The sequence below is a fragment of the Phacochoerus africanus genome, chromosome 3, assembly GCF_016906955.1.
Source record: "Phacochoerus africanus isolate WHEZ1 chromosome 3, ROS_Pafr_v1, whole genome shotgun sequence".
In the NCBI taxonomy this organism is placed as follows: Eukaryota; Metazoa; Chordata; class Mammalia; order Artiodactyla; family Suidae; genus Phacochoerus; species Phacochoerus africanus.
In genome coordinates, this window is record NC_062546.1 from 30,004,695 (window position 1) to 30,065,642 (window position 60,948).

General features: G+C 49.0%; 1 protein-coding gene across 1 annotated transcript; it reads left to right on the plus strand.

Moving 5' to 3' along the window:
* Window positions 1-18,659: 18,659 nt before the first annotated feature.
* TGM3 (transglutaminase 3) lies at window positions 18,660-60,251 on the plus strand. Its single transcript, XM_047771454.1, has 13 exons — window positions 18,660-18,812; window positions 30,829-31,002; window positions 31,349-31,591; window positions 32,181-32,299; window positions 34,199-34,327; window positions 37,750-37,927; window positions 38,035-38,170; window positions 46,549-46,652; window positions 48,242-48,487; window positions 52,585-52,911; window positions 55,397-55,554; window positions 59,126-59,259; window positions 59,608-60,251. The coding sequence occupies exons 1-13, from the start codon at window positions 18,806-18,808 to the stop codon at window positions 59,753-59,755; spliced, it is 2,103 nt and encodes a 700-aa protein (XP_047627410.1). The 5' UTR covers window positions 18,660-18,805; the 3' UTR covers window positions 59,756-60,251.
* The last annotated feature ends 697 nt before the right edge of the window (window positions 60,252-60,948 follow it).

The following is a 60,948-nucleotide window of genomic DNA, read 5'->3' on the forward strand; positions in this document are numbered from 1 at the left end:
CCCCCTCGTCCCCCAAACCCCAAGGCAGCCTCTGGCAAGACAGAGAAGGTAGCAGAGGGTAAGCTGAGTCTGAGTTCACGCATGACCCTGACCGTGTTCTCTGTTTCCTAGAAGGACTGAACCCCAGCGGGACCAAGGGGAAGGGGCAGAGAATCTGCCCTTCTTTGCCAAGCAAGGGGGTCCTCCCTGTGTGAGGCAATCAGATGGTGTCGGTGGAAAGAGATGACGAGGAATGCTTGCGAACTATTCAGGAGATGAGGCCTGCTTCCCAATTATTCTGGAATAAATGCTCACTGTCATAAATCCACTGCTTAAAATAACAAAACCGACCCAAGTCCCACCTTGAGGGAGAAGCCTTAGCCGGTTGGCCTGGGCGGGAAGCGGAAGCAAAAGCAGTGACATAAGTGATGGCAGCAAAGTGGGCAGGTCAGGGTAGCCTCGAGGAGCTTTGGCACCAGGACAGCTGTGACGGGATCTGCCCTTGGAGCAAAGCTACCCCTTGACAAACACAAATTGAGCACCAGGTTTGTGGCAGACACAGGGCTTGGTGGTGGTGGACGGACTCAGGAGTCCTCCAGGGAGGCAAGAATGGGCCATGGGGCTTGACTCCTCCTAGGGACAGAGCAAACTGGCTGGATCCAATGCATCGGTCTCTGCAGGCTGATCAGAGTTAATAGCCTTCTGTGAGCTCTTTTCCTCTTCCTTGCCCAGGGTAGGGCAGTGTTAGGAGAAAGAGCAGATACCTTAGAAATGAAGTGACTTCAAGTCTTCCTCTGTCTTTGTCTTTCAGGACCTTGAGCAAATCACTAACCCCTCCGAACCTTAGTTTCCTCATGTGTCAGCCTTACCTCATCGAGTCGTTGCAAAGACCGAATGAGCTAATTGTGATGCATCCTGAAGGGTGGCACGCGGAACTCCGACGTGGGGACACATATTTTAAAATTCTAATAGTCATCTGTTTATTTAAAGACACACTTGAAAAATAATGAAGGCGTTCCTGTTATGGCTCAATGGGTTAAGAACCCGACACAGTGTCCATGAGAATCCAGGTTCGATCCCTGGCCTCGCTCAGGGAGCTAGGGATCTGGCATTGCCGCAAGATGTGACTTGGATCCAGTGTGGCTGTGGCCAGCAGCTGTAGCTCTGATTCGACCCCTAGCCTGGGAACTTGCTTCTGCCGCAGGTACGGCCCTAAAAAGACAAAAGAGAAAAAGAATTAACACACCAAACCCTTCTATAGGCGATAGTGATTGGTAGGAGGCTAAAGTGGGTATGTTCGTTAAAGAAAAAAAGAAAAGAGAGTTGATTGAAAGAAAGAAACTAGGTCAATAACAGTAGAGCGGGTGTATAGACATGGCCAAAGCCATGAACATGGCCTGTGCGTGGCAGAGGGTGGGACACTGGGTGGAACCAGATGGCAGACACCAAGGGTCTTTTCTCCTTCTTTCCCTTCCTCTCCCAAGAGGAAGGAGAGCAGGGAAGAAAGGGAGAGATGAGAGGACTCAAACTTACTTCGGTCCCACGGAACTCATAGGTCTACTTTAGCCCCACCTTTCTTGTTCCAAAGGTTACCTTTCCGTAGGAAATGCCTGCTTACCCCTGTTTCCGCCCAGATACAGCACCTTGCGCTCCCATCAGAATATTGCTTTTGGAGTTCCCGTCGTGGCGCAGTGGTTAACGAATCCGACTAGGAACCATGAGGTTGCGGGTTTGGTCCCTGCCCTTGCTCAGTGGGTTGAGGATCCGGCGTTGCCATGAGCTGTGGTGTAGGTCACAGACGCAGCTCAGATCCTGCATTGCTGTGGCTCTGGCATAGGCTGGTGGCTGCAGCCCCAATTAGACCCCCAGCCTGGGAACCTCCATGTCTCCATGTGCCACGGGAACGACCCAAGAAATGGCAAAAAGACAAAAAAAAAAAAAGAATGTTGTTTTGCTTTAAGGCTTTTGATAAAATCAGGCATTAGACGCTGAACCACCCAGGCCAAATCCTCATCAGCAGCACAGGCCACTATGTCCTCCAGAGCTTTATGGGGCTAAACATTTTAATGGACATGAGACAGACAGAGACAGAGACATAGCATGTTACTTATGGGAGGTGAGGGAGCAGAATTCAGGAGGGGAAGGCTGTCGGGCTGCAGAATCAGGTCACGGCTCCTGAGTCTTGGGGACAGTACTGTGTTGTCTTCCTGTTTTCTAATTTTCTTTTTTTTTCTCTGGGGGAAGTAGAAATTCAGAGAGGGGAAGTGATTTGCTCAAGAGAACAGTATGTACCTAAACTGGGCCCTCTCAATTCTGGGTCCTTGCTTTCTGTCATACTGGGGAAGCAGAGCTCTGCAGAGCTAGGAGATCCAAAGCAGTTCTTAAAAATAGGCTCTGCCTAATCCAATCGTCTGTCGATGGACATTTGGGTTGTTTCCATGTCTAGGCTATTGTGAATAGTGCTGCAATGAACATGCGGGTACATGTGTCTTTCTTTGCCTTTTTTTCCCCCCCTAGGGCCACTCCTACGGTATATGCAGATTCCCAGGCTAGGGCTCTAATCGGAGCTGTAGCCACTGGCCAAGGCCAGAACTACAATAATGCAGGATCTGAGCCGCGTCTGTGACCCACACACCACAGCTCGTGGCAACGCCGGATCCTCAACCCACTGAGCAAGGCCAGGGATCGAATCCGCAACCTCATGGTTCCTAGTTGGATTTGTTTCCACTGCGCCACGATGGGAACTCTGCATGTGTCTTTTTTAAGGAAGGTTTTGTCCGGATAGATGCCCAAGAGTGGGATTGCGGGGTCATGTGGAAGTTCTATGTCTAGATTTCTTAGGTATCTCCAAACTGTTCTCCATAGTGGCTGTACCAGCTTACATTCCCAACAGTGCAGGAGGGTTCCCTTTTCTCCACAAGCCCTCCAGCACTTGTTATTTGTGGACTTATTGATGATGGCCATTCTGACTGGTGTGAGGTGGTATCTTGTGGTAGTTTCGATTTGCATTCTCTAATAATCAGGGATGTTGAGCATTTTTTCATGTGCTTGTTGGCCATCCGTTTATCTTCCTTGGAGAACAGTCTATTCAGGTCTTTTGCCCATTTTTCCATTGGGTGGTTGGCTTTTTTTGTTGCTACTCAGCCATAAAAAAGAACGCCATTTGCAGCAACATGGATGGAACTAGAGGCTCTCATACTGAGTGAAATAAGTCAGAAAGGGGAAGACAAACACCATATGATATCACTTATTACTGGAATCTAATATACAGCACAAATGAACATCTCCACGGAAAAGAAAATCATGGACTTGGAGAATAGACTTGTGGCTGCCCCGGGGGAGAGGGAGGGCGTGGGACGGAGCTTGGGGTTAAGGGACGCAATCTATTGCTCTTGGAATGGATTTGCAATGAGATCCTGCTGTGTAGCATTGAGAACTATGTCTAGATACTTACATCGCAACACAACAATGGGAGGAAAAGCTATGTATACATGTATGTGTAACTTGGTCCCCGTGCTGTACAGCGGGGAAAAAAAAAAAAAAAAAAAAGGCTCTGCTCTTCCAAACAAAACAAAACCCAAAATCAGGAGACTACATATCTCTCAGGTCTGGACCCTCCCAGCTCGAGGCCCAGCTCTTCCATAGCACAGAGGAGTGGGCGGTGGAGGAAGAGCCCCCACCTGGAGGGGGCTTTTGTCACACCCAGATGGGGAGAGCCAGAGGGGGACTCCGGTGCTGCAGGCTCTTGCTGTTCCCCTGAGATTTAGTAGATTTTCTTAAGTAAGTGCATTTGCTGTATAGTTTTAGAACAATTTCCAGAGACTTTAAATGATTTTCAAATAATTCTCATCAGTTAAGTGGTTGTTTTGCTTGGGAGGAGTCCATGAAGCTCCCCACTCCACCAGTCACAGTCACTTCTCAAACTGAGACTGTTTTCTCCTCTTCTTTCAAGGCTTTTTTGATATATATACACACACACACACACACACGTATGTATATATGTATATATCAATACACATATGTATATGTCTATATGCATATATGATATGATAAATATGCATTAAAATATATATTTTAAGATAATATATTACCACGACACATCTACCAGAATCACCCAAGTCTAGATTGATGACACCAAATGCTGGCAAGGATGCGGAGCCACAGAAACACTTATTCATTGTTGACAGGAATGCAAGATGTCACAGCCACGTCGGAAGATAGTTTTGCAATTTCTGGCAAACCTAAACATACTCTTACCATAAGGGACTGAACCCTTATGTCCACACAAAACCCAGGGCACGGATGTTTCGTAGAAGCTTTCTTCATAGTTATATCTTGGAACCAATCAAGACGGTGATTCAGAAGATGGGATAAGTAAACTGTGGGACATGAAGAAAACGGGATGTTATTCAGTGATAAGAGGAAGTCAGCTATGAAGTTATGAAAAGATATGGAGGCCCTTTCAGTGCCTCTTACGAATCCAATCTAATTACGGACCTAATTACGAAGGTAATCTGAAAAGGCTACACACTGCGTGCTTCTAACTACATGACATTCTGGAAATGACAAAACTCTGGAGACAATAAAAAGAGCAGTGGTTGTCAGGGGCTGGGGAGGGCAGGAGTGAATGGGCAGAGCACAGAGCACTTTCAGGGCAGTGAAGTTATTTTATGTGGTGCCATAATGATGGGTACAGGTCATCATATATTTGTCCAAATCCAATGACTCCGTGATACTAGGAGTGAACACTCATGTAAACTATGGACTTTCAGTAATTGTGATGTATCCATGTAGATTCATCGACTGTAATAAATGTACCCTCTGGTGGGGGATATTAATAGCGGGGCAGAGGGTATATGGGATATCTTGGTACCTTTCCCTCAATATTGCCATGAATCCAAAACTGATCTAAAAAGACAGAGGCTGAATTTTATTTATTTATTGGTTTGTTTGTGTATTTGTTTGTCTGTTTAGGGCCACACCTGAGGCATATGGAGGCTCTCAGGCTAGGGTTCGAATCGGAGCTGGCCTACACCACAGTCACCGCAATGCTGGATCCGAGCCACGTCTGCGACCTACACCACAGCTCACGGCAACGCCAGATCCTTAACCCACTGAGCAAGGCCAGGGATCAAACCCGCAACCTCATGGATACTAGTCAGATTCATTTCCACGGAGCCATGACGGGAAGTCCCAACAAAGGCTTAATTTAAAAAAAAACAATACATATGTGACAGATGCTAGTGATTACAAAGCCTGTACCCATTCTCCCCATTCTTACTAACAGAACCCCAGTTTCACACGAGGTGACAATATGTCCAATAAGAAAACTCTGTTTCCCTGCCTCCCTTGCAAGCCAGAAGAGGCAGAGCCACACAAGTTCTGAGCAATGAGATGTGAGCAGAAGTAAGCTGAGGAGGATTGCCAGGGGAGCTCTGTCAAGGGGTCGTAATCAGCAGGCAAGTCTCTTTGCTCTTTTACCTTCTTGCCTGAAACACAGGGGTTGGGCCTGAGTCACAATCCAGGCACCCGTGAGCTTTTAGCCTGATGCAGGCCACGAATCCAGGACAGGAGGACAGGGAGCCTGGGTCCCTAATAACAGAGCAAGCAGCTCTGGACAGCCCACCCCAGATGTCTCATTTACTAAGAAAAATAAAACCCTTTTGTTTGGTTAAGTCACCATTTCTCAGGTCTCTTTTATATGCAGTCGGTTGAAATTTCTCACGTAATACGCGTTCGGTAAACAAGTTCAATGAGTGTACAGTAAAAAGTCAGGCCCCTTGCTTCCTTCACTACCAGACTCATAGGTCTCTTCCACAGAGAAGAACCCTTGTGAGCATCTTCTTTTAAATCTTTTCAAGTTATTATCTAAGCAAAACAAGTTTATGCAAGTAGCGTTGTGTGTGTCCCTATTTTTCAATGTGCTTTTGAAGACAATTTCAATCTAGACTCCAAAACCTTAAGAGTTGGGGTGTGACACATGCAAACTTCATTTGATTCAAAGAACAGAAGGTTAACAGCGTGGGAGGCTCTCCATGTGTCAGGGCAGAGGGTATATAGGAAATCTCTGTACCTGCCACTCGGTGTTGCCGTGAAGGTCAGAGAAGAGGCGTTTTGGACGAGAGTGTGTAGAACGTGTGACGATAACAGGGCCGAAGCAAAGGCTGACATCTGCTGATGGACCCCTAACTCCTCATTCCCAAGGTCTCTGAGTGACTTCATGACAGAGCCAGGATTAAGCACTTATGTCTCCAGGTATCTGATCTCGTGCTGAAATGGTACCCACATGTCATCATTAAGGACTGAGACTCTGAGCCAAAGGAAACCATCCTGGCTGCATTGCCACAGGGCAAAAGCTAAAGAGCAGGTGAAGTGTCTGGGCTGTTGGAAGCAGACAGTGGCTAGGAAATACTTTAATTGGCCCTGTGTTGTAATTTACTCGAAATTTCATTTCCTCTCATGGTCCCCATGCACACGTCTTTAGAATATTGCCACTTCTCTTTCTGAAAGCAGTCTTATTTGGAATTTCCAGTACTTTATGCTCCACAGCAGTCAACAGAGCCATTCCCTGAACTTGCTAGGGTCCTGACCCTTCCAGGAGAGAAGGTTCTCGAATTGACTGCAAGACACTCTTCCAGTTTAAAGTCCTTAACTTCTTTGCTATGAAGTGTTCATTTATGCCAAGACAAGCCTTAGCACACTGCAATTTATGTGTTTCCTTTTTTTAAATTATAGTTGATTTTCTATGTTGTGCCAATTTCTGTTGTACAGCAAAGTGACTCAGTTATACATATACATACTTTCTTTTTTTTTTCTTTTTTCTTTTTCTTTTTGTCTTTTTGCCTTTTCTTGGGCTGCTCCCTTGGCATATGGAGGTTCCCAGGCTAGGGGTTGAATCGGAGCTATAGCCGCCAGAGCCACAGCAATGCGGGATCCGAGCCACATCTGCGACCTACACCACAGCTCACGGCAATGCCGGATCCTTAACCCACTGAGCAAGGCCGGGGATCGAACCCACAACCTCATGGTTCCTAGTCAGATTTGCTAACCACTGAGCCATGACGGGAACTCTGATATACATACTTTCTTTGTATGCTATTTTCCATCACGGTCTATCCCAGGAGATTGGATATAGTTCCCAGTTCTACATAATAGGACTTTGTTGTTTATTCTAAATGTAACAGTTTGCATCTACTAACTCCAAACTCCCAGTCCCTCCCCCTTGGCAACCACAAGTCTGTTGTCTATGTCTGTGAGTCTCATTCAGTTTTTATAGCCTTCTTTATAGATGCCTGAAACTAAGACCGAAATCTGATGTCCGTAAAATCCCCATTTGTCCTTGAGATTTAAAGAAACTACAGTATGCATTTGGCGAAGATCAAAATTACCAATCAAATCCAGCCAAGAACCAATAACACAAACTGTAAAATAATTGACTCATTAAGTCATCTAGTGCTGAATCCATTTTTATGTCCCTCACCCAGGATATAACAAGATCAAACCAGAATGGAAAAAGCACCCTTTGCACTCATTCAGAGCTGCCTTGTTTGAAGAGGTGTGGACGAGCTTGATGACTAAGCATGATGGTTGGGTGGGAATGGCAGGAGCATGCAGGGTGGGTGGTGTGTGTTCAAGCCTCTTCAGTGTGCTTCCCCCCCACCCGCCTTTTCTCTGCTGGGAGTGCCCTCCCTTCCAATTTTCGTTTGTTTGTATCTACCTGTTCAGGCATGGCTCAAATGTCGTCCCTACCATGACTCTTTTCTTGAGCCCTTTTCCATTTTGATTGCTTTCCTCTTATAGCAGGTGAGCTTGCAGAACCCTGCTGCATTGTTTACACATGTGTCCCTTTCTCATCTCCTCTTTGATTTTTATATTTTTGGCTGCAACTGCAGCATATGGAAATTCCCAGGCCAGGGATCAAATCTGAGCTGCAGCTGCAACCTACGCCAGAGCTGCAGCAACACTGGATTCTTAACCCCCTGTGCTGGGCCAGAGATCGAGCCCATGCTTCAGTGTCAACTCAAGCCCCTTCAGAGACAACATCAGATCCTTCACCGGCTCTGCCACAGCAGGAACGCCTTCATCTCCTCTTTTAGACCATCGAATCTTTAGAGGCAGGGATTCTATTCGACAAATACCTTTATCGTTTATATAATTTTATTTTCTTGTTACTAATTTTTGCACACTCATTCTAAACAGCCGACAATACAGCAAAACAAAATCAGGGAAGACAAACCATTTACATTTTCATATACAACATTCTAGGTGTCCAAATTCCTACATTTAATAACAAAAAAGAAGCACACTCACAGATATAGAGAACAAAGCAGTGGATGCCAGTGGGAAGGGGCATTCAAAGGGTAGGGGATTAGAGGTACTAATTATTAGGTATGAAATAAGCTGTAAGGATGTGTTGTACAATTTGGGGAATAGAAGCAATATTTTATAATAGCTATAAATGGAGTATAACATGTGAAGATTGTGAATCACCATCTTAGACACCAGTAACTTAGACAGCATAGCACATCAGCTCTGCCTCACTTACAAAAAATTCCCTACATTTAAAATGCCTACTTTTGGCATTCCTGTTGTGGCTCAGCAGGTTCATATCCTTGAGGATGTGGATTTCAGGCATGGCTCAAATGTCATCCCTACCATGGTTGAAGGGTCCGGCCTGGCTCCAAGCTACAGTGTAGGTCATAGAGGCCGCTCAGATCTCACGTTGCTGTGGCTGTGGTGTAGGCGGGCAGCTGCAGCTCCAATTCAACCCTTAGCCTGGAAACTTCCGTACGTCACAGGTGCGGCCCTAAAAAAAAAAAGAAAAAAAAAATCCTACCTTTATAGGTGTATGAAAATTGGATCATCCTATCCATAAAATCTACTTTTAGTTATTATATATCTTTAACATCAGTGATCACATATCTTAAAAATGGAAATATGTTGTTTCTGATGATAAAAATATGTCATATGATTTATAATGGAGAGAATATAGAATTGCATGCATACAATATCAAGATCATCTTTCAATCAGACCCCATAGACCACGATTTACAGTCTCATATGTAGTTTCCTATGTACTAGACATACAAGATTTTCTTCTCAGAGCACGTATGTATATATGTATCATACTCAATTTATTTAAATATGCTCATTCATACACGTAATTTTTTTTTTACTGAATACGTGACATCTTTCGATGTCAAATGCATGTGTACCTACATCATCCTTTTTATTTTTTTATTATTTCATTTTATTTATTTATTTATTTTTGTCTCTTTAGGGCCACACCCACAGCATAGGGAGGTTCCCAGGCTAGGGGCCAAATCTGAGCTACAGCTGCTGGCCTATGCCACAGCCACAGCAACACCAGATCTGAGCCATGTCTGCAACCCACACCACAGTTCATGGCAACGCTGGATCCTTAACCCACTGAGCGAGGCCAGGGTTTGAACCTGTGTCCTCATGGTTGCCAATCAGATTCGTTTTCTGCTGAGCCATGGCAGGAACTCCTATATGAACCTTTCAATACCTGCATAGTAATTTAGTAAAGGTCCTATTAACAACATTTCCATTTTTTTCAAAATATTTCCTCTTATTAACAAATACTACAGATCATTGTGTTGTATGCATCTGTAGGTGGGTACTTTTGCAGGTTTGGGTACCAATCCCCTTCTGTGAAACGTGTCCATTTTGGAATTTCACAGGATGTCTGGGAGAGACTCGCCCAAGGCGGACGTGATAAATGGGAGGTGGATGAATGACTGGAATCCAGAAAAATCTTTGCTGCTTCCTTCTAATCTTTTTTCCTTTCTTGAGACCTCAGTGGAAGGTCTGTTGATGCTTCAGGCACCAAGGGAAGGGCCCGGGTTAGAGGTAGGGCCTGTGTCAATTCTCTTGTCACTTTGGAGGCTGGGGAAATAGGTGCAGAGAGAGAAGCCTCATGCTGAGCCTGCCTATCAGGGAGGGGCAGGGCTGGGGCCAAAGAGGGGCCCTGAGGCTCTCCGCTCCCAGCCCAGCCCAGGCCTTCCGCACCTCACACTCCTCTGGACAGCCCTTCGCCTCTTGCCAAAGCTTCAGATGTCACAAATCACATTTACACCCAAGGGACTTGTGACTCCCTCTCTGATGACAAAAATAAAGCAAAACACGACACATACAAGTTCCTGTAAAGCATCGGCATGTGGGTGATTCTGAACATCTTTTTTTTCTGAAACCTATTTATGACGAGCACCTGACGGGAAGTGGAGAAGGAGGAGGAGGAAATTTGGAATCCGAAGTTTTAGATTTGAGTCTGTCTTCTGACAAGACCCACAGGCCATCGGGGCCTTCGTTCTCTCCCCTGTAGCGTGGCGGTTGTGCTCCGTCCTGCTTCCTAGAAGCCAGGTAAGGATCTGGGGAGATGGTCAATATAAAAGCCACTTTGGAGTTCTCATCGTGGCTCAGCAGAAATGAATTGGACTAGCATCTATGAGGACGCAGGTTTGATCCCTGGCCTCTCTCAGTGGGTGAAGGATCCGGCATTGCCATGAGCCGTGGAGGAGGTCAGATGCGGCTCAGATCTGTCGTGGTGGTAGCTGTAGCTGTGGCTGTGGTGAAGGTCGGCAGCTGTAGCTCCAATTTGACCCCTAGCCTGGGAACCTCTGTAGGCTCTGGGTGCAGCCCTGAAAAAACAGAAGACAAAAAAAAAAAAAAAAAAGCTAATCTTGTGATCATTGTACCAATATTGAACAATGTTAACACTATTTGCTGCTACTGATAAGATGGAAAAATACCTCCCTAATCTTGCAGGCCAAACCCCTGAGGCCTTTCTAAGATGCGTTTCTCACCTGAAGGAAAGGAGGGGACTAAAGTGGCTGCAGAAAGAGCAGGGCGTGGTGTAGGGGAAGCCCGCAGTCTAGTTCCGGCTCCTGGGGCCGAGGTGCGCTTGCTGATGGGCAAAGTTGGACAGATGACTCTTCAATGCTTTTCCGGCTCGGCGTCCCCAGAAGAGTCTGAGCTCTGTGACCTTAGGCAAATCATTTCTCCGAAGGCCTGGGGTCTCCTACCTGTAAAAGGCAGGGGCTGGGCTGGATGACCTTTCTGGGCTGCTTCCTCTCCGAGAATTTACTCAACCTGGGACGCCTGCCCTCTGTCCTTCCTCCTCCTTGGCGCACTCTGGGTGCCCATGCAGTTGTGCAAACCTCCAGCCTTCTGGGTCATGGCTCCGGAGCCCACAGATGGTGCGCTGTGGTTTCCTCTCTTGCATGTGGTTTTCCAGCCGCACGCTCACAGATGGTTGAGTGACGGCTTGACACATACCGAGGGACAGAATGAACCAATCCTTCTGTTAAGAGGCCTCAGACACGTGCCGGGTGGGGCTACCTTTCTCGAGTCCCAGAATCAGCATCCTCATCCTGTTTCAGGGCGGAGCCAGCCTCCTACACCCTTTCCCACTGCCCTCCTGCTGTGTGCGCCCCATAACCTCCTCTGCGGCCTTTTCCCAGGACTGCCCTCCCCTTCCTGGAATGACCCTCTCTGATCTTTTCCCACCACCTCCTCCATGAGTAACTCTTCTTTAGATGTGGTACCCCTATACACAATGGAATACTACCCAGCCATACAAGAGAATGCAATAATGCCATTTGCAGCAACATGGATGGAGCTAGAGATTATTGTACCACGTGAAGCAAGTCAGACAGAGAAAGACAAATACTATATGATATCACTTATGTGTGGACTCTACACTATGGCACTAATGAGCTTACCTACAAAACAGAAATAGACTCACAGACTTAGAGAACAGATCTGTGGCTGCCGAGAGAGAAGCGGTAGGGGAGGGAAGGATTGGGAGTTTGGGATTAGCAGATGCAGACTATTCTATAGAGAATGGATAAACAACAAGGTCCTACTTACAGAACAGGCAACTATATTTCATACACTGAGATAAACCGCAATGGAAGAGAATATGAAAAAGAATGTATATATTGGGAGTTCCCATTGTGGCACAGCAAAAATGAATCTGACTAGTATCCGCAATGATGCAGGTTCGATCCCTGGCCTCGCTCAGTGGGTTAAGGATCTGGCATTGCCGTGAGCTGTGGTGTAGGTCGCAGACACGGTTCAGATCCTGCATTGTGGTGTCTGTGGCATTGGCTGGCAGCTGTAGCTCTGATTTGATCCCTAGCCTGGGAAACTCTGTATGCTGCAGCTCTAAAAAGATAGAAAAGAAAAAAATATATATGTATAACTGAATCGCTTTGCTGTACAGCACAGATTAACACATTATAAATCAACTAGACTACAATGAAATAAATTTCTTTCTTTCTTTCTTTCTTTCTTTCTTTTTTTTTTTTTTTTTTGTCTTTTCTAGGGCTGCTCCCGCAGCATATGGAGATTCCCAGGCTAGGGGTCTAATCGAAGCTGTAGCCACCGGCCTACGCCTTAGCCAGAGCAATGCGGGATCCAAACCACATCTGTGACCTACACCACAGCTCACAGCAAGGCCAGATCCTTAACCCACTGAGCGAGGTCAGGGATCGAACCCACAACCTCATGGGTCCTAGTCAGATTCGTTAACCACTGAGCCCCGATGGCAACTCCAAAATAAATTTCTTTATTTTGTCTTTTTAGGGCCACACCCTTGGCATATGGAGGTTCCCAGGCTAGGGGTTGAATCAGAGCTGTAGCCACTAGCCTACACCACAGCCACAGCAATGTCAGATCCAATACACGTCTGTGACCTACACCACAGCTCACGGCCACGTCGGATCCTTAACCCACTGAGTGAGGCCAGGGATCGAACCTGCATCCTCATGAATGCCAGTCAGATTCATTTCCACTGAGCTTCGATGGGAACTTCTAAATAAATTTTTTTAAATGGAGGGAATAGGAACCCTTCTTTATCTCTGTATCAGTAGCCACCACTCTTGCACCTCTTTTTAGCTCTTATCAGTTTCTGTCTTTGAAGAAATGTTCAGAAGTTCCCCATTGTGGCTCAGTGGGTAAATTGACTCTAAGAATGTGGGCTTGAGCCTGGGCCTCGATCAGTGGATTAAGGATCCAGTGTTGCCACAAGCTGCTGTGTCGGTCGCAGATGCAGCTCGGATCCTGTGTGGCTGTGGCTATGATGTAGGCCGGCAGCCGCAGCTCTGATTCAACCCCTAGCCTGGGAACCTCCATATGCTGTGGGTGCGACCATTAAAAAAAAAAAAAAAACAAACTTTAGCTGTTCCCTATTTTCCTGAGTCCTAGGTGTCTCTAATCCTGACCCTCCCCCTGCTTCAGACAGGCATTGCAGGAGTTGTGACAGACTTTTATGCCTACTGTCCCTTCAAGGTTTTGCTTTATTTCTTTGCTTGAATAGGAGTGGAGAATTGGGGCATAAACATATTAAAGTCCAAGCTTTGATATTAGTCTTGTTGGGGCCTTGCCTTCTGTTCAGCCCTGAGTTACTAACACCATCATCGCCAATATCAGTTTCTTCTTTTCTGTTTTTTGGCTGTGCCCATAGCATACAGAAGTTCCGGGGCCAGGGATCGAACCACAGCCACAGCAGTGACAATGTCAGATTCCTAACCCACGAAGCCACCAGGGACCTCTCACAGGCAGTATCAGTAACAATCGTTTCTTGAATGAAGATCCAGAGAGACCCAGTTGTCACTGACCTGGGCTTCATCAGAAACGGGACTGCATAGACAGGCCTCTGCTATCCCCAAAACCTGGGATTCTGCTTTGCTACTTATTAGCTGCGGACCCTTGTCAAGTTCCCTAGCTCCTTGAAGCCTCTGGTTTCTTATTTATAAAATGGAATCAGGAGTTCCATTGGCTCAGTTTATTGTGGCTCAGTGATTAACAAACCCAACTCATATCCATGAGGATGTGGGTTCAATCCCTGGCCTTGCTCAGTGGGTTAAGGATCCAGCATTGCTGTGGCTGTGGTGTAGGCTGGTAACTACAGCTCCCATTCAACCCCTAGCCTGGGAACATCCATGTGCCATGGGTGCGGCCCTAAAAAGACAATATAAATAAATAAAATGGAATCACACTATCTCTCGGAGGATTATCGTGAGACTTAACACTCAACAGGCGCAAGACTCCTTGCACAGAGCCTGGTGTCAGGACACACTCACACGCTCCCCTCCTGAAGAAACCTCACTAACAGATTCAGATTGTGTGCTGTGAGGCGCCTGATGCGGAACACAGAGGCTCAGACTGAGTGTTCTAAAGGCTCCGACCAAGAGAAGCCAATGCACCTTGTCATTTACAAAAGGCTTTACATGTGTCCTCACACGACTCCTCAGAATGCCCTGGAGGGTGAGTAGTGCTGGTATCATTATCCCTATTTCTCAGAGGAGAAACCTTCAGCTCAGAGCAGGGAAGAGAGGTGCCCAAGTCCTGGGGATGACACAAATATGTGCTCATGAGAAGTTAGGATGTGCGTCTGAGGCATAAACCTAGGTTTGCCTGTTTCATCACCAGCTCTCTTTCCACCTCACACAGAAGGATCAGGAGGAGGGAAGGCACTTGCTTTGGCCCTTGGTAGTGATGAGACCCGGATCGAGAAGCAATAGGGAAGGTGTACGGGGCAGGGGCATCTTATCAGCGGGTGCAGAGGCAGGGACGGTTATGTGCAGTTCCAGGAAAAATGACTAGAGAGGTTTTGCTGAATAGGAGCGTTCATGTCAGAGGGGAAGAAAAAAATTAGAATGAGGTTGAACCTACCCAAGGGTCTTGAAGGCCAGACGAAGGGATGTGGGCTGTGATGGGCCATGGGGAGCCATTGAAGGTTTTGGAAGAGAAGGGTAACACGATCTCACCAAGAAGATGAGAGGCCCCCACACCATGACTCGCCAGGAACGGTGGGAGCATCCGACGTTTAGCCCAGAGAAGAACGGACTTGTGGGAGGGAAGGGGGGTGGTGGCAGACTCGGGGGGCAAATGTAATCATTGTCAATGAAGAGGATACGTGGGCTCGTGTGGGATCTGTGAGGGCTGGGGAGAAGCAGTGAGGACGGAGGGAGACAGATTCTCAGTTCGAATGAGAAAGGACCTCCTGGTCCTTTCAATGCACTTTTTTTTTTCTTTTTTTTTTTAAGTGGCTGCACCCATATGGAAGTTCCTGGGCCAGGGATGGAACTTACACTTCCACAGCAACCCAAGCTGCTGCAGTTAGATTCTTAACCCACTGCACCATGGCGGGAACTCCTATTGAGGAGTTTAAACCACACTTTAAACCACAGTTACTGAGATCCCACAGCATGCCCTGGGCAGAGTGCTGCACTGGGGATGGATACGGACTAAACTCCTGCCCTCTGGAGCTCCCATGAAATGGGAAATTGGCACAACATGGTAAATCAACTATACTTTAACAAAAAAAAATTACTTAAAAAAATAATAAGGGAAAATGTGTCTTAAACAGAATCATCCCAGAAATGAACATTACAACCAGAGCGCTCTGGTCCGTGTATGTGCTGCTTTGAGAGTGTGAACTCCCCAGCACAGAGCCCTGAAGTTTTCAGGAGAAATGTATCCGAAAAAGGGACCGAGGAAAGACTGGGCTGATGATTTCTCAGAAGATTCTGTGCCTTTACGCATGTTGTGAAACCTTCAGCAACCCTAAATCCTTTAATTAGAGGGAGAAAAATGGCAAATGATCAATTAGCGTCTCCCTTTTTAAAAAAGCCTCTATTTGCATATTCATTCTAACTGGAGTCCCAGGCGCAGAGAGGGTGGCCAAGCAGGAATTTCATCCTGCGTGTAGCTCAGTGACTCCGCCTGTGAATTAAAAACCATTTGGCTGAAATTGTGACACGGCATGCAAATTACAGCCCGCCTGCAGGCTAGGGCTGCGGCCATGGTGCAATCCTTCAGCAGCTAACCGAAGTCAGCTCAGGGCGAGGAGGCAAGGCCCTGATGCTGGCCAGTTAGCAGGCTCCAGAGAGCCCGGCCCGAGTGGCAGACAGGGCAGGAGGGCAGCCAGCACCACCCTGTCTACAGGGGAGTGTCATATCTACGACTTCAGGGTTTTGCGCCTCACAGCAGCGCTGGGAGATGTGTGGGTAGGCTGACGAGGAAACAGGCTCAGAGAAGGAAACCAATTCTGCCAAAAGCACACAGCAGGCGAGCCCCAGAGGCCGGCTTTCAGTCGGGATCTTCTGAATCCCACTTGGGCATCTTTCTACCACACCACCCTGGAGTCAATCAAGACTGATCACTACAGATCCTTTCAAAGGGAGACCAGGGGGTCAGTGGGCAGGCACCACTGTCCATACTTGTGGGTCCCTGGGGCTGGCACGGTGCTTTAAGGGCAGTGAGGAATACTAAGAGCATGGACACTAACCTGTTACACTGAGCTGTGCCTGAAGAAGGACAGGAGCACTTACATCCACGCCCTCTTTCGGTCTTCATAGCAACTCTGTCTCAGCTTTACAGACTCTGAGAGGTGAGGCAATGGCAGAGCCAGAGTTTGGTCCCAAGTCTATGTGACCTCAGAGATCTCCAAGGGCAGCACCTCCCCACCCCCGTCACCCCAGCAGGTTGCCCTGCCAGCTCACTGAAAGCAGTGAAAGCCAATCCTTGGCTCCCAGGCCAACAGCAACAGTAATGGTGATAAGCCGCATCCTCCCCCATCTCTTTATCCCACACTCGAGGGCGTGTGCAGCACTTCACATCCGCTCATCGGCTCCCTCACCCTGTTCTCAGGGTCTCTGGCAGGACTGACCCAACACAATAAGGGCCTCACCCAGAGCCACAGCCAGGGCCACGGCAGGGGCCAGGACCACACCACATGCCCACTTGCCCATCGGGCACTCCTCCCCATCACCGCTCTATGCTCTGCTCTCTTCTGCGTCAGCGGCCAGAGCCAACATTCTGCGGGGCACAGGTGCAGAGCTGCTAGAGGCATGGGGAAGCCTGGGGTCCCACCTGACTCGGCAGCCGACCTCCAGGTTAAGTGAACAGGCTCTGCGTGGGGTTGCAGACGTGACTCATTTCTCCCTCTCGTGAGACAGCAAAAGTAGTGGTCCCTATGTCTGTCATAGGACCGATCTGAAGACAGGAAAAGGCAATACGGGTGATGTGTTTAGCGGGTGCCTGCCCACAATGGGCTCTACATTGATGGTTATTAATTCCATCTTTACATTGACTGCTTGATCCACTCATTCATGACGATGTGTGCTCCTGTCAGGTGACAAGCCCATGCTTGGTTCTGGGAGGATGTGACTAATACGCAGCCTGGACCTTCAGAGAGTGAGAGGTGGGGACGCATGTGACCAGATCGTCTCAGGGTGGGGAGAGCTGTGGGGTGACAGAGGTCCTCAAATGTGCAAAGGACAGAGGAGAAGGGGATTCCTCGTTTCCCACCCGCCTTTGTCAAGATCCAGTGTCCTCACCCTCTCCCTAATGAATCGTGCCGTGGTGGCACTAGGTCCCCGTTCCCACTCCAGCTCTGGGAGAAGCCTTGAGAAATTCCTGGTCTGTCATGAACCTTTGAGGCATTATCATTTTTGAAATGCCTTTGTTTATCAGAGGAAACCTGGAGACGCAAATATCCACAACGGGATCTTTTGAAAAAATATACCCCTTTAAAACAAACAAACAAACAAACAAAAAAAATGGAGTTCCTGTCGTGGTGCAGTGAAGACAAATCCGACTAGGAACCATGAGGTTGCGGGTTCAATCCCTGGCCTTGCTCAGTGGGTTAAGGATCCGGCATTGCCATGAGCTGTGGTGTAGGTTGCAGATGCGGCTCTGATCTGGCGTTGCTGTGGCTCTGGCGGAGGCCGGCGTCTACAGCTCCGATTGGAGTCCTAGCCTGGGAACTTCCATATGCCGCAGGTGTGGCCCTAAAAAGCAAAAATAAATAAATAATAAATAAATAAATAAATAAAAATAAAAATAACAAACAAGGAAACCAAAAATGCCGAGTGTCTCCGCCTCCTTTGTTAACCAATGTAGAAGCTGGGCTCAGAGAGAGCCTGTGACTTATCCCCCCATGTTACAATGGCACATGGCAGAAGTAGAACAAAACCATGTCCCAAGTACAGGTTTAGTGACTGTCCCCGCTGCCTTGAAAAGAACACTCCCCACCCCACCCCCCAGTCTGGAACCAAACTAACATTTGATTCCAGGTGACATCTGCTTTAACCCATTCTGGTGCACGGACGTCCATACACTCTGCATTTACATGACCTCATTGGACGGTGCCCCCACTTGGTGAGTCGAGAAGGGTGGGCATACATCCCGCTGGTCATCAGACAAGGCTTTGAGGTTCAGTGATGGCCCAGGACCCAGCCAGCATCGGAGCTGACTGCTTCCAACCCCAAATCATATACCCCAACAAGTGAGCCATGATGAGCCTCTCCCACCCCTCGTGCTGGTGGCGACCACCAGCCTGTGTGGCTGGTGAGAAAGAACCAGGCAGTTTCTGCTCTGGGTTCTCCCGAGACATTTCGTTGACCCCCACGGCATGTCACAGCATCATTTCTAGAAAAGTTACTTCAGGAAAAGCATGACATCATTTCCTAAACCCCATAATCCAGGAAGTTCATCTTTAAAAAAAAAAAGTCATAAAAAGCAAACTCTGACTTTCTTTCTTATCTCCCCTCTTCTCCCCAAGCTGGTCTTGCACAAGCAGGATGACCATCCATTGGGTGACAAGTATGTCGTAAGTGAAACGTTTACAGGCAGTACAGGAATGACCTGGTGCCTCGCCCACTTCATTAGAATTCTAATTGGGGTGTGTAGGAGAGGCTTCTATAAATGGTAAGGAGATCCCAGTAGCCCGTCACCCCACACCATCCGTGCCATTCCGGGACGAGCCCAGAGAGGAGGCAGAGGAAGGCGAAACATGTCTGGTGAGTGCATGGCATCTTCGTTGCCAGTCCCTGCTGGGCGCCCAGGCCCTGGGCCATCTGAGAGGCCACAGGGTCCAGCTCAGGACAGCTGCCTTGGGGGCTCTGAAGGCTAGAGCTTGGTACTTTAGGGTTCTCTTTGGAGGCGCCTCTTTTTCAGCAGCTACTTAGTCCCTCTAGTGTGGTCCCAAAGGGAGAGCACCTTTGCGATGGAGTCTTGATTATTGGGCAGGGTCTTCCGTGCAGCAGGAGGTCATGTTCCCTTAGGCAGATGGACGAGCTTTGCCTGTTCAGCTCAGCTGGCCCCGACTCCCTATGCCTCTCAATACAGTTTGCCAGCTGTCAGTAATATAGCCAAAGAAAAGCACATCTCAGAGCTAGCAGGGAGGGAGGGAGTGACAGCGTGTAAATTGATTTAAAAGAAGCCATCAGCACTGGAACGCTGCTAAGTAAACCACACGTCCGGAAACACGCGGGCAGGCTCTTTGAAAGCCACTTGATGAGCTGAAATCTCCAGAAGCAGAAAGAGCAGGTGTGCGGAGGAACAGGGAAGGGGTGAAGAAGAAAAAGACCCGCTGGGGAGCGCGTGTTCTCTGGCTCTGGTTAGACGCCCCTGCTAAGCGGCAGGCTAATTATGGCCTGTCGTGGGTGCTCAGCCTAGTGGGTTGGCAGCAACGCCAAACCCAAACAAGGTGTGAGTCAAACCAGTAAAATATTGTGAATGGCAGTTAGGGCCCCGCGAAGGTTTGCCCAAGCAATTGCTGAGCACAACGCAAAAGGCAAATGCTGGTGGTTTCAAAGCAAAGCGCAGGACGGGTGGCAGCAAAAATGGGACCATCCTTGGTCCCCCCCACTTCCTCCTGTGAACATGCAGGGCTGCTGGGTTGCTAGGAAGAGGGGCTTTGCACCCTGTAGACTTTAGCAAGGGGATGTCAGCTGTCACGCAGGCCATCTCCCTCCCTCTGGAGGGTCCCACAGAAAGTGGATAGCAGAGCCCAGACCAGGGTCCAGCGGCACCCTTTCCTCTGCGTCCTGCTACCAGAGCTGAGCTCATCCATGAGTGAGTAACATCTGTGACACAGGAAAGCAGCACAGAACCTGGTGTCTCCTTGGAACTGTTACCTGCTTCTACGGCTGAGCCTCGGCTCCCCGTTCAAGATGAAGGGCTTGACAGAGAGAGGCTTTCAGGCTCCTCCTAGTACTGACTGCTCTCTGGCCATGAAAAGAAGCCCAGGACAGAGGGTGACGGGCTCAGCAGGGGCTCACGCCTGGGGCAAGTGCACCCACGGCAGCCACCCGCTGGGAGCCCTGCGTGACACCCTAAGGGGCCCAGGGTGTCAGTACCTGTGACTCACAGAGACACCGAGCTCTCTGATCGCAACTTATACATCATTCAGGTCACAGCTAAGGTCACAGCAGAATGTGGACAATGGTCAGTTCAGAGAAAATCAATTTTTAAAAAGTCAGAGGAGGAGTTCCTGACGTGGCTCAGCGGTAAGGAACACTACTAGTATCCATGAGGACGCAGGTTCGATCCCTGGCCTCATTCAGTGGGTTAAGGATCCAGCATTGCCGTGAGCTGCGGGGTAGGTCACAGACACAGCTTGGATCCCGCATTGCCGTGGCTGTGGTGTAGGCCGGCAGCTGCGGCTCCGATTCGACCCCTAGCCTCAGAACTTCATATGCCACTGGTGTGGCCCTAAAGAGCAAAAAAATGAAAAAATAAATACAAAAATAAAAAGGCAGAAGACAGACAGGGGAATGCCATCACTCCTTTGAAGTTGTTGCACCTGCAGCTCTTAGCCGGTCCTGGTCACTCGGCTGGGCAGTGCTCAGTAAACACACCCTGGATGAATGAGTTCGCTTACTGGACCCCCAGACGAGGAGGCAGGAAGCGCAGTGGGAGTGCAGCGGTCAGCAAGGTGGGGTCTGTGCCCTCGGTGGGCTCACAGCCTGCCCATACTTGCTGCCACCAGTTCACAGGCAAGTGGCCTGCCAGGTGGATTGTCATCAGGCTGCATTACAAATCCATCAAGTGCTGGGGGCCCTGAGCAGGAGATGAGTCTTGGCCACAGTTGGGGATGGAGGAGACCTCGGAACCCGGTGGAACGTGGTGTGGACAATGAGTTGGACTTGGGCAGAAGTCGTTTGGGGTGTGGTTTGTTCTGAGCAGAAGGAACGAGGAGAGAAATGTGGGTGGATGGGCACCTGTGACCCAGGGACTCTCAGGGTGACAGATGTGCTGGTCTGAGTTCCCAGTCTGAGGTTTTTGTTGGAATCAATGGGGTTCAGCTATTCTGCCTGCTGGTGGAGACGGCAGGGAGTGGGGATGGTGATGGTCAGGGGAGGCCTGGTGGCGTTTTGCACAGAGTGGGCCAGCATCCTCTGCCTGCTGCCCCCGGAAGCCAGAGCCTGCCATGGACAGGGATGCCGGCTGTGGACACAGACATTGGGCCCAATATGGACAGGTAGCATTATTCCAGCCTCAAAGCCTCTCGGAGGCCCTGGTCAGAGGTGCAGTCCTCAGGATTCAAACCTGGATGCATACATATGACTCAGTCATCTCACTCCTGGAAATTTATCCAGAGAAGTGAAAACCAATGTTCAAAATCTGTATGTAAATATCATGGCAGCTTTATTCATAAGAGCCCACAAATTGAAAAAAAAAAAAAAAAAAGCCTCCAGTGGGTGAGTTTTTAAATCAACTATAGTACATCCATGTGGTACCAGGAACAAACTGTTATACACACCACGGGATGCAATTGAAAGGAACAAAATATTGATATGTGAAACAACCTGGTTGAACTGCTAGGCAATGATGGTGAGTGAAAAATGCCAATCCAAAAAGATCCCGTGTTGTATGCTTCCACTTACATCACATTTTTGCAAGGACAGAATTTTAGACACGGAAAAGAGCTTGAGTGGCTGTAAGGGGAGTAGAGGTGGGAGGGAAATGGTGTGGCTATAAAAGGGCAAGAAGAGGAATCCCAGAGGTGATGGATTCTCAGTGTCCTGATTGTTTCAATCCCAGTATCCTCGTGGCGATGTTGTACTATAGTCTTTACAAGGTTTGACCATGAGGGTATCTGGGTAAAGGGTGCATGAGATTTTTTTTTTTTTTTTTTTTAAGGGCTGTACCCACAGCATATGGAGGTTCCCAGGCTAGGAGTCCAATCAGAGCTGTAGCCACCAGCCTATACCACAGCCACAGCAATGCAGGATCCCAGCCGCGTCTGCCACCTACACCACAGCTCACGGCAACACCCGATCCTTAACCCAGTGATTGAGGCCAGGGATCGAACCCGCAACCTCATGGTTCCTAGTCAGACTCATTCTTCTGTGCCATGATGGGAACTCCCAAGGGTATGTGAGATCTCAAAAAAAAAAAAAAAACAGACACAGCAGACCTCTGCCTGCGGGAAAAATCTCTCTCTTGGGGACTATCACTATCTCTGTGTCCTGATGGGATGGAGAGCATTCTCCCAACAACTTTGCTTCTGGGCATAGCTCCTGTGGCCTCTGCCCCACATGCAGGGGACCCTGGCCATCCTGGGCTGTGCGCCTGCACAGAGCACTTTCCCTTGGAGCTGGAACACCTGCAGCTCTGCCTCCGTTTCCAACCACCGAGCCCCCCGGCCCCGAGCTTGTGTCTGGGCTGCTCTGTTTACCACACATAACTTCTCGGCTGGGCCTCCACCTGGCTGGGCCACACTCCACAGATGGGGCAATTGCTCCTCCCCAGGGCCCACATGCCGGCCTGGGGCGTGAGCTAAAGTCAGGAAACGCTTTCCCTTGTGGCTTAGGAGTGGAGGGAACGGGCCCAGGTCTCCGGTTGGGGCTGCAAGGGGTTCAGAAGCCGTCTGCTTCCTCTCTCTCAGCCCATCTTCCCCCTTTGTAACCAGGAGACTGATTGCTCCGGGGGCCTCCCTCCCAGAGCAGCCGTGTGGCTTGGAGAGATAATTCGCATCAAAAAACTTCGTTTAAAAAAAAAAAAAAAAAAGGAACTTTGCTAAGTGTAAACGCCACGTAGGCTGGAGGTGGTGATTCTGTCCAGGCTCCGTATTAGAATCACTAGGAGAGTTTAATGGGAAAAAAAAAGCAACACTGTCCCCAAGGACATGCTGATTTCTTGGCCGGCCACGGGGCTCAGGCTAACGCCACCTCCAGGTGATCCTCGCGCGAGCCCGAGTCTCAGAGATTCTAACCTCTCTCTGGAGGTGGAGGGGACCGAGGAATCCTTCTTCCTTCCTCTCCTTTCATGCTGACCGTGTAATGTCGAGGCAGGGAGGAGGCTGTGGGCAGCCCTTTCTGGCAGCTCCTGGAACTGCGCCCGGGTCGCTGCCGCCACCACCAACCTAGGCTGCCTGCAGGGTGGCAGCATGGAGTCGCATGTGGCCAGGCAACGCTGGCTTCCAGTCCGGGCTTGGGCCAGGCTCTGCCTGAGCTTGTGATATTCAACAAGTGATGTCACCTGACTGGACGGTCCAACCCCTCCTCCGTGAAATGGGAATGACCTCATTGGGGGTTGATGTGTGTAACCACGAAAGGCCATGGGCCGGCAAAAAGCTCAGCATTGAGTCTGCACCCCTGAGGTCCTCAAAGGCAGCCCGTAGAAAAGCTCAAACCCTCCTGTAGCCTGTGTTGCTGGTGGCATTTGTACCCTTCCCAGGTTCTAGTGGGGGATACAGGCGGGATCCTACCAGCAGCCCTTCAAGGAAGGATGCTCTTCTATAGAGATGCTGAGACCCTGCCCAAGGCTGCTCAAACCACCAGTCTCATGCCCCTTCATCCCAGGAGCCCCACCAGCACCTCACTCAATGGCCCAGGGAACCCCCATCTTCCCGGCCGGGCTGCCAAGACATTGTAATGCTCATGCTGCCCCCAGGGCTTGAAAATGCCTGAATGTGGGGGAAAGGTGAAGGGACGTGTTGCCAGCGAGAGAGAAAAAGAGGAATGGTGAGGGCTAAAAGGAAATCAGCCATGCTCCTGGAGCCAGTGGGGGCTCAGCCAGGACCCAGAGACGTCCCGGTGCCCCAAGACTCACAGCCCCTCAGTGACCAGGATCTAAGACCTGGTTTCTGGGCCAAGTTCTGCTTCTAAACTACCCTGTGACCTCAGCTGATGGCTTCCCCTTTCCCAGGGCTCGGGTTTCTTACCTATCCTATGGGCATATTGGATTATATCACTGTTTTTCAAGCTACAAGTTGACACCAATTAGCAAGTGGTGAAATCAGTTTTGTGGACTGGGACCAGAAAATTTTTTTAAAAGAAGGTCGAAAATATCAGTTCATTGTACATGGTAAGGGTTAGGATTGATTTGTGAAACTTTGCATTGGTGACAGACCTATGTGTGTAAGCAATGTATAAAATGTATTTTTTAATGCGGTCTCTAACAAAAAGCTTGAAGGCATTTAGTTGGAGTTCCCGCTGTGGCAAGATAGGATCAGCGGCATTTTGGGAGTGCTGGGATGTAGGTTCGATCCCATGTCTGGCACAGAGGGTTAAGTATCCATTGTTGCTGAAGCTGTGGCTTAGCTTGCAGCTGCAGCTTGGATCTGATCACTGGCCTGGGAACTCCACATGCCTCAGGGTGGCCAAAAAAACGGGAAAACAAAGGACACTTGGCTAGAAGATTTTTAATACATCTATCAGCCCTAATTAACTCTGGAAATCTGTAAGATTAAAAATATATATATTTGTGGAGTTCCCGCTGTGGTGCAGTGGAAACGAATCTGACTAGGAACCATGAGGTTGCCGGTTTGATCCCTGGCCTTGCTCAGTGGGTTAAGGATCTGGCATTGTGGTGTAGGTTGTAGATTCGGCTTGGATCCTGAGTTTCTGTGTCTGTGGCTGAAAGCCATAGCTCTGATTTGACACCTAGCCTGGGAACTCCCGTATGCTGTGGGTTCAGCCCTAAAAAGCCAAAAAAAAAAAAAAAAAAAAACCCTTTGTCTAGAGAAGATACCCAGACTCAGAGAATAGGGTCTGGGCAGCCAGGGGAGAGGCAGCCCCAGAGTATCACCTTGTCGGGACAGGCACCTGCCAGCAGCTCCCTGTGGTCCTCCCAGGAGCAGGAGGTGAAAACCCGAGTCCCACACCTGCAACCACATCATCCTCCTTGTCTGCTGCAGGTGACTCGATTTCAAAGCCAGCTGATCAGGATGGAGCCTGGTGACTAGAGAGCCCCCCTTCACAGTCTGGAGCCTGTTCTTTACTTCTTTTTTCTCTTTTTTTTCCCCTTTACTTTAGGGCCGCACCCGAGGCATATGGAGGTTCCCAGGCTAGGGGTCCAATTGGAGCTGTAGCTGCCGGCCTACATCACAACCACAGCAACTCGGGATCTGAGCCGTGTCTGCCACCTACACCACAGCTCATGGCAACGCCAGATCCTTAACCCACTGAGTAAGGCCAGGAATCAAATCCAAATCCTCATGGATCCTACTCAGGTTTCTTAACTGCTGAGCTACAAAGGGAACTCCCTGTTCTGTACTTCTTATGTTACCCCTGCCAAAGGAGGACCACAGAATAAGAGAGGGGTCACATTATCAATTATATGTAATTAGGTTTGACTCTGAATGACAGTGAACCCCAAATAGCAATGGCTCAGAGATATAAACAAGACAGAAATTTACATCTTCCTTACACAATGTAGGTAGTTCTGGTGGGTAGGGCAGCTACACCTGCCCCCAGGGCTCTGTGAGGCCCCCACTCTGCGGTCCCAAGGGCATGCGTGGTCTAGAGCTGTGTCCACATTGCATCTAGCCCCTGGGCACCAAGTGGAGGAAGAGAGAAGTAAGGCTAAGGGCGTTTGCCAACTGTTTTGAAAAAGAGGTTTTCTTGGGAGAATTGAAAACAGGTATTCAAACAAATACTTGCAAATGAACATTCATAAGCAGTATTGTTCACAAGAGCCAAAAGGTAGAAACAACCCAAATGTCCCTCAATTGATGAAAGAATGAATGGAATACGGTATATCAATACATGATATATTAGTGGAATATTATTCAGCCATAAAAAAGCCATTAAAAAAGTAAAGAACTACTGATAAATGCTACCACAAGGAGGAAACTTGAAAAGATCATGCCAGGTGAAAAACCAGATTCAAAGACTACATATATGTGTGATTCCATTGATATAAAATGGCCAGAATAGGCAAATGTGTGGGAACAGAATGTTGATAAGTGGTTGCCAGGAGCTGCAGTTAAGAGGGCCTAGGGAGTGACTGCTAGTGGGTAAGGGGTTTCTTTTGAGTCCAATGAAAAAGTTCTGGAACTAGATAGTGGTGAGGGTTGCACAGTATTGTCAGTATACTAAATGCCACTGAATTATATGCTTTAAAATGGTTTAAATGGTGAATTTTACCTCAAATTTTTAAAAAAGAAGTTTCCTAGAAGTTAATACATGTAATTTATACCTACAAGTCATTGACCAGAACTCAATTCACAGGACCCCCAGCTGCAGGGAAGCCTGGAAAATGTGAACCCCATTAATATAGGGGATTTCATTACCAAGAAAGAAGAGGAAGTGAATATTGGGATAGACACTGAGCAGTCACTACTGCTTCAGGGCTGCTGGTGTCCCTGATACTCTCAGGAAAAAGAAATTGGGGAAATTGCCACCGGCCTGACAGTGGACTTAAGCAATGACTAAAAGAGGTGGCGTGGGATTGGAGGATGAGCACTGGAGTGAGAGTCCAGAGATATCCCTGTGCTCACAGCCAGAAAAGGATGTGGGGAGATGCTGGGTCTCTAAGGCTGAAATTCTTCTCCTTATGATGCTTTTCAAGAGTCTGTGTTTGATAAGTCAGTTTTGGGGGTGAAGCCACTCTCCTTTCATCCCTGCCCTTCATCCAGGCACGTGCAGAAAACAGCCCCAGGGATCATTAAACATCTGTGATGTTGTGAACTCGGGTGCTTGGGCACCACCCCAGCCCCTGCCCTTTCCTTTCCAGAACACACTCTGGCAGAGGGGACTGTGATTAGTGCTAGGTGAAGGGGTGGTGGGTGAGTGAACAAAAGTCCCTGGATAATCCAGAGACAGAATCATCAGATCCTCGATTTGGGGCTGGCCGAGCCAATCCTAGGGTTTAGCCATGGGGCAAGGACTGAGGGAAGCAGCCAGCATAAGGGGAAAGGGGCTTTGTGAGCATGCGCTCCACCTGCCGTTCCCTTCGGGGACAAAAGTTTGCTCCCTTTCTTCTCCCCTCCCACACAGAATGCCCCTCCAAGCACCTTTTCTCCTTCTGGGTGCTCACCCTCCTCTGTGTCAGGATGCAAATGCCAAAAGGGTAGGCGATGCACAGGGAGGACTTATCACGCTGGTGCCTTCTGGACTGAAGGCACCCTGGTCCCCCTTCCACGTGGAGCACAGGAGACCATGGCAACAGGTATAACAGGTCAGCCTTCTGGCTCTGCTGATCCCTAGGTATGATAAAGAAGACATTTATGTCTTTGACTGTCAGTTTCCATCTTCTGCAAGGATTTCATCAATGATATGTGCAAGGTGCTCTGTTTACTGTTAACAGCAGTTGACCAACAGGAGATGGATGACAAAAGTGAGTCCTGCTTTTCCTCACCCTCCTGCTCAGAGAAACCTTGCATGTCCCAGGGCACCCCGGCAAGAAGCAAGACTCCTTCGTGCCGGTACCCAGGCTTAGAGAGGCAGAGAAGAGATCCCAGGATCTCACCTACTGCCTGAAAAGGGCCCTTCATCTCCTTTCAGTGTCTCTGCAGCCAAGGCATCCTGCAGCTCAGGCTTTCCATTGTCATCTTCCCTACAGACAAGCCACTGGGTTCTGGGATGAAAGGGAGACACCTCTATTCATTTTTTTCTTTTCATAGTTAGAATTACTTTATTTTAAGCCTACTTACATAGGCTTAAAAGCAAACCTGACTACATATATTTTTGCATGTTGATTCGTCTTTTTTCCATGCAAATCCCTTTAAAAATGCTATTTATTTATTTATTTATTTATTTGGCTGCACCCTTGACATATGGAAGTTCCCGGGCCAGGGATCAAATCTTGAGCCACAGCTGTGGCAATGCTGGATTCTTAACCCACTGCACCACACCAGGAACTTGCAAATCCCTTTTTAAAAATTGCAGTATTGTTGATTCATGATATTACATTAGTTTCAAATGTATAATATAGTGATTCAATATTTTTCTAGATTATACTCCATTTAAAGTTATTGTAAAATATTGGCCGCATTTCCTGTGCTGTACAGCCTATTCTTGTAACTTACTCACTTTATACACAGAAGTTTTTACCTCTTAATCCTCTACCCCTATCTGGCCCTTCCCTTGCCCCACCAGTAACCACTAATTTGTTCTAAGTCTGTTTCTATTTTTTAAAATATTAACTCATTCGTTTCATTTTTTTTTTTTGTCTTTTTGCCATTTCTTGGGCCACTCCTGCGGCATATGGAGATTCCCAGGCTAGGGGTCGAATCAGAGCTGCAGCCACCGGCCTACGCCAGAGCCACCGCAACGCGGGATCCGAGCCACATCTGCGACCTACACCACAGCTCACAGCAATGCCGGATCCTTAACCCACTGAGCGAGGCCAGGGATCAAACCCACATCCTCATGGTTCCTAGTCAGTTTCATTAACCACTGAGCCACGACGGGAACTCCCTGAAAGTGGTTCTTGCTTGCATCTCCTAGACACCTTTTTGGGGGGAGATTGGATTTATGTCATCCTATCATTCATTCTGACTTGTGTTGTATTATGCACCACTGAAGCTCTTTGAGGATTAAAACTTCTTTTCATACATTTTCACACCCCCAGCATTGTGCTTTCTATAGTGTCCTACAAATAACAGGTACTCGCTCTATGTTTACCGAATGAAGAGCCCGTAGTCACCTTTCCTTATGGACTAAATTTTGAGCTGTAGCCATGATGGTCACTCCATGAAATTAGTTTTATGCTCATTTGTTCACTTGTTCCCTTATTTGTTTATCTAATTGTTCTAATACAGTCAAGCAGGAGTTCCCATCATGGCTCAGTGGAAATGAATCTGACTAGCATCCATGAGGACACAGGTTCAATCCACGGCCTTGCTCAGTGGGTTAAGGATCTGGCATTGCCATGGACTGTGGTGTAGGTTGCAGATGCAGCTGAGATCTCCCAGTGCTGTGGCTGTGGCATAGGCCATAGCTTCAGCTCCGATTCCACTGCTAGCCTAGGGACCTCCATATGCCGCAGGTGTGGCCCTAAAAAGACAAAAAAAAAAAAAATACACTCAAGCAAAGTGCTAGGCATCAGAATCTAAAGATCAAGAGGGCACATTCTGAGGACGAGAGACAGACACATCCAAACAGGTCTTGCACCTGGTGCTGGGATGGGCCACCCCACCCCCATCATAGCCGTGACCCCATCGTAAAGACAGAGACCAGTTCCTTTGCAGAAGAGTGGGTGCAGGAACATCTCAGACGTAATTCAAAGGAATCAAATAGCTCAACAGATTTAAATTGGCTAAACACCTCACATCTCATGGTTTTTCTCATAATCCTTCTCACTCATCCCCCTCATCTCCACAAGCAGGGGACAGATTAGAGGGTGGATTTTGAGCTGATTGTCCTCAGGGTCTTTTATTAAAATTTTTTTAATTAAAGTATAGTTGATTTACAATGTTCCTTCAATTTCTGTTGTACAGCAAGATGACCCAGTCATGCATATATGTACTTTCTTTTCTTTTTTTTCATGCTATCTTCCATCATGTTCTAACCCAAGAAATTGGATATAGTTCCCTGTGCTGTACAGCAGGACTCCATTGCTTATCCTTTCTAAATGTAATAGTTTGCATCCCCCAACCCCAAACTCCCCATCCATCCCACTCCCTCTCCTTCTCCCCCAACCCCCTGCAAACACAAATCTGCTCTCCATGTTCCCAATCTATTTCTGTTTTGTAGATAGGATCATTTGTGCCATATTTTAGATTCCACATATAAGTGATATTGTATGGTATTTGTCGTTCTCTCTCTGACTTACTTCATTTAGGATGAGAATCATTAGTTGCATCCATATTGCTACAGATGGCATTATTTTGTCCTTTTTATGGCTGAGTAGTATTCCATTGTATGTGTGTATATATATATATACCATATCTTCCAGAGATATCAGAGCCTTAGACCACACTTGCCAGCGAGCCTTTGAAAGAACCTTCAGGCCTAGAAATGCTTCTTGGAGTCACGGTCTCCTGCCAGCATCAGAGGCCCAGGCCAACACTGAGGTGTTGCACATACAAAGTATTGATGACACGGGGAAACCTTTGCCAGGTTTTGGAGTGACGGGAGGCATCTGGTGTCTGGCAAGACACAAAGGGAAAAAGCAAGGAAGCCAAACCAGGATGGTTGATTTAGGAGAAGCAGCTTCCACGCCATTTTACATGAGCCCCATCCACAAAGGAATAAGGATAAAACGGACGGGACAGGGGTGCTCTGGTTGTTTGGTTCTCCTGGCAGTTTTGGGGGGAAGCCACTTCCTTGAAGGCTGAGTGACAGCTGGCCAGGTGGAGGGGGACATTGGAACAGTGTGTGCAGAGGTTCAGCTGCCTGAAAAGGCAGAATGGGAACAGCTTGTGAAGTGGTTGTTACACTTGGTCAAGGTCATTTTGTATGTGTGTGTGTCTTTGCAGGGCCACACTTGCAGCATAAGGAGGTTCCCAGGCTAGGGGTCCAATTGGAGCTGTAGCCACCCGCCTACACCACAGCCACAGCAACACCAGATCGGAGCCGAGTCTTCAAACTACACCACAGCTCATAGCAACACTGGATCCTTAACCCACTAAGCGAGACCAGGGATCAAACCTGCGTCCTCGTGGATATTAGTCAGATTCATGACCACTGAGCCACGATGGGAGCTCCCCAGTTCTTTATATTTTCATGCGATTCTTCCCAGGAGATGCTTCCCTGGAGAGCCCTGTCCAAAAGCTGTCTCGTTGGTAACTGACACCTTTTCCCCCATACCACTGTCCCCTGCCTCCCAGGACCTCAAGTCCTCTTTTCTGTCTCATAGCTTTCAAACTCCAGAATATCGACTGGCAGACAGCCTCCAACCGGCAGGCACATCACACAGACAGGTTCTACAGCAAGGAGCTCATCTTGCGGAGAGGCCAGCTCTTCAAGTTCTCATTGACCCTGAACCAAAGTCTTGGCTCTAGAGATGGTCTCACCTTCACCGTCTCCACAGGTACCTGCTCACAGCTCCCCCCCGACCCCAACATACATTTGCGTAGACTTTGAGGTGGTGCCCCCTAGTGGTGTGACACTGGTGGTCTTTGGGTCACCGGGCTCGGGGCTCTAACCCAGCTCGATCATTGACTTGGTGTGAGCTTGGGCAAGTTTCTGCCTATCTCTGAGCCTGAGCATCAGAGTCTTCCCCTCCATGGTCTCTCCAGCTGCTTCCAGCTCCGTAACACGATGCTTCCTTGTAGGATGCCTCCCAAAGGGCCCCTGCAGTTATGTTGGAATCTGATGTCTCCCCACCCTCTGGCCAACACTACTTGGCTTCCATTGTCCTCTGTCTTCTTTTACAGGGCCTTCCCCCTCAGAGTCGGCCAAGACGAAGGCTGTGTTTCCACTCTCCAATGAGACAAGAAGCAGCGGCTGGCACGCACAACTTCTGTCCAGAAGGGACAACGTTCTGGCCATCTCCATCTTCAGTCCAGCCAGTGCGCCCATCGGAAGATACGAGCTGAGCATTCGGATCTCCTCCCAGGGCAAGGACTCTACTCTGAAACTTGGGACATTCATACTGCTCTTCAACCCCTGGTCGCAAGGTAGGCACCCAGACACCCCCACTCCTGGCCATCAGCTAAGCGAAGTTCATGGAATGGAGATGGGGGAATGGTTTTCATGGGCTGAAGTTTGACTGTGGGATATGGACAGAGCACAGAGTTAGATGTCAGAAACCACAGGTTTGCATCCGAGCTCCTCTGCTTAACCAGCCACGTAAGGCAGTCACTTTCCCCTTCTGAGACTCCGATTCTTCACCATTAAATGGAGACCCTGCTATTTCTGGGTCAGGGATCTCATGAGCTTTTGCAAACTGTATAGCATGTTGTAATGACCACAGTACAATTCTGCAGCATGGAGATAGCTTCTGCAAAGAAGCAAGCGTTTCATCCCTGGGGGTCTCGTTTTCAGATTCTCAGGTCACCCTAGCTTCTTTTTCAAGCTCATGGTTCACACAATATGAGTTGGAAACATTACAGCCTAAGACTTCACTCCTCTGTGGAAGTTGGGGAAAGGGTTGCAGGTATAGCTTGCTCCAGCTTCCAGGCCAGTACTCAGGAGCGAGAGGAGGACCAGTCTCTATAGTCCTCTACAGGATTCTAATCCCCGATACCTGCTTTTTGTGTCAAATAGCCGATGTTGTCTTTATGAATAACCAAGCTGAGAGAGAGGAGTATGTTCAGGAAGACGCCGGCATCATCTTTGTGGGAAGCACAAATCGAATTGTCATGATTGGCTGGAACTACGGACAGGTAAAAGGGTCATAAAGGCTGAGAGTAATATCCCTACCACCCAAGAAGCTCAGCAGCTGGCTCCACAGATAAATGCGGGTTCCCAGATCTGTCCATTTGCCTTCCTTCTAGTCATCCAACCATTCCGAGGACACTTATTGAAAACCTACTATGTGCCAGGCCTCAAGCTATACCTGATGGATAGGGGGGATGGATAAGGTGAATTCCCTGTCTTTGAGGAGGTCACACTCTGGTGGGAAAAACAGACACATAACTAAAGTGATGCAATGAATTGTTGATGCCATGATACACCAATGAGGATAAGGCCCAGTAGACACTTGGGACAATAATGTGGCTTCTGCTACTCATTCCACAGAAGAATGTGGTAAAGCTTCCTTGGTGTGTGCATTCAGCCTTTCACAGGCTCCTCATTACTAGGACATATATGAGTCCAGAGTTCCCGGGTTGGCTCAGCCTGAAAAAAACCATCAGGGATTCCATCTACCTTTTCTTTTTCCTGCAGAAAAGTGAAGACTTTACCATGAAGTACCTTGGGTGGAGTGCCCTGGATGCCCAGGAGGGGGTGGGCAGGTGCAGGCTTTGCCCATCTCAGACCCCATCCCGTAGTCAGCCAGGGCACATCTGCTATATATTTTTTATGCTGGGTTTTGTATGCTGGGCTCTGTGTCAAAGTTCCTTGGAAAGAAAAAAAAAAAAGCAAGAAAAAGGAGTGTGGCAGGGGAGGGTAAGAGCATAGAAAGCACCCAGGGGCAGAAGGGAAGCTATTTTTGTTGTCGTTGCTGTTTTTGGCCAGGCCTGCCACCTGCAGAAGTTCCAGGGCCAGGGATCAAATCTGCGGCACAGCAACCACCCAAGCCATAGCAGTGGCAAGCTGAGATCCTTACCCCACTGAGCCATCAGGGAACTCCCAGGAGGGAGGCTATTTTTGAAGGCATGATCTGAGCAAGACTCTCTTAGGAAGGAACTTTTCAACAAAAACCTGAAGGAGGAAAGGGAGCTGGACAGATATTTTAGGGAAAAACATTGAAGGTAGAAGGAACAGCACATGCAAAGACCCTAAGGCAAGAAAGAGCCTGGCCTCCATTTGAGAAGCAGTGACAAAAATATGTCTTACTTTGTGAAAGCAGCTTCAAATTCTGATTTTAGTGGATATTTTTATCCTTAGTTCCCTCAAAAGTCTAAATAATATGCTCAAGGTCAATGTCAGAGCTAGATGGGAACTTTGAGATGAGCTCAGCCTGATTCCCTGTTATAAAGATGGAGAAATTGCAGTTCCCGCCATGGTGCAGTGGGTTAAGAATCCAACTGCAGGAGTTGCCATCGTGGCTCAGTGGTTAACAAATCCGACTAGGAACCATAAGGTTGCAGGTTCGATCCCTGGCCTCACTCAGTGGGTTGAGGATCTGGCATTGCCATGAGCTGTGGTGTAGGTCGCAGACATGGCTTGGATCCCACGCTGCTATGGCTGTGGTATAGGTGGGTTAGACCCCTATCCTGGGAACATCCATATGCCGTGGGTGCAGCCCTAGAAAAAAACCAAAAAAAAAAAGAAGAAGAATCTGACTGCCGTATATATAGGCCATACATTTTTAAAAGTTAAAACGTTTTTGAAAATTTTTAAATTAAAAAAAAAAGAGGCCAGACAGACTCACTCTCAAGTTCATAACAGCGAGGGCGTCCCGTCCACTTTAGGGGCCTCAGCACAGGGGCTTGCTGTGAGCGCTCTGGATGAGTTTTCAGGGTTAAAGGTCAGGTGGGGTGGCTGCTCCTCAGAATCTCTCAGTTCTGGAGGCCACGGAGTGGAAGGACGTGGGCGGCGCCCCTGGTTCTCGCCGGCAGAGCTCCCGAACCCTTCATTAACTGACCCCGCTTGTCTTGTCTTTGTCGCCTCTTGAACAGTTTGAAGAAGGCATTCTGAACATCTGCCTCTCAATCCTGGATAACAGTCTGAATTTCCGCCGTGACCCTGCCACCGATGTGGCCCGCAGGAATGACCCCACATATGTTGGCCGCGTGCTGAGTGCCATGGTGAGTGACGAGAAAACCACCATAAATAGTTGTTAGTGTATAACAAACCCAGCCGTGGGGTAGGCACAACCTCTCGTCTTATTACTTGAGGTCTCACAAAATACAGTTGTTGGGAATTCCTCGGCGGCACAGCAGGTTATGGAGCCGGCGTTGCCACTGCTGTGGCGCAGGTTCGATCCCTGGCCTGGGAACTTCTGCATGCTGTGGGCACAGCTAAAAAAAAAAAAAAATACATTTGGTGGCTATCACTAGCCCCATTTCACATACATAGAGTATGACACGCCTCCAAGTTAAAGAACTTGTCTGAGACACTCAGTAAGGACGTGGCAGAGGGAGAACTGGAACCAGGCTGTCTGGCTCCAAAGCCCTTTTGTGAGACCTCCCTCCGATGACACTGGATTTGATATTTGGGTGGCTGGAAGGGTGCAGTGCTAAGACTTTGCTCCATCCCTGGGGCTCCTGGGCCAGGGGTAGTTTCCGGAGCAAGCCTGCAGTGTGGACCTCCTGTGCTTTGACTCATCCCCTCCACAGCACAGTGTCAGCGGGGAGGGCAGAGGCCAACATGGTTGTTGTCTAGATGGGGAGACCAAAGCCAGGGAGCTGACATGATGCGCTCACAGCCACAGTCTGGGAGTCTGGCCAGAACAAGGCTCCACCTGCCTGCCCGTGGCCTCTTTCACTCACCCACTCCCTCCACGTGAGAACCTGTGTCCGCCTCCCCAAGCCCGCATGGACGTGCACACACGCAGGCACGCACACAGCCACAGACACACAGCCACACACAGAAGCGGGATGCTGGAGAAATTACTGTTCTGTACTCAGTGTGTGGAAAAGGCCTCCATCAGAAAGTATCCAAACAAAGGATAACCTCTCAAAAGTTAAAATTAAAAAGCTAGAAGTCGGAGCGTTCTTGACCTTTAACCATCTGAAACTAAATACTGAGAAACATCTTTTTTTTTTTTTCTTTTCTTTTCTGGCTCTGCCTACCGCAGGCAGACATTCCCAGGCCAGGGACTAAACCTGGGCCATACCAGTGACAATGCCAGATCATTAATCTGCTGTGCCATCAGGGAACTCCCTCGGAAGCATCTTTACTTTTTTTTTTTTTTTTTTGTCCTTTAGGGCTGTACCTGCAGCATATGGAGGTTCCCAGACTAGGGGTCCATTTGGAGCTGTAGCTGCCAGCCTATGCCACAGCCACAGCAACGTGGGATCTGAGCCGTGTCTGCAACCCACACCACAGCTCACAGCAACGCCAGATCCTTAACCCACTGAGCAAGGCCAGGGATCGAACCCGCACCCTCATGGATGCTAGCCGGGTTTGTTAACCACTGAGCCACAATGGGAACTCTTTTTTTTTTTTTTTTCATAATTAATGGACTAGGAATTTCCAGTCTCTACTTTTGAATCGGAGAACATCCAAACTAACGAGGGAGTTATATGATTAGAAATTTGAACAACCTTCCAACTGTGTGATGGATTCCTGGGTGTAATCAGAGAGGGCTTTCTCTTGGAGAAGAGTCTTAAGCTGAACCAAACAGGGCAGGTGTGGGGAGGCCCAGGGAATGTTGGAGGCGCTGGGGAGATGGCGGGAACCAGGACTGAGAGGGAGTGGGGCCTGGGCTGGACCTTGAAAATCAAGTGGCCTGGGATAGGTGCAACTGAAGCCCAGGCCAAGGTTAAGGGAAGCTGGCATTCAAGGTGACTTGGGCAGCTAAGGCTCCTCAGCAGGAGAGGGTGGGGGAGGCCCCCGGCTCCAGCAGCAGCTGACTCACTGGGCCCTCCAGACAAAGCACTTGATCTCAGAGCCAGGCTCCTCACTGTGCCTCCCTTCTCCCTCCCCACCCCTCCTGGCTGGGCTGGGCCTTGAGCTAATTATGGCCTGTATGGGGCTTTGAAAGGCTCTGCTTTCAGTCAGAGATGATCCTGCTGATTCCCACGGTGGAGGCTGGCACCCCTGCGACTCAGGAGATGCAGGTGGGCCATGTAATCTTCAGTCTGGAGGGAGCTCCATCTTGCCTGATGTTGTGATCACAGCCGCGGCCACCCTGGAGGGGGTGCGGGGCCCACCCACTACATGGAGCGGGGAGGAGCCCTGGAGGCTGGGTGAGCCTGTCCTGGGCAAGGATCCTTCAATTTCCAAACTGGGCGTTCTCACAGGCCATGCAGCTTGGGGTCCCCCAGCGAGAGGGAGCCGTTTGAACTGCACGGTTGGGATAAAGGCTAGTCAAAGTTTCATAAACTCTGCAAACTTGGTTGCTGGAAGAGAGCTGAGGGCAGACTTGTTTCTAAGTTTACCTGTATTGCAATGTGAAGAACTAAGGCCCAGGAGTTCTCACTGTGGCACAGTGGGTTAAAGATCAGACTGCAGCTGCTCAGGTTGCTGCAGAGGTGCGGGTTCGATCCCACTCTGGAGCAGTGGATTAAAGGATCCAACATTGCCACAGCTGCAGTGTAGGTCACAGCTACAGTTCCAATTCAGTCCATGGCCTGGGAAATTCCATACGCCACGTGGGTGTGGCCATAAAATTTAAAAAAAAAACTGAGTCCGAGGGTGGTGAATGGACTTTCCTGCCATCACCCAGCTGCCAAGTGGCCAGGCTGGGCTTGAGACTAGAGTTTTCTCCCTCTTTCTCTTTTAATTTTTTATTATGGAAAAATTCAGACCGTCACAAAAGTAGAGGAAAAAGCAAAATGAATTCCTATGTACCCATCACTGGTTTCAGCAATTATCCGTTCACTCGAGGCCAGTCTTGTTTCATCTCTGTCCCTTCCTCCACAGATGATTGGATAAATCCCAGGCATTACATTATTTTATCCGTAAATATTTCAGTATGAGTCTCTAAAACATAATGGAACTCAGTCTCTTGATTCCTAGTCCAGTGCTCTTTCCACACTGCATCAGTGTTGTGTTACTTACACAAGAATCAGGCCTGAGGTTGAGTGAATGGCATCAATGAATGGAAAGCCAACAGTCCATCTTTATTCTTTCCAAGAAGAAGTTAGTTGCTAAAGTTCTAACATGACCCTTTTAGAAGACCAGGAGAGATTCACACCATGAACCCCCAGGCCAGGCGTTGGCAGCAGCCCGTGAGTTCTGGCCAGAAATTGTCTGCAGGTGGTTTTCTGTCCCTTTCTCGCCATTGACAAGCTGGAGCCTCAGTCGTCCCTGTGAGTGGGGGAAATGATACACAAATTAGGGGCAATCAAACATGGCCTGATAGGGAAAGCACTTTTAAATGCATAAACTGCTTAATAGCCCTGAGGATCATTAGCACAATTATCACCCAAATCACCCAGGAAGACACAGAAAATCCGCTTGACAGAGGCTCCCTGACTTCCTTCCTTAGCTCCCTAGCTTGTCCCCTAACTCTGCATGTCCCTCTCCATGCTGATTCCTTTGGGGTTTTCTTCCTGCCCAGATCAATGGCAACGATGACAGTGGTGTGGTTTCTGGGAACTGGAGCGGTAACTACGCGGGTGGCCTGGACCCCAGAAGCTGGAACGGCAGTGTGGAGATCCTTAAGGAGTGGCAGAGATCTGGCTTCAGGCCCGTCCGATACGGCCAGTGCTGGGTCTTCGCGGGGGTCCTCAACACAGGTATTCCGTGTGTGAGGTGCCTTTGCTGGGTGGCTGGCTAGCAGTGGGCTGCCCTGAGGTGCCACCCGCACGGCACCCCGAGTCCTCAGACTGCCCCTGACTTGCAGTGCTGCGGTGCTTTGGGATTCCTTCCCGAGTGATCACCAACTTCAACTCGGCTCATGACACAGACCAAAACCTCAGCGTGGACGTGTACTACGACGCCAGGGGACGGCCCTTGGACAAAGGCAGTGACAGCGTATGGTGAGTGTCTGAGCTTTCCGAGCATCACATCTGAGCGGCTTCCCCCCAGCTCTCCCCAGCCCCGTGAGTCACCCCCAAACAGGAGTGGGGAGGCAAATAACATGTCAACACACGGTCGGGAATGGAAATGGCATCACTTCTTGGGCTTTTGGCTAAGGTCAAGTGTAGAATGGAAACGCCGAATCTAGCAAGAATTTAGCAAGCCCCAAAACAACTCTTCTCAGAGTTCTGCAGATTCTGTTGGTTCACTTTATCTCCTAGAGCTGGATAAAGGTTCTGGTACCAGAGAAAGATAAATGTTTTCTGGGCTCTGGGAAACCACCCTGAATTTAGAGCGCCCATTCGACTATATGCTACTTTAGAAGATAAACATTAAAACTATTGCTTTTCTAGTAATAAATACACATGTATGTCATTTCAGGCCACCCATATGACTTTTGGGCTTTCTTAAAGAAAAGCGACACATTCTCTCTTATGCATATATGCTTTCTATGTATCTTGGATGGTAGAATAAAATATTAGCTTATTCTAGATTCCCACTGAAAATAAGAAGCTTTGTAGGTAATTGGGCATATTTCTAACCATAAATATACCATGTGCACACACAGAGGTGTGTAATGTGTAATAGCTTCCACCTGGAAGTAGGTTATCTGTAACTTAGAGACACATCGATAATTTTGTCCAGCTGTTATAGATATGTAACATAGATATCATTACAGCTGTTTAAAGTTACACCATATGCCAAGTTATTACCAGATATCGATGTGTGTATACAGATACAGACATAATTATTTTCAGTACTATATATATATAAGTACTGTATATATATATATATATATATATAAAGTACTTCACACATATGTCAGTAATCCATTGTTTTAATCCATTTTAAAGGATACACGGAGTTCCCGTCATGGCTCAGTGGTTAACAAATCCGACTAGGAACCGTGAGGTTGCGGGTTCGATCCCTGCCCCTGCTCAGTGGGTTAAGGATCTGGCATTGCTGTGAGCTGTAGTGTAGGTTGCAGATGCGGCTCGGATCCCGCGTTGCTGTGGCTGTGGCGTAGACCGGCAGCTACGGCTCCGATTGGACCCCTAGCCTGGGAATCTCCATATGTCAAGGGAGCAGCCCTAGAAAAGGCAAAAAGACAATAAATAAATAAATAAAAAGATACACGCACATACAATCACTCACATGCACAGACATGCACGTACATGGCTAGATAACTGATAACAGATGCCAGATGTTCAACTTTGAGGTAGTCTATATCTACAAAAAACTTTATTAGTTGTTATTCCCAGAATAAGTAAATCCAACTTTACTGAAATGTGCATAGGATACCTAGTAGAATAAAGTCAAAGAATATTCCAATTAACAGAGAAAGCTGTTAAATAAACCACAGCCCTGCATCAGCAGTGGCATTAAGTACTGTAAGTACTGAAAGTACTGTAAGCATCCCCTCCCCTCTGAAGGAAGGGAGGCAAAATGTAATTCACCCAAGGTCACATGGATTCTAGGGTTTAATGGGGGAGAGAAAGCTTATTTTAGGATGTTCCTTCTTAATCTGCGCATACGCAGCACTCTTTCTCGTGACACTACTATTTACAGTGGGGTTTTCTTTCCCAGCTTCTCATAAATGAATGTCTTTTCCTCTCCCTGGATTTTTCCTTGGTCGTTACATCCAGAATCCCATTGCGCTCTGTTCTGATCGTTGCAGGCAGTGCCATTCCTGACCTTGGTTTTCTTCACAAAAGGAGATGCTTGGTCCAACAAGATGACTGATTTGGGGAAGGGGATGGTCCCTTTTGGTGTCATCCTTCTGTGAGCATCCTGCACACTAGGCACGGTGGAGAGACCAGAAAGCTTAAGACTCAGTCCCTCCACCGAGAGCATCTCTGGTGCTGTTAGGGGACAGGAAGCGGGGAGGCCATGAGTAGAGGCTCTTGGTTGACGTGGGATGGTGTGCAGTACACCAGGTGTGTGATTCAGATGGTCAGCACGGCGGGATCTCTGGCAGAAAGCCATCAAGGGAGACTTTCCGGGAGCAGGAAGGTGGGGCCTTGAAGCTGAATTGGGGATTAGAACTGAGATCTCTTGGTCACTGGTTCAGGCCACCACCCACACTAGCTTCATAAATCATTCCAAATATGTGACCGTGGGGCAAGTATGGGCCCCTGGACCATTCCAGGGTGTCTCCGTTGTCATTTCTATTGGCCTCGTTGCAGGGTGTCAGGCCCTAAAGTTCCAATCTCTCTTGGGAGTCTCATCACCCCTCATCCTACCCCACCCCAGTCTGTTCTGAGCCCTTCTCAGAAAGCAGTGGGAGCTGAGGGACCCTCCCCACTCCACCCCTACCAGCCAGATGGCGTGAGGGCAGGGTCTCCTGAGCCCTGGTTCCAGCCCCACTACCATCTGGCTCTAGAACGCGCAGTAAGCCATCTCATCTTTCCGGTCCCCATCAGTGAAACACAAAAGCTGGCCTGGTGCTAGATGTTCACCCAAGACTCTTTAATTTTTTTGATTCTCTGCAGCTGTGGCTCACCCCACTTTTTGTGTGAGAGCTCCCCCTCCCAAGGGAGCTATCTCATCCCATTGACATGGTTCCCATCTGGCAGGGAGGCATTTTCTGCCTGGAGAGCAATTACTAACTTGTTATTAAACGGCCAGGTTTGGGTTTGGACAGAAATCCTTCGATCAGAATCTTTGTATGTTGCAAAGGTTAAAAGCGTTTCGAACCTTGTCTAGATTTGCCTAAAGTTATAGAACGTAAGCATCAAGTGAGATTAAGCATCTGGAAGTGTTTATTGATAATAACAGCAACAGCAAATACTTTTGCTGAGCAACTGTTGTGTGCCAGATACTGTTCTTAGTGCTTGCATTGTACTCGTCAGAAGCAATGGTGGGATGGCCAGGGAGTTTGGGGTTGGTAGATGCAAACTATTACATTTAGAATGATTAAGCAATGAGGTCCTATAGAAAGCACTGGGAACTATATCCAGTCTCTTGGGATAGACCACGGTGGACGATAGTATGAGAAAAAAAGAATGTATATGTATGTATGACTGGATGACTATTCTGTACTGAAGAATTTGGCACAACACTGTAAATCAACTATATTTCAATAAAGACAGTTACATGAAAAAAAACAAAACAAAAAAAGTAGGCACAATTATGGTCACCCCCATTTGACAGTCGAAGAAACTGAGACACAGACTCATTCATCCAAGGGTAGATAGCAAGAAAATGGCAGAGCTGGGATCTGAACCCAGGCAGCTTTGTAAACCATGAAGCCCCAGAGATGTCAAGGAGTGTTCTCCTTCCTCTTGACCAATGTTTGAGAAATCTGACAGCTTACCTTGAGATTTTTCCAGAGAGGGGTGGCTGGCCACCAACCAGGAGGAGAAGCTGGGTTCTTAGGTCCGCATTTAGGCAGCAAATGCCACTTCTCTCGAAGACCAGGCACCGTCTCAGGGGCTCAGAGACATGATTCGCCCAAAGTCAAACTGAATTTGCATCCAAACAGGGGGTGGACACAGGTCTTTGTCAAAAGGACTCTCCCAAGTCAAAAAACATTTGGACTGCAAGGGGTTTTAGAAAGAGACCTGCTCATTTCATAAATGAGAAAACAGAGACCCAGAGAGAAGTGGAGGCAAACAGCTGGTGATGTGTGGGTCCTCTGAGTAAGTGTCTAACTTTACAGAAGTTCCTTAACTTGTTTGTACCTCAATTTCCCGACTGTAAAATGAAGGGCTAGGGCAGGGGACCTCAATAGCTTCTTCCAGATCTTTCTTTTATGCATATTACAGCATCCGGGGGCTACATTATCTTCTAAGCCATTCTGCTCAGGCCAGTGGTTTGACTTAAAAGGCACAAGGCTCTGAAGTTTTCACTGGTCAGGACAAGTGACAAGTGAAAGGACAATTTGGGGGGAAGCTTCTTTAATATGGTTCCCTTCTGTGTCACTATAAAGGAGGGTTCAGAATCCCCGCTGTGGCTCAGCAGGTGAAGGACCTGACATTGTCTCTGTGAGGATGCAAGTTAGATCTCTGGCCTCACTCAGTGGAGAAAGGATCCAGCATTGCCATAAGCTGCAGCATAGGTGGCAGATGCAGCTCGGATCTGGGGTTGCCACAGCTGTGGCATAGGCCTGCAACTGCCGCTTGGATTCCATCCCTGGCCTGGGAACTTCCATCTGCCGCAGGTGTGGCTGTAAAAAGAATAAATAAATAAAGGGAGTCTCTGAGGTCTGCAACCAAATGGTTTGGACCCGTTTGGCCAAGGTTATTTTTATTTGTTTATTTTTGGCTGTGCCTGCAGCCCTAGGACATTCCCAGACCAGGGGTCAAATCCAAGCCACAGCCATGACACCACCAAATCCTCAACCTCCAGGCTACCAGGGAATTCCAAAGGTATCTTTATCTTGACATTTCTGGCTTGCTTTCTTATTTCATTTGATTTGAGTCTCCAGTCTCCCGTCACAGATCTGACTCTATTACAGGCTTCATAGCGCCCCAAGGTGGAAGGCAGGGGGAGACTGCCCAGGCCTGGGGTCAGGGAGGCGGAGTTGGTCAGAACCCACAGCCTGCCCGAGCCCTGGCTCCTGAGGCAAACTCTCCATGACCTCCAACCTCCACTAATACTTAGCCAGCCCCCACCGTCACTGGAGCCACTTGCTCAGACCCACAGAAAGGAAACCAAGGCTGCCAGAGAAGCTCCCAAGGTCCAGCATGATTCAATTCAGCGAGCATGATGTGTGTACTGTGTGCCAGACCCTGCACTGGACACCAGGCTCCAGGAGTGAGATGCTAGTGGGAATCACAGATGCCCAAGAACCTGGGTGACTATGGAGCCGACGTCAAGGCTCTAAATCACGTGCAAGATTCAGAGACAGCCCAGAGCTAAGACTGGCCCTCTCCGAGCATGTTAGGAAAAGATTTGTGGAAGGAGGTAGTGTCTGAACTGCATTTGGAAGGACAAATAGGCTTTTCCCAGGGGAAGGGGCAGGGATTTGGGGTCGCTTTCGAGAGAGGGTTCCCTGACCCTGCGAATCCCAAGGTAGGCGTGATTCAGTTGCTATCTCTAGGGACAGCAGTTTATAAACTTCGGCATTTAGAATCGATTTGAGTGGAGGGAGACAGGCACATCATTTAATAAATGCCCTAAGTCTGTGCTTTTTCTAAGTTCTACTCCTGAAACCCTCAAGACAGCCCAAAGTTGGGAGGTGGGACAGAGCGTGGCCCCCAAGCAGAAACAAACCAGAGGGTCCCTGATGGCGCCCTGGGGCATTTGAGAGGCACTCAGCTCCCAAGAAAGCACGAGCAAAGTGCTGGCTTCCAAATGAGGGAGTGAGCAGGATGTACTTGTCACCTGTGTAGCCTTAAATTCCTGCCTTACAAACAAGTTTTTTTTCTTTTTTTTAAACCAACATGCCCTTCTCCTAGGGTTCTCTGCTAGGAACAGAGTGAACATAAAACTTGGTTTTCTTCCTGCTTTCGCATCTTCTCTTGCCCCTTTCACTCTTCTGGGATCATCTTCCCACAGTGCTGCTTTCTAGATGAATTCTATAGCTGTAGCTCTGATTCGACCCCTAGCCTGGGAACCTCCATATGCCATGCGTGCAGCCCTAAAAAAATTTTTTTTCATTTTAGAAAATGAAAACATTGCAGAAATAAATAATGTAAAGCTTAGTTCATATGCACCAAAATCTGTCTATATGCATAACATATACACCAAGCCATTCTCTAAACTGTGGTTATCTAAGATAATAGAATTATGGAGGACTAACTTTCCCTGCTTTTTTATGTATAATTTTCTAAATCCAAATAGGTTCATCATATTAGTATGTATTTTTATAAGCTTATACATATACTCACTATTTTATAAACTGTTTCTCATACTTGGTGATACAACTTAGACATCTTTCCATGGTAGTGCTAGATTGATTTTGCTCATTCTTTTGGACAGCTGCATGATATTCTGTTGCATGGCTGTGCCACAATTTATCCAACAAGTTCCTCATTGATAAACTTGTCCTCCATTATTTTGCTATTACAAACCATGCTTCAGTGAACATCTTTCCATATATAGCTATGGGCACTGTGAGGTTTTTTTTAACAGGAGAAATCCCTAGAAGTGGAACTACTGACTCAGTGAGTATGTAGATTTTTAAAGGTTTTTCATACTCATTGCCCCATTGCCATACCAGCTTAAACTCCCACCAGTGGTGTATGACAGTGCTTGTTTTCCTACACCTGAAAATGAGTATCACACAACAATGTATATCATCCTCTGCTTTCATCTTTGTCAGTCTAAGAGGCATAATGATAGTTATTTGTCATTTTAATTGTCTTTTAATGATGGTGAGGTTATGTGTTCCATGATCATTTGTATTGCTTATGAGTTGCCTACTCATTGTCCCTTATTGGCATGTTTGAATTCTTCTTCTGTGAATTAATGATTTGTACATACTTCATAATATTCATTGTAGTAAATCTCTGACTAATAGACATGTTGCGTATATTTTTCCTACTCTATTGATTTTTTCAGTCTTTTTTTCTCTCTTTTCTTCAAATTGGATAATTTCTACTGATCTTCAAGCTTACTGACTCTTTCCTCTGTTATCCCTATTCTGCTAGTAAGCCATACATTGAATTACTTATTTTGAGATATTTGTCTTTTTTCTAGTTAGACTTTTCCATTGGGTTCTTTTTTTTTTTTTTTTCATATTTTCCACTTTGCTGCTAAGAGTTCCCCTCTTTTTATTTGTCATGAGCATGTTTTCTTTTACTTCATTGAGCATAGCCAAAATAGCTGTTTTAAAGCCCTTATCCAATTAATTCAAACATCTGGGTTATCTAAAGGTTAGTCCTTGTTAATCGTCTTTTGCTTTGAAGATAAGCCACATTTTTCTGTTTCTTTGTATGTTGAGTAATTTGGGATTGTATCCTGGACATTGGCTACATCTTGATTCTGCATTTTGTCTTGGTAATCTACTTGCGTAGACTCTAACTGCAAACTCTCTCACCTGTAGTGGTTGGAGCTCAAGTTTCAGTTCATTCCATTTATTTTTAGCTAGACTCTTTGTGGTCTGCTTCATTTATGCCCAGTTCAGGGGTCACCTAGACGCTTGGGCAGAGTTTATATATAAATCCAGGTTCCCCTTTCTGACTCTTTCCTTTCCAAGCCTTCCCCTTCACTCTCTAGTGACCCCAGGATTTGTTTCTCTCCTTAGGCTGTCTATTGGAGTTTTTACTGTCCTGCACTTTACCCCAACTGCAGCCTGTCCTTAGGGGCAAAGTCACTAAAATGCAACTTGTCCCATGCTGGCCCCTTCCTCAAAGTTTTGACTCCTTTCCAAAATCCTCCTGCTCTGTTCACTCTCAGATAGTTACCTTTTGTATTTTTTCCAGTTTATTGTTTAATGCAGAAGTGATGGCCTGTTATGAGCTTATTCCTCCAAACTGGAAACAGAACCATAGTTTGTATCTTTATAGGTTGTATCTTGCAAATTTAGTATTTTCACCTAGCCAGGTTTATCATTCTGAAGTTGGTCCTCTGCTTAAAACTCTTCTCTGTGTCATGAGTATAAAACGCATTTTTTTTTTCAAATTGGACAGAACTGGAATTTATGTCAAACTTACATTTTCTTCTAATTTGGACCCCAAACTGACAAAGCCAATGTTCATGTAGTTATTGTGGGAGTGGAGAGGAGAAGAGTAGCCGCCAGGCAGAATCAAGTATGAATAAAGCTTTGGCTAACTGGCTCTACCAGGTGTGGGAGAGAACCAATGACTGAGACATACCGTTTGGGAGACAAAGAGCTCTCATTAATGAAGAACATTTTAGGATATGGCATATGTCATTCCTCAATCCGTACCTCAGTCCAGGTGCTTTGTGGCTCTTAACCAGACCTGTCACTCTTGCTGCAGCCCCATTCATTTTCATCCCGCCTGAAATAGAGTAGTGTTCTCCAACAGGATGCACCAGAGAAAGCTCTGTGAGTTTGCTTGCTGCATTGCTGGCTCTAACCTAGATCTGTTCTAATCCTCAGAAAGGCAGGGGAACACAGTCAGGGTCTTGGGTTTTGGAGTTAGGTATACCTGGGTCCAAAGCTTTGACTCTGCCTGTACTAGCTGCTTAATTTCTATGAGCCTGTTTCCCCCTTTATGAGATGGGCATAAAATTAGTACCCATTTTACAGTGCTCTGAGAATTTAAGCAAGACAGTGCTTGCTAAGGTCTAACACAAAGCCTGACAAACAGTAAACTTGCTTGGTGAGTAGCAGGGTACTGCACTGTCAGATCAGAGGTGTGGTACTTTGCCATCCTTCTGCTGTGTGGTCTTGGGTATGCTCTTCAGTCTCTGGTTCCGTCTGCAGGAATTTCCACGTCTGGAATGAAGCCTGGTTTGTGCGGAATGACCTGGGCTCTTCTTACAGTGGATGGCAGGTTCTGGATGCCACCCCCCAGGAGGAGAGTGAAGGTAAGCCTCTGTTGGCCTGCTAATGGCCCCCTTCTCTGGATTTGGTTATAAATCCTGATCTCTCAGTTCTTTACAGTGGTGGACAGCAGCACAGAAAAGGCATCTGAGTCTTTTCAACAAAAAAATATCCTCAAAGTAGATTTCCCTCCTAATTTTGCTTGGCCCAGGCTGCTCTTTAAATGAGTGCCACTCATGCACCCACACAGCTGCTGAGCAGGCCCTGGCACATGCCTGGCAGCAAAGGAAAGGAGCCCTGCCTTGCCAACAGCAATTCTCTCGCACCACCTCCGGAAGCCTACTCGCCCCCAGCATAGAAATCTTTTGGCTTCGTGTCGCCTTGGGACTCAGTCCAAATTCCCCAGCTCAGCCCAAGGCCTCCACGATCATGGCTGGCAGCACCTCTCTCACCTTCATGCGTGTCCCCTGCCAGGCCAAGCTCTCCCTCGCACAGGCCAGCCCGCCCCTGTCCCTGTGCTCCCATGGCTTCTGCTCTCATCTCTAGCCTCTCTCCCATCAGAATTTGGGTCTCAAGCTCTCTGGGAAGATGTCCTCTCCCCCCGGACCCCCAACCTCCAGAGCATTGTCTGTTACCTTCATTTTCAATTGTTCCATTCAAACTTAAAAAAAAAAAAACTATAAAAGTAATATGTGACATGGTTAACATTTTTTTCAAACCATTCTAAAAGGACTTACAATGAAAAGGAAGTCTTACCCCCCCCCCAGCTGCAGCATCTCAATCAGAAGCCATGAATATTAGATCGAGGGTGGGGACGGGCCACTGTTCAGACTTTTTACTGCAACCCATTAGTGGCTATAAAAGCAGATTAATGGGGTGTGACCATTGTTTTAAGAAACGAAATAGAATAGCATGGAAAAGGGTAGAGAAAAGGAAAGCGATAGAAAGTGTCAGGGCGCGCTGGACACAGTAAGAATAAGGACCGTCCCGTGGAACCTTCGTTTCAGGATCATATATGTGCCATGATATAAAATCTACTTATTTCTAGAGGTCATGGTAAAAAAAAAAAAAAAGTGGTTGAAAGTTGCTGTCTTTTTATTTGTTTTGTACACACAAATAGACCAATACTCTTCTTTCTATACTGCTGCACCTTGCTTGTTTTCAGCTGGGCGTTTCATGAATGAAATTCTATCTGTGTCTACATCTATATCCATCCATGTATCTACTTGCTTATCTTTCTGTCTGTCTCTCCATGTACCCATCTACCTGCCTATCTGCCCGAGCAACCCATGCTAGAAAAGGGAGGATGATAGCAAAGGCTTGGGAACCTGAAGAAACAGGGGATCCCTTAGGACTGGGTATTCAAAGAAGTCTTCCGGGAATGGGGGGTGGGGGGGTGGCAAGTGATTTGGGCAGAATTATTTGCCATTGCAGGAGATAACAATGACCCGGGAGGGTCTTGCCGAGTGCCAAATGAGGGGGGCAGACTGTCGGGGTTGATGGAGTTTGGTGGGGTAGAGGCAGGGGAGTCGGGTGGTTGTGGATGGCCCCCCAGGGGAGCAGACCCTGGACTGTGCTGCTGCAGATGAGCCTGGCTTTGCCCTGCCCCTAACCTCTGCACCCTTGCCACCAGGGGTGTTCCAGTGCGGTCCTGCTTCCGTTATCGCTATTCGAGAGGGTGATGTGAACTTGGACTTCGACCTGCCCTTCATCTTTTCCGAGGTCAATGCTGACCGCATCACCTGGATCTACGATGCCTCAACTGGTACCAAGAAGCGGAATTCCACAGATTCTCACAGCATCGGCAGGTACATTAGTACCAAGGCGGTGGGCAGCAACTCTCGCATGGATGTCACGGAAAAGTACAAGTACCCAGAAGGTAGGAGGGGCGCAGATGGGCTATGCCACCCAGGGCTTGCAGTGGGAAGACAGCTTTGAGGGCAGAGAAGGAAAAATTGCTCAAACGCCTCCCGCATTCTCAGTCAGTTCTGCCTGGATGGTAGGGCTGCTCCCTGGCGTCTAATGCCCAGCTCCCCAGACTGTTTCCAGTGGGGACAGAACTGTCACAGGCAGACGCGGTGCCAGCAGACGTTTGCCACAGGGCTCAGGCAGCTGTCAGGCCAGTTCATCTACAGCTGCATCACTTTGCCAATTGCGTAGCTGGGGTGACAGCACTGTGGTTAAACATCACAGGGAGAAACATCCCCCCCACAGGAGACCCCCAAGGGCCTCTAAGGCAGCTGACTCCCCTAGCCTCCAAGAAACAAAAGACAGGAAACATCATCTGGAGAAAGAAGTGGATCAAGTCTCCAAAGATATGGACCTGTGCTTTGTGCACTTCAGAGTTCTCCCCAAAAGCCAGGTGGGGTGGGACGATGCCATAAGGACAATGCCCAAGTCCCCGAAATCTTCAGCATCCCCATGAGTGTGGGTCCCCCTGACATCACCTGGAAGGCTCGTTGCTGTGGGACTACCTTTAACACAGATCACATTTGCTGCTCTATTTCGGAAGTTGCTTTCAGAGTCAGCGACCTCCCTCCCTGAGGATTCTCCGTGGTGACAGAAGTTTTACATTTGAAGGCAATGTTCACTTTTAGAAATAGCCCAAAGCAAATTAACGCTTGGTCTGGCAGGCCAGTCACCCCTTAATGGCATCAACATTTCGCCCTTTCTAAAATGTTCTGAAACAATTGCTTCAGCTGACTCACCGTTGGTTCTGAGGGATCCAGAAACGAGCTCTCGTGAAGGCACCCACATGCACCCTAAAGTAAACCCCACAGCTCCATTCCCCTGCTGGCTGCCGCTGTTGGCTGCCATTCGCAGAAGAGGAAAGCTGAGCACAGGAGACTGGGTCTGACTCCTAGTCCAAGTGGGTGACCGGCTAGTAGCGGTGTTTGTGGGCATTTTGAGGCATGACTCTAGGGTAATAAGGTCGGTGCCCCCACTGGCCCCAGTCCACCTCTGCAAGCCATTCCCACGGTTGGGGTCAGATGGCCCTTCTCTCAGTCGATAAACATCTACTGAGACCTCCCTGAGTGCCTGCCCATGCCTGGCTCCCGGGAGGCAGGAAGCATCCTACAGACGGGTCCCCACCCTGGCTGAGCTCTAAGACTAGGTGGAAAGGCCACCTGGATGAGCACTCTCAGCAATGTCACAATGTGCAAGCAAGGACAGGGGCCGGGGAACAGATAACCCCAAGCAAGAGGTGAACTCCTGTCCTACCCATTATAACTGTGCGATCTCAAGCAGGATTTTTCTTTTCCTTTTTTTTTTCCTTTTTTAGGTCCACACCCGCAGCATATGGAGGTTCCCAGGCTAGGGGTCTAATTGGAGCTGTAGCTGTCAGCCTACACCACAGCCACAGCAACGCCAGATCTGAGCCGCGTCTGCAACCTACGCCACAGCTCATGGCAACACCGGATCCTTAACCCACTGAGTGAGGCCCGGGATCGAACCCACCACCTCATGGATCCTGGTCGAATTGATTTCCACTGCGCCATGATGGGAACTCCTCAAGCAGAATTTTTCAAAAACATTTTATTGGAGTAGAGTTGACTTACAAAACTGTGTTAGTTTCAGGTGTACAACAAAGTAAATCCGTTCTACGTATACATAGACCCATTCCTTTGCAGATTCTTTCCCCATATAGGTTATCACACAGCGTTGCCTAGATTTCCCTGTGCTATACAGTAAGTTCTTGTTGCTTACTTATTTTATATATAACAGTGTGGATACATGAATCCCAGCCTCCTAATTTCTCCCTCCTCCGCAGTGTTTCCCCTTTGGAAACCGTAAGTTTGGTTTCAAAATCTTTGAGTCTGTTTCTGTTTCATAAGTTCCTTTGTATCATTTTTAATTAGACTCTGCCTGTTAGTGGTCTCATAAGAGATTTGTCTTTCTCTGTCTGACTGACTTCACTTAGTATGACGACTTCTAGCCTAGAAAGCCCAGAAGGAAATTCAAGCAAGATTCTTAGGATCTCTGATCCCTCGTTTCCTCCCCTGTGAAGTGAGACTAGCCAGGCCTGTCTTCAGTGGGATGTACCCGAGCTGGTAAACAGGTGCCAAGGGTGGTGCCAGGTGCACCATGAGAAGTATTTATTAACACCAGTGATTTTATCAACTTGAACATCTGCTGCCTCATTGGAATGACCTCCCAAAGGGACTTTGGAAGTGCACTGCTCACACGGCTGTGTGATTCCCTGGGATTCCTGACCAGACTGGTGTACCTTGATTCTGCTTCTTGAGGGCTCTAGCTGTCCCGGCCAAACCTTCTGAGCGAGGGGGAAGCTGGGGAATCCCTACAGGACCCCTGGCGATGCCCAGTCCCCATGTGACAGCAGGGCTGATCACCCCGCCTGTTTTTGCTGAGTTCTCCTTACCTAATGATGCCAGCTTGTGTCTGAAGGCCCCAGGGAGGAAAAGCTCATAAAATGGGCTGCTAAGCTCTTGCACAACAACAGCACCAAGGGAGAAAACAGCAGCAGGAAGCTTAGTCTTGAGTAAGCCGGGCAGGTGACCTATATAGGCTTCTAGGCTCTGAGCTTCATTATGCAAACACACCTGCTTCGAGGTTCTGGGCACAGAGGCTCAGCTCTCAGCACAGCCATCAATCCTGGGTGTGGACTTACAACTCGGCTAGAGCATGGAAAGGCACGAAAAGGAACCCAGCCCACCAGGAGCTATCAGCTCGGGTAATTTGGCTGCCTGCCTCCTTTCTAGTAGGTGTGTGGGAGGAACTTTAGCCTACAGGTTCTAGACTTCTGGGGACTGGCCCCCTTTCTGCCCCTAGTTCCCAGATCACTAGCCCCTTGGACCAGCCGCTTCTCCTCTTAGGGCCTTAGCTCTAACTGATGGGCTTGGATGAGCTAGCCTTGGGGTCTTTGCTAGTTGTTACATGTAATTTGTGGGAAAGGCCTCACTGAATTGTAAAGTGCTTATAATAAGTCATCTGGTGCCTTAAAATTTCACAGGTTGGTTGGAGAAGGGGGGGGGCAGGGGCGTAGAATGGTCATTCTTCTTTGTCTATCTCTGTCTGGTTTCCTGGAAGGTCCACACCTTCTCCTGGATAGCGGAGCTTTCTTCAGGTCAAGGCAGGGAGCCTTCTGTGAACTGCGTGCTCTACCCTAGCTCAGAAGCTTGGAGCTGGTCCTCTGCTCTTAGCACCTCAAGAGCCATGATTTTTAAGGCCATGATCTTGGCCATTCTCTGGGGGCTGTTTGTAACGCTACTATGAGCAGCACCTCCAACCTGAGGCAGAATCAGAAAACCCATCCTGTAGCTTGGCCTTTGTGTTTTTGAAACCTGGACTCTCTCCACCATGTAAACCAGTTATAACCTGGAACCAGTCACGGGGAGTTATAACCAGTCACGGGGAGTTCTTGTCAACTGACGGGGACAAAATTTCCACTCTTCCCTCCTCAGAGCACTTTGGAAACAAAGCAGAATAACATGGCAAAGTGCCTTAAAAAAAAATTTCATGATGTTAATTCTAAATCATGACTTTTTTTCACCTAGGAACTCATTCTAACTTTTTTCAGCTCAGTTTTTGTTATTTCTAAATTATCTGTTTATTCTTTAAGTCTCACAAAGAACCTTTTATGAAAGAAGGAAGGAAGGAAGGAAGGAAGGAAGGAAGGAAGGAAGGAAGGAAGGAAGGAAGGAAGGAAGGAAGGAATCTAAGCTAAGTAGCCTAAGCAAAATCTCAAGCCAATTGTATGCAGGTGCTAATACAGCTTTCCCTACAGCTCCATGAAAATTTAGGAAATTTAGAGCTGATTGGAATAGCTGAGCTATGAGCCTCATTGGAGGATGAAATGGGGGCCTGAAGAAACCAGACAGAATCGTCTGGATCAGCATCGTCATGCAAGCAGCAGAACCAGTGTTAGTCCCAGGCCCTCTTTCCAGGCAGGATGCTGGACTTTGTCCAGGTTGCCACCATATCCTTGAGACCCTTCTCTCTTTTCCCAACACACAGGTTCCAGGGAGGAAAGACAAGTATTTGAAAAGGCTCTGGGGAAACTTAAGCCCACGTTGTCATTTGGCCCAACATCGGCAAGAACTTTCTCAAGAGAAGAACGAGAGGAACGAGAGGAACGGGAGCCCAGCATCTCTGGGAGGTTCAAGGTCACTGGCCTACTGGCCGTGGGCAAAGAAGTCAACCTGGCCCTGATGCTCAAAAACCTAACGGATGATAAGAAGACGGTGACAGTGAACATGTCAGCCTGGACCATCGTCTACAATGGCACACTCGTACACGAGGTGTGGAAGGACTCTGTCACCATATCTCTGGATCCTAAAGAAGGTAACTCATCCTGTAGGTTGCTGGGGTACCGGCACCAAAGGTAGCTGGAATTCTCTTGGGGTCGGAGGGTTCCTGTTGGAACTGACTCAACTGATGTGGGAACAGCACGTGGCCTCCGTGGTTAAGCCTTGCGTTTGCAAGTTTGGGGAGTTGCTGCCATGATGAACAATGCAAGGCAGGGTGGTGCCAACCAAAATCCCCATACGCCCTAGGAGAAGAAGGTGGGAGGCTTTGGCAAGAAATAGATGCACCGCAATATCCCTCGCAGGTATATAGCTCTTTACCCCGGGGCACAGAATGCTTCCTTATATACTGTTTCTTCATTTAATGTTTATTTTTTAATTGAAGTGTAGTTGATGTGCAACATTGTGTTAATTTCAGCTGTATAGCAAAGTGATCCAGTTACACACACACACATGCACTCTTTTTTAATATTCTTTTCCATTATGGCTTATCATAGGACAGTGAATATAGTTCTCTGTGCTGTACAGAAGGTCCTGGTTATTTATCCCTTCCATACATACTCTTGTATTTGATCCCATTTGACCTTCTAAAAGGACAGAGTTCAGTATTCTCTTTTACAGAGGCAGTCACTGAGGCTTGGAGAGATTAAGGGAGCACGTGTCGTAGGTAGCGAGTGGCAGTGCCAGCGTTTTGCTCCTAGATTTCCTGATGCTAAATCCATTGCCAATGCCCCATTTTCTAGACTGTGTTGCTGCCACTCCTCCCCCAGGCCCCCTCCCACCCTCCCCCCCCACCCCAGGTTTGACCCTAGAAGGGCTGCCACAGACCACAGGCTCTGAAAGTCTCACTGCTCCCCCGCACCTGCCCGTGGATGGGTGGAGTTTCTGGATTGCCAGCCACAGTGATGGGTTTTCTTGCGCCTCCGTGCTCCCTAGCACAGACAGGAAGAGAGCAAGGTGGAGCAGAGGGAAGCTGGGGCTGCAGAAGGATTAGAATGCAGGTGTGCCCACATTCGCAAAATCCTTCAAGCTGTTATGAAAAGTTCGGGCTCACAAAGCAGATTAACAAGGGTGGGGTGACTGTTTGCTTCACTGTATAATAAAAACTGATTAATTATACAGCCCATCTTGAAAGATTTCTGCTGGGAAATTGAGAGGTACTATACCTGTCAGAAGGCAGCATCCTCTCACGCAACCTGTCTTCTAGCAGAATTTAGTGGGAATCACCCCAACTCCAAAAGCACCTGCCTGGCTGTGATGTACCTTTAAAGCTCAAGGGAAGAGCTATCTTTGCAGGCCAAGAATAATTCACGTGAGAGAAATCGTTTCCCAAAAGGCCCTACTTTGGCAAGAGGCAGCAGAATAAAGTGGGCAGGAGGAGGAGGCAGGGGAAGTGGCCTGATGTCATCACCTACTTTCTGGGTGACCCTGTCAAGTCCCCCCCTTCCTTTCTGAGCCTCAGGGTTCACTGTCCAAGAGGACTGGACCAGCCGATGAAAGGGCCGGTCATCTCCACATTTGGGGCAGGCTGGGAAAATCCCTCTAGTGCTGAAAGCAGAAGCAGAACCCACTTCACAGCCTAACCTCAAACAGCAGCCAGGGCAACCCCGGACCACCCAGCATGACTGCATGTGGGAGGGGGGTCGGTGGCTCTGCACCCAGAGGAAGGAGACATCCCTGCCGCTCGCCCCGAGAGTCAGAGAGGGGCCTTGCAGCTTGGGGAGGAGCCGGGTAAAGGGAGAAAAACCAGGGAAGGCCTTTCAGTCGGAGGGAACCTGGTGAGTCAAAGCCTGGAGGGGCTGAGGTAGCCAATTTGTCAAAAGGACAATGAGAAGCATGGGAGGGTTCTTCTGAGGGAGAGATGACATGAGCTCAGGGATGCAACGCTAGACTGAGGGGTCATGAAAGACCAGACTTTTTGGGGGGGCGGGCATGGAAGATTTGTGAAGTGACATGGAAGAAGAATGACACGACGGGGGGGAGCAAAAGTGCTTCTAAAGCTTGTCTGACCAGTGTGTGTAGGGGTGTCTTGGAAGCAGGAGCGACCAGAGCTGGGGAGGTGGTTCAGAGGCTGTTGCAATAGAATCCCAGGCTATTAGCTGACCTGGGAAGAGCCAAACACTCATTTAGCCAACCCGTGACTTCCTTGGCTAGTTATTACTGTGTTGTCATTACTGTTTTCACCATGGGGCAAATGAGTGAATGCTCGTGCTCTTCCCGCCACCACCACCCCTGGAAGGAAACGTGCCCTCTGATGTTTTCCAGGCTGGGGAGGAAGCCTCTGCGGTGAGGAGCCCCTTCTCCTGGAATCTGCCCAGCCAGCCGGGGTCCTGGTCTCTCCTGGCCCCGGCACTGCAGCCGGCACAGAGCAGGCGGGTGTTTCCCGCAGGGCCTGGCCAGGGAGGCCTCGGGCAAACCTGGGCTCCAGATATTCCTGGCAAGCTGGCACTGACATGTGCTTAAGGCTTCAGAAGCCAACAACTCCACTCCCTCTCACTCTGCTCCCTGGCTTCTCCTTCCAGAAATACAGCACCCTGTAAAGATCTCATATGCTCAGTATGAGAAGTACCTGAAAGCAGACAACATGATCCGGACCACAGCTGTGTGCCAGGTCACCGACGAGCCCGAGGTGGTGGTGGAGAGAAACGTCATCCTGGATAACCCTACCCTGACCCTGGAGGTAAAGGGGCGCTCAAGGGGTGTCTTCCCAGCCAACCCAGCCTCCCAGACCCCAAGGAAGGCCCTTCCCGGCTGATAGGGACGGAGGACCAGACCCAGCTTCGGTCCAGCTTCTGCCCAATGGACCAGCCAAGGGTTCCCCCAAACGGTGTCCCTGCTCCCAGGCTGGCAAGATACCCAGGCACGTTGCCCTGTAGCTTCTTTGGCTGCAGCTCTGGATGCAGTGGGGATGCCAGCAGAGGAGTGGCTGGAGGGGCGCTTCCTCTCACTCGCTCTGCACATCTGCTGCACCCTGGGCTCTGCCAGGTTCGGGAACCACAGAGGGGCACAAGGGGTGGGTCCCTGCCTGCAGGAAGACCAAAGCCCAGCCCCTGGACCCATTTGTAGAGCAAATTTTTAGACCTCAGGATTTCAGAATTGTGGACTCTAAGGAGCCTTGTCTCAGGCTTCCACTCCCTGCTGTTTCACACTTAAGCAAACGGAGGTCCAGAGAGAAGGGAGTTACCCATTACTGCCAGAGCTGGGGCTAGACCTCAGGCCCTTCCTGGGGCATCGGGGCACGTCCATAGCCACATGGCATTCCCACAGTGGTTGAGGGTGAGAATGCCTTCATCTCTGCTCTTGGCTGCAGGCTCTGCTCCCAAGAGCCCAGGCATGGGGGGGCTGGGACTTCCAGGTCTGTGGGAGATCCCTGAGGCCACTCTCCCTTTCTCAGCCCCCAGGGTTGCAAGTATTTGTGTTGACTCTAAGTCTGTCCCTACCCCTCCCCACCTGCCAGACCAGGGTGGAGGCCGCCAGAGCCAGACAGCACAAGTCTGAGCATGAGAGGCTGGCAGGCAGGGACAGGCAGGTGAATGGAGAAGCAAAGGTGGGATCTTCCCAGGGGGTCGCACATGGAGCTTCCCGGCTCAGGCTCCTCCCATCTACTGCCCCAGCTGTCTAGACAGCAATTGCCTTTTCTCGTTCCATCCCAATGCCAGCAGCCTCCCCAGCCCCAGATTTCTGGAGGAACTTGTGGCTGCCCTGGTCCCAGCCTCCCTAAGTGATACTCCAGCTTCAGGGGATCCTGATATCAGAGGGCAGGGGGGCCCGCTCCTGTGCCACTGGCCTGTGATCAAACTCTTCCGCTGTCCTGGTTAGTCTGGACAATGCTTCAGAATGGGACATGGTCCACCACGGGTCCGGGGCTAGGGAGCCAGCGACCGGACAGCCAGCCTGGAGGAAAGCAGAGAGGGGCAGGGCTTCAGACCTTGTATCCAGGCCCTGCCACTTATTGAGAAGTGGCCAGTTACTGCCAGAGCCAGGGCTAGACCTCAGGCCCTTCCCAGGACATCCGGATACCTCTGCAGCCACATAGCAGGGGAGTCTTTGTTGAAGCCCCGCCCCCCCACCAGGGCCCCAGCGAACCACCCTCAGGGCCTGTGTCTCCTACTTCACAGCCTTTGCCTGTGTTGGAGTTACACCTGCATGGTCAACGGTTGGGCTGTGGGTCTCCTACCAGACTGTGAACTCCAGAGGGGGAACCCCACCCCTGTTCCGGGCCCATCACAGAAACAACCTGCTCCCCAGGGCAGGACTAGAATAGGCTTCTGGGCTCCAGGCTGGCCTTCTTTTCCCTCTGGAGCTCTCACTGTCAATCTGCGCTTGTCCCCTCAGTGTAGAATCCTCTCCTGCTCTCAAGAAATGCACCCTGTCCCTATAGAATGAGAGATAGGTTGTTTCCTGCTCCTGAGGTTGCAAAACAAAACATCCTGCATTCATATGATCAGTGTTTAAATGAAGTTAGTTTCCCCCCATCATCCTCAAACGTTCTTACAGCGCTATCTTTTCTTCAACAGTTTTGCTCCCCATCTTTTAAATTTCCATATCAAGTCAGCTTTGACTTTCAAGAGGGTAACAGCTTTAGAAAGGAAATCAAAACACACGCAGGCTGGAAATGGTCCATCGAAAACTTTCTTATTTAATCTTCTTAAAAGGCATCTGCTCTTTCCTCTTTTGGGCATCCTTGTGTGGATTTGCTCTTGACACAACCTCTCCTTTATTTCAGCCTTAGGAGACGCCAGACACTCTGGTCTTGATTGAATGAATCATCACACAGCTTATTTTCTAACTCACGTGGGTGATCTGTACGAAAAGATAAAATGTGGATAAAAATCCCATTCTCTTATCTGGCAATGGTTGGGAGTAGGCCTTGAGGACTGTAGAACCTGAACTTTGTTCTGAGGGGTGATGGCCTTCACGCTGGCCCATGACCTTCTGACACTCGGACCCAGGTTTCTGGTGGCTTGTATTCTCTCCTTTGAGGGCATGTACAGATTTAGGTCAATAGGACAGGGAGGTACGCAGCAATAAAGGAGAGTAAACAAAACATGAAAATCTCAAATTGAATATCCAGGCAAAAAGTATGGCACCACTTATGTCCCCTTGTGTCCCAGGGGCATTACACTCTGCTTCAGTCTGCAAGTCATGCCATACGCTGAAATGAGTCCCATGGGGGAAACTGTGGTATAGATCACAGTCTCTGCATGTTTCAGTTAAGGCACCAGTGCCTGGGAGGCATTGCAGGGCTGAGCAAGAAAAGCAAAAGACTCTGCAACCAGAAAGGCCCCGCTTATGGAATCAATCTGAACTGTAGCTCTATTGCTGTAAAAAGGTTGTGGTGAGAATTGGTGGCAAGAAAAGAAAAACCAAAGGAACAAAAAGCAGCCACTTCTAGGGATCCTCAAAAGAAGAAAAGAAATCCACCAGCGACTCAGTTTCAGTATCTATTTCCAAAGGCCTTCTTCTGCATCCACGACCTCATTTGCTTCCTGCTCCTGCAGGGCCACAGGGCGGGATCAGCCCTCTTTATCAGAGGAGGGAGTCGAGGCCCAGGAAGATGACACATCTACTCAGTCTTGGCTGCTTCCTGGAAGCAAACCCTTGCAAGCAAACAAATAGGCCAGGTTGCTTCTGTGACCAGAAACCAAGGCTTCTCCAGCCCTTGATCAAGGACCTTGTGCAGAACGCACGTGGCACGCAGGGAACCTTTGGGTTCCAGAAAGTTTAGAAGGACATGGATAGACCTGATGTCATCAGAGGAGAGTGGCCTGGATTGAGGTGGGAGGAGCAGGAAGCAGGCGGACGGAGGGGCTGGGGTCTGAGCAGGAAGGAGGCTTCCAGGCAGGAAGGGGAGAAACAGGACTCGGGAGGAGGAGGTTCAAAGAAAGTACTGGGATTAAGGTAGAGTGAAACATGTTCCAAGCCTCAGGGCAGCGCTCCTGGAGCCAGGCAGTCCTGGGAAGTGGGGCCTGTGAACCCAGCAGGAACGTCAAGCATGCCCCGCCTTGCATTGTGCCACCTCTTGCTCTATGCCTGGGTACCCTGTTGGGCATGGGGATGATGGCAATTTCCAAGGAACCCCTGTGTGGATGTCGCCGGCACTTAGGAGGACTAAACAAGCGGTCCTCCCTTCCTTGTGCTCAGTGACTTCTCCCCCATCACCAAGTCACCTGCCCAGCCCCATCGGCTCTCACCAAGGACAGGTGAGATGAGCAGCCAGGCCCTGACTCCATCCATCCCTCTCCCTGCAGGTGCTGGACCAGGCCCGGGTGAAGAAGCCTGTGAATGTGCAGATGGTCTTCTCCAACCCGCTGGATGAGCCAGTGAAGGACTGCGTGCTGAAGGTGGAGGGTAGCGGCCTGCTGCTGGGCAGCCTCAAGATCGAGTGAGTCCCAGGCTGAGGGGCCGGTGTGGGATGGTGGGAGGGGGCAGAGGGGGCCTCCCCAGAGCCCCCAGCAGGGCAGACAGAACTCCTCCAGCCCAGGAATCTGCACATGGGGATACGCAGTTGGTTTGAGGGTTCACCAAACTTGAACTCACTGGAAGGCCAGGTCACCAGGGCTTGGGGCTGGTCCTCATATTTGGGAGAACATGGGACCCCGCTTTCCTCTGCTGAGGGATCCCAGGGCTGGAGGGGCTCGGTGACCCAGGGCAGCAGCCTGAGGCAGCTGAAGGGGCGGCACCCACATCCAGCCCCACCAGAGCCTCCCCCTGACTGCTCCTTCCCCATCAGTGTGCCAGCCCTGCGCCCCAAGGAGCGGTCCCGAGTGCGTTTTGAGATCATGCCCACCCGGAGTGGCACCAAGCAGCTCCTCGCTGACTTCTCCTGCAACAAATTCCCTGCGATCAAGTCCATGCTGTCCATCGACGTGGCTGAGTGAAGGGCCCAGGTGGCCTCATACAAACTTGGGAACGCAGAGCAGGCAGGGCTCACCTGTGGAGTGAGCCCCCTGCCGACGCTGTCCACCCTGGGAAACCCACTCCGTCCCCCAAGGCGGCCTGGACGCGGCCCTCCAGCCTCCAGCACACACCCCTCCCTCACTCCCAGGCAGGGCTAGAGCCACCCGGGCCCGTGATTTGATCATTTTTGCACATTCCCCGAGCTTCTCGCTGACGCTACCCATTCTATGAGCCCCACAGCCCCACTCAGCCCTCACACCCTCAGTACTGTGGGAACAGAGTGGCATCTGACGCAGCGACCCTCCAAATGGATACGGGGGGTGGGCGGCAGTAGAAGACGGTCTGGACTGATCCCCAGCTAGCAGCTGGGACAATCCTGCTCCTCCCTCAGGCTGCCGAAGAGGTGGGGGGGGCACCTTCCACTGTGGCACTCACATCCGCACCCTCAAAATAAATGTTACGTAGCGCATGATCACACCGCACCGGCCCTACATGACTGCTGCTTCGCCTACAGGGATGGAGGAGGAGAAAGGGGGGCCGGGCCATGTCCTGGAGGAGGAATGGCCTTGGGGAGGCTGTGCTCTCAAGTTCAACGTCCGAAAGCAGTGGGATCGTCTGTGGTGCAAAACTAGGGAGACATTTCAGGTCGGTTCAGGAAAACTCTCTAAGACGATGTCCGAAGATACACTGGCTGCCTTGGGAGGGAGCGCCTCGCCCAGCCAGGCCTCAGGCACGCTCTCTGTGGCCAGGCGAACTCTTCTAGGGCCTTCTACAGGCATCAGAGCAAGAAGGGCGTCAAAGTCCACTCTGGAACGGCAAAGTGGCAGAGCAGGTGCAGGTGGTAGCCCAGCCTCTGCTCAAGCCAGGCTTGCCCCTCCTTGGGCCACCTCCTCTTCTTGCAGCCACAAAGCCACTACCTCAACCCGAACCTTCTCTGCCTTCACACATACTCTCAAAATGCCTCACTCTTTGCCCCTGGAAATAGCCCCAAGCAGATCCCATAGCTTTCCTGTCCCTTGGGCTGAATGATCCCATTTTGGGATCATGCCTCACTCTTCAGAATTAAGGGACCAGCCCAGGAGTTCCCCCTGTAGCTCAGTGGGTTAAGGATCCATGAGGACGTAGGTTCGATCCCTGGCCTCTCTCAGTAGGTTAAGGATCTGGTGTTGATGTG

What these genes read in the sequence shown, in the direction of transcription:
- TGM3 (XM_047771454.1), top strand. An exon ending in CACCTTCACCGTCTCCACAG is followed by an intron (nt 31,003 to 31,348) that starts GTACCTGCTCAC and finishes CTTCTTTTACAG; the next exon opens with GGCCTTCCCCCTCAGAGTCG. An exon ending in AAAGGCAGTGACAGCGTATG is followed by an intron (nt 38,171 to 46,548) that starts GTGAGTGTCTGA and finishes TTCCGTCTGCAG; the next exon opens with GAATTTCCACGTCTGGAATG.